This window comes from Cryptomeria japonica, chromosome 3 (assembly GCF_030272615.1).
Source record: "Cryptomeria japonica chromosome 3, Sugi_1.0, whole genome shotgun sequence".
In the NCBI taxonomy this organism is placed as follows: Eukaryota; Viridiplantae; Streptophyta; class Pinopsida; order Cupressales; family Cupressaceae; genus Cryptomeria; species Cryptomeria japonica.
In genome coordinates this window covers 1,002,253,857-1,002,325,945 of record NC_081407.1, presented here as the reverse complement: position 1 = coordinate 1,002,325,945, position 72,089 = coordinate 1,002,253,857, and the positions used below count along the sequence as shown (strand labels likewise).

The 72,089-nt window shown below is 37.4% G+C and overlaps 1 protein-coding gene across 1 annotated transcript; it reads right to left on the bottom strand.

Annotated features, from left to right (window-relative positions):
- Positions 1–26,423: 26,423 nt before the first annotated feature.
- On the bottom strand, positions 26,424–67,045 carry LOC131029053 (uncharacterized). The gene is made up of 3 exons (XM_057959448.2): positions 65,567–67,045; positions 64,336–65,434; positions 26,424–27,025 (listed from the first exon to the last, which is right to left on the bottom strand). Exons 1-3 carry the CDS (start codon positions 67,043–67,045, stop codon positions 26,424–26,426), a joined length of 3,180 nt encoding a protein of 1,059 aa, XP_057815431.2.
- Between the last annotated feature and the right edge of the window lie 5,044 nt (positions 67,046–72,089).

The following is a 72,089-nucleotide window of genomic DNA, read 5'->3' as shown; positions in this document are numbered from 1 at the left end:
GGCTAGAAGGGGCAAAGGAGTGGCTTGAACTTCTGAATGCGGTTCTGTGGGACTATGACTCACTTTTCACTACAATCAATGGGTGTATTGGAGTTTTGTTTTTGCTTTTTATGCAACATGCCCGGTTCCTTCATATAGAATGTCAAACCCAGAGTGATGATTAGTCCTGCTGTGAAGGGAGTTTTGAATATATTGAAGGCATGTTCAGTGGCCAAAGTGAGGCATGTAATTAGAGCATCATCTATAGTTGATGCTATTTAGTACCCAAAACCTTTCTTATGAAACTCATGCTCCAGCAGGGTAATATTTATGTTTAACTAATGCAATTACAACTAACATTTGCAAAGCAAGTAAATCACGGTGCATATTCTTTCCTCACGTGATAGCTCGAGAAGGCGATGCCAAAGACCTCCCTCCAGTGGTGGCCCCTCATTCTCACTCCTCCCTCACACTCCTCCCTCGCACTTCATAGCTCTCCCCTTGCGTGCAACGTGGTGTGGTGAGCTGCGTGGCTTTTGGGAGCTATGTTAAAACAAAACAGATTCATGTAAATACAAAACCTCCCCCTCACATGGTCTCAGCAGCAACCAAGAACCTGGCGGTGGATGTGTTTGCTAGGCGCTGAAAGCATGATCCAAAGCAAAGGCTTCCAATGGAAATTGGTATGCAAATTTTGGAGCTCCCTTCCACATCATCCTCCCTGCACGTGCATGGTAGAAGACTGAAGTTTTCAAAACTCAACAAGGTGCTCGATGTTGAATCCCTTGCGTGGAAAATGGTGGGTGGTTTTCAATGAAAAACAACTAAAGGAGAAGCGTAAAGAAAGGCAAAGTTTAGATAGTCAAGATTCGAGGGTGGAATGAATCGTATTGTAGTCCTGGGCCATTATATTTTTTTGAAGCTACCCAACAAAGTATGCCAAGGATTCTGAGAAGCATATTTTGATAGGGAGTATACTCTTGTCAGCATTTAAGGCTTCCGCTACATAGCATCATGGAAGAGGACAAACAAGAAGTTCAAAGTTTAAGAGTTTCAAGGCTAAGGCAATCATATACATTTGCAACACATTCACTCTTGAAAGCCTGTTCCAAGGAGGAATTCTTGAAGATTGTCTCATCATTCAAACAATCTTACCAAGAAATGCTTTACCATCTTTATTTGAAGATAATTGCTTCCATGCATGAGAATATATAGGTAATGGCTGCACTAGGAACTATTGAGCAGCTGATTGAAAACAAAAAGTTTGATGTTCTACATGAAGATAATACTTCGGTTAATGATGTGAAACAAGAGATTGCCAAGAGAAAACTCGGTGAGATACATTACTTGAAAAATATGTTAGAGAAGGTGTAGGAACAAAATGAAAAGGATGAAAAATATTTAGAAGTGTTGCGGAAGTTAGTAGATGATCTACCCAATGCTAATAGTGTTGTTTCCAAGTTGAAAGAATGCAATGGAACTCTTCAACAAGCATCCCAGAGCATGAAATCGCTATAGTGCAGTGCATTCTCATTATGACTTGCATGTTGAGGGTCTTCTTTGCAGTCTGAAACTTAAGTTTTTTTGGCTGACTAATTGGTATTATGGTGGACAGTGTTTTTTTTTTTTTTACACCATGTTTCCTTTTTCGCTACTGGGTCTTTTCGGAGGAACCGGGATCCCTAAAAGAAGCATAGAAGGGGGCTGCAGTTCCAGATCCTTCACATGGATTGGGGAGGAGGTCTTTTGTTAAGGTTTTCAAGCAATCGACATTGCAACGTCCTCTTTCTCCTCATGTGCCCTCCCAAATGAAGCAACCAGGGCAGCGTTGAAGCTTTCTGGTGATGACATGAACATTCAAAGAACAAGTGTCACAAACTCCAGCATCCTCTAAGTGCCTTGTGTTGATAATTTATCCCAGTATGACGTGGTTGAGAGGAAAGATCATTATAAAATTCAAGCAAATGCAAAGTAAAACACCATTAAAACTCAGAAATTGCTTCAAAATCGGAATCCCAGGCATAATGTTTTATCCCACATGCATTGGGAGGTGGTTATTTTTAATGTTTATAAGTAAAAACGCACTATATTGTAATGTCTAAGCCATAAAGGCTTTTGACACAAGGTGCCCATGGGCGCCCAAAGTGGGCCCATGTTCGAGCATGCTTCCCGAGGTGATGGAGGAGTCAACTGGACGAAGACAAAGTGGACCCCACGCAGGCACTCTTCTCGAGGCAAACGGGCGAAATTTTGCAAACGAAGGCCGGGTTAACGAGCGAGCAAGTCCGAGAGAGATCAACAGTGCGCGCTATTTCGGGAAGGGAAGATGCACGTCGTTTAAACCCCATGAAATAGCAAAAGTGAACGAGAGCCGTGCACGTGTCGTGATAGGTGGCAGTCCAGCAGGCGGGTCCCGGTGAGGTGGCACACAATTGGCGCACAGGTGGCAGTCCAGTGGTGATGACGTGGCGGCCAAGTGGCAGTGACGAAGTAGATGATGTGGTGTCATCCCAGGTGGCGTCCGGTCAACCCGATCGACCAATCAGAGGCCGCCACGTGGCAAGGCGTCAAAGCACATTTGGAGATGAAAATTTAAAATTAAAATTGTTTATTATATAGTTTAGACTATATTAATAAATGAAAAATTTAAATGTTTGAGCACATTGAAGAATTAATTCGCCCAGTACTCAATTTTTGGCCAAGGTATAAAGTGTTATATATTTTCGGAAAGCTCTCGGAGCGAGGAATCCAATTATGAAGTTAATTTGGACAAATGTGGGATATTTTAGAAGCAGTTTCCACGGGAACAAAATTCAGTTAGAGAGGAGAGACACTTGGCAATTTTCAGTTGTGGATTTGTTTTTCTTCCCTCCTCTTTTTTATTCCCCATTATTCTCAGTTGTAGGGTTCTAGAACTCTGTGAGGAAGTGCTCCAGTTTTCATGGCTTCCATTTTCTGAAATTCTTGACCCAAACTAGTAAAGTTCTATGGATCTATTCAGGGTATAGAGGCTACATTGCAGGATGAGAGATTGTTTTCTAGTTGCAGGTCTTACTTGTGTCAGGCATGAGTAAATTTCCCATGATATTGTCTCTGTGATATGTTTTTTCATTATTATGAATTCAATCCTCAAGGAGGATGAAATTTGTCATCTCAAGGAGATTGTGTGACTGTTTGTAGGTATCCTTCAAGGAAGGTTTTAAATTCTATAGTCAGTCATAAATGATGAAATGTATTTCCAGATCTGATAAATTTGTGAATGAATCAAATAGTGCATTAATATCAGGTATTGGTGCATGAATATCTTGTTTAAGGAAAACAAATTTGCATCTATGATTCATATTTGTAGTTCTGTCTGTGACTCTATTGCCCAATGAACAAGGCACTGGTCTTGCAAGTTTTGGGGATGGTTTTAGATTAACATTTTAAAAGACAAATCTATTTCCCTTTATGTTTAGAGGTGTGTGTTCCATTCTTTCCAAGCTCTGTTTCATCCTATTGTTTGTACAGATCTAGCCAATCTGTAATGTTTCCTAACCTGTTGAGCTTGTGAAATGATCTATCTGCTTAATGTTGATGCAGCCATGTGTCTGTAATTGTTGTATTTAGTGCATCAAAAGGGTGTCCCCCCTAGGTCTGGCAGAACCTGAAGTGCAGGAGGATCAATTAGGGTCCTATGTTATGTTGTCCAAGCCCTGATGTGTTTTGTAGACTGAAATTGGCCATTTCATAGAAAGATTTGCAGGTGTTCTTGGGTTATCACTTTTGGTGAACAACAGAATCAATGGCACAAAGAGGAACTAAAAATGGTGGAGCAGATTTGAGTGCAGACCTTGTTCTGATGGAGATGTTGCGAGGAATAGCAACTTGTCTAGAGGCGCCCGTGGAGATAGCCCAAAGAAGAGGCTGACATATTGAAGATGTAAGTGAAGATGAAGGAGAAAAAGTCCCGACAGAACAAGTAAACCTACTAGAGGTTGATCCAGATGAAGAAAGGTTTTTAAGGGTTTTGAGTAGGGCGAATACTAAACCTCATTTTACCCCACTAGAATATGATGGGAAGTTAGATTCAAAGAATTGATTGATTGGATCTCAGAGATGAAGAAGTATTTCAATTTTCAAAACACTAAAGAAGAGAGGAAGGTGAAATATACCTGTACTCGGTTGAAAGGTCATGCATCTCTTTGGTGGGAAAATTTGCAAGTTGATAGACAAAGAAGAGGTAAAGAAAAGATTAAGACATGGGATCAAATGATTGTGATGTAAAGGGGATGCTCACTCCTACTGGGTTTGCTTATTCTTGATGTCTCCCTAGGTAGTCTTTTGAACCATCCAATGGTTCCACACTATCCCAACCTTCCAAAGGTTGTAGGGTACACCCTTAATGACCTTCCCAAGGTCCTTATACTATGGTGACCACCTCTTGTCTTGTGAGTGTCCAACACTCCTTAATTGAGACTAAACTACTCAACACCTTCTCACACCTTCACCAAGAGCCAACACCCTCTACCTTAGGATCTTCTCCCACACATTCCCAACCCACATAGGGTTGATTTGATTTTTTTCTCTAATTCTATCCCTTCATCTATGTCTTTGGATATTACCGTTTCCAAGCTTAAGGACCAATTTGCTCTTTAAGGCCTACTAGGAGACCTAGTCCAATTAGCCCTACCAGTGAGGTATTTTGCACTTATCTGCCCGAAGTCCCAAACACCGGTATCAAATATTTATCTTTTCAGATACCCTTTTTTAAGATTCATACAATATCACAAAATTGGATATGGGTTTGGTTTCTAACCCACCTAACCCTTTTTAGGCCCAATTCCCTCCTTTTAAGCCTATAAATACGGTTTTGCTCAAATGCCTTCACCAGTCCAAATGGCCAAGGATTATAATGATTGTCTCAGGTCTGTACACCCATGAGGATGTCCAATCCTACTTGGAATCAAATCCATCCAATAGATTTACCCATCTAGGGCATGCTGTCCATGACCCCCATTGCTTGCCAACTCAATGTGCCAAGCCTAGGGTATGGTGGCAAATCTGAAGTTTATCCTCCCTTATCTTAAAAAAAAATTGAAATCATACTTTACAAGGCCTCCTATCATTCCACAAGGTTTTATTATGGAGTTCCACCATGGAAAGCTAGGTATGAGCCATAGAGTCTTCAAAACCCTTGTTTTAAGGTCTTTAGGACCCGCTTGCAACAAAAATGGCAAAAGTTACAAACTATAACACTTAAAAACCTCAAATCACCATGAAATAAAAGGTATGTCCCTGTTTGAACAATTCATTCCTTGGTCTAGGCTTAGAATTCCATACAGACTGTACAATATCAATGAAATTCAACTCAACTTGCTGAAAACACAACTTTTGAAAGGCTAAACTTTCTTTTCTTCATTCAAATCTTCAACCAACATTGTCATCAGTTGTCCCAAGCCTTATATCGGCCTTGGGTTGGTTACAAATTTCTTTTACTAAAAACGAAAACCAACTAGATGTTGGTGTTTGGAAAATGCAAATGTTGCAAAGTTGCTATGAGCAACTTTTGCAACTTTTTACAACTTTTACATAGTTGAACAAATTTTGCCCAAATCAAACCTAGTTCACTTTCTAAAGGTTCAAATGACCTTAAAACCTCCTAAAATTCATCAAACCAACCTATTCTAACACAATACCAACTTATTCTACCAAGTTCTCTATCTGGCACCCTTAGGAGCCATTAGGCCAACATTGGTCAAACAATAACTCCTAGGGTCCTTACATCATTTGAGCACTTATTCAAAATCCTATTGACCTTATTACAAACCAAAATCACATGATTCCAAACTCCTGGAACCTACACAACAAAATTGCTCAAGTGCTCTTGTACCGGATTGCTAAGTTGAAATCAAAATTTGTGCCGATGAATTATCAAGTGGATTTGTTCCAGAAGTTGCAGAATCTGAGACATAAGGAATCTAGTGTGAAGGAGTACACCGAAGCATTTTACAATTTGAACATCAGATCTGGATATGTTGATGATGAAATTGAACAAATTGTAAGATATTTGAGTGGATTGCAGATGTCTATTCAAGATGAACTCAGTATGATCAAATTGGAGAGTGTTGAAGAGGCTTACCGATATGCACTAAAGGATAAAGAGAAATTGAACAAAAGGCATGAGAAGAGATAGAGAGGTAGAGGTGGAAGGTTTACCGGAGGAAGATTTCAAGGAGGAAGAGGTATACCTGAGGAAGAGGAACCAATATAGATCAGAAAAAGGACAAGGAATTGAGAAAAGAAGATAATTCATACCAAAAGGATGATAAAAATTTCTAGTAGAGGAGAGAACCAGATGGTTACCAGAATTAGAATGTTGGAAGACAAGATAAGAGGACATTTCGAGGAACTTTCTTTAAGTGTGGTGGAGAAGGACACTGTGCATTCAAATGTAAGAAGACAAAGGCTACCAGAAGAGCAGTAGTGGTGGAAGAAAACCCCACTAGATCAGACAATAAATCGGAAGATGGAGAACTGTTAATGATGAGGAGAGCTTTGTGTCATACTGGAGGAGATGAAGAACCCTTGCAGAGGAAGAATATATTCAAAACCAGATGTAAGGTATCCGGTAAGTGTTGTGAAGTTGTTATTGATAGTGGTAGTTCAGATTATCTTGTTTCAGAAGAGATGGTGAATAAGTTGAATTGGAGAGGTTGAAACACCCCAAGTCTTATCAGATAGCATGGATTCAGGATGAACATAAGTTGTTAGTAAGTGAACAGTGTTTGGTAAAATTGAAAATTGGGAATTATCATGATGAAGTTTTGTGTGATATTATGCCTATGGATATTTGTCATCTTTTGTTGGGAAGACCTTGGTAGTTTGATAGACAGGCAATACGTGATGGGAGGAAGAATACATACACTATTGTGGCCAATGAGATGAAGAAAACCTTGTTACCTTTGGAGGAACCTTTGAAGAATGAAGTCTATACAAATGCCAAAATCTGTTTAGTAGATGAAAATAAATTCACGGATGGACTGAGACATGAGAATGCATGTTTTGCCTTAATTCCTAAGAAGACTAAGAGACCAGAACCAGAAGAAGAGCACTCGGAAGAGATAAGAGATTTGCTGACAGAATATGGGGACATCATTTCATATAATGTACCTAATGGATTACCACCTGTTATAAGTATTAGTCATTGCATGGACTTGGTTCTCGGAGCAATTTTTCCTAACAAAGCTACACACCGGTTGACATCGATAGAGAATGAAGAACTGGATAGACAAGTGCAACAGTTGTTGAAGAAAAGTTTTATCAGGGAGAGTCTGAGCCCTTGTGCAGTACCAATAGTATTAACACCTAAGAAAAATGGAGACTGGAGGATGTGTATTGATTCAAGAGAAATAAACAAGATCACAGTGAAATATTGATTTCCTTTGTCTAGGATGGATGACATAATGGACTATTTGAGTGGAGAAAAATACTTTACAAAGATAGATTTGAAGAGTGGATATCATCAAATCAGGATCAGAGAAGGTGATGAGTGTAAGACAACATTAAGACAAATGAAGGACTATATGAATGGTTGGTGATGCTTTTTGGGTTGACTAATGCACCAAGTACTTTCATGAGGCCAATGAATGAGGTATTAAAGAAATTCTTGGGTAAGTTTTCTATTGTGTATTTGGATGACATTCTGATTTTTAGTAAAACAAAAGAGGAGCATTTGTTGTAGTTAAGACAAGTTTTGCAGAGGTTGAGAGAGGAAAAGTTGTTGATCAATATCAAGAAGTGTACTTTCATGAAGAATGAGTTAGTCTATTTAGGATTTGTGATATCTGAGGATGGTTTGAAGATGGACCCTGAGAAAGTGAAAGCCAATGTTGAGTGGCCTACACCAGAAAGCATTGGAGAGGTAAGATCATTTCATGGATTTACTAGTTTTTACCAGAAGTTTATCAGAAATTTCAATTCAATTTGTAACCCTATGACTGAGACCATCAAAAAGAATTCAAGTGGACCACTAGAGAAAACAAAAGTTTTGAATTGATGAAGCACAAAAAGTGACTAAGCAACCTGTGTTAGCTTTACCAAATTTGAATAAAGTATTGTAAGTGGATTGTGATTCAAGTGGAACAACAATAGGAGAAATTTTGAGTCAAGAAGGGAGAGTAGTAGCCTATTTCAGTGAGAAATTGAGTGATACTTGGAAGAGATATTCAATGTATGGTTAGGAATGTTATGCCATAGTTCAAGCCTTGAAGAAGTGGAGACATTACTTGTTGCCTAAGGAGTTTGTGTTGTATACGAATCATCAAGCTTTGCAGTATTTGAACAGTTAGAGTAAGTTGAATCAGAGACATGAGATGGGTAGAATTATTGCAGAGTTACACCTTTGTGTTGAAGTATAGAAGTGGGAAATACAATAAAGTTGTTGATGCATTGAATAGGAGAAGGAATTTACTAACAGAGATGAGAGTGACAGTATTAGGTTTTGAAGATTTGAAGACCTTGTATAATGAAGACCCCAATTTTGCAGAACCTTGGAAAGCACGTAGAGAACTGGTTATGGTTGATAAGAGAAAATGGTTGGATTATTTCATTCAGAATGGGATGTTATTCAGGGGAGTTCAGTTGTGCATACCTAAGAGTTCCATGAGAGAGAGCCTAATAAAATGGAAACATAGTGGAGGTTTAGATGGACATTTTGGAATTGACAAAACAGTTGCATTAATGAGTGAGTAGTACTTTTGGCCCCAGATTCATAAGGATGTTAAGAGATATGTGCAGAGTTGTAGAGTTTGTCAAGTTGCAAAAGGTAGTAGTCAGAATGTGGGATTGTATAAACCTTTGACGGTACCGATAAGAACTTGGGATGATATAAGCATGGATTTTGTACTTGGATTGCCTAAGACACCGAGAGTGAATGACTCTTTATTTGTGGTAGTGGATATATTTTTGAAGATGACTCATTTCATACCTTGTAAGAAGACATCGGATGCATTACATGTAGCAGACCTATTTTTCAAGGAAGTGGTGAGATTGCATGGATTACCTAAAAGTATAGTTTCACACAGAGACACTAAATTTGTTGGCTATTTTTGGAGAACACTTTGGAAGAAGATGAAGATAGATTTGAAGTTTAGTTCTAATTTTCATCGACAGACTGATGGAAAGACAAAATTTGTTAACCGGAGTTTGGGAAACTTGTTGAGATGTTTATTGGGGGATAAAACCAGAAGTTGGGATTTGATCCTTGTACAAGCAGAGCTTGCCTACAACAATTCAGTGAATAGAAGTACCAGAAAAAAACCTTTTGAGATTGTTACCAGAGTGCATCCTAGAGGAATATTAGAATTGAGAGACATTAGTAGCGAAGAACATAAGAGTTCAGAAGTAGAAGATTTGTAGACCACATGGCAGCATTGCATATTCAGGTTAAACAACATTTGGAAGACATGAACAACAAATATAAGGAGAAGGCAGATGAGAAGAGGAGACATAAGGAATTTAAAGTTGGCGATGAAGTGATTGTATATCTGAGAAAAGAGGGATTCCTAGTTGGAACTTATAATAAGTTGCAAATGAAGAAGTTTGGACCCTGTAAGATTTTGAGGAAGTTCAGTTCTGGAAATGCATATGAAGCAGAGCTATCATATAGTCTAAGTATTTCACCTATATTTAACATTGCAGATCTTCATGAGTACCATGAACTAGAATTCAGTGAGGACAATGTTGCAGACCTTGAGAGACAATTGCCCTAAAAGGAACCAGATCAGATTGAACAGATTTTGGATAGTAGGTCTGGGCATAGTACCCAGAACAGTCAGTACAAATAATATCTTGTGAAGTGGAAGAGAAGATGAGCTAAAGATTCATCTTGGATTTCTTAGGAAGAGGTAGACTGCCTTGGTTTCCCTCTGACCCCAGTAAAGTGAGAGGCTCACTTTTCATTAACCCTAGATGTCTGATGCAAGAGCAACCCTGGTTCACAACAATCTTGCATCAACCAAAACATTTTTTTTTCCTTTCTGTTTTCTCTCCTGTTTGCAGTTTCAGTTTTCCTTTCTGTGTGTCCCAATTTTGGCTCACTGAATCCTATGGAGTTGGATTCTACTTGAAGACTTGATCATATTTCTTTCTTTTAGACCACATCTCATTTGGATCACTTACCAGCAAGATATCGCTACCAGTTTCTATGTCAGTTTCTTGTTACTAGTTGTTACTTTGTTACCGGTTGCTTGAGACCTATTCCAGTGATCTACCGGAACCCATTCCAAAGCTTGTGGAGCCTTGAACATTGATTTCAATGTTCCTTGGCATGTGGACAACCTTTTCCCGCAATCAATGTTTCATCCTTTGGATTTTCTGAAGGAATCGTTTGGCCGAGTCTGACCTTGTTCATTTTGCACGTTAGGTCTTGTTCTTCGGGTTTTGATCCCTTTTGGGCCGATTGGATCCTTTGAATCGATATATATTTATAATCATTCTTTAGAATGTAATCAATGAGAATCAATCAGAGTATCAGATAGATAGTGTGTGGGGGAAAAAGCGAGACTAGGTCAACATACCCTAATCCTACTCTTTGACACACATTACGGAATACGAAAGAGCCTAGAGATATCACATGATTGGCTACTTCTTTTGGTGAAAGAGAGAGCCACGGGATATCTATTAGGATTCCTATTCCCTTGTTGAAATTGTAAGATCAAGTAATGCAAGTTCAAACCCTAATCCCAAAATGCAAGTATGAACCAATAACAAGATTGCAGAATTGAGATTAAACAATGAACAACTGTAAATGTAAGGATAAAATAACAATGCAGATATGTACCCGGAGTCAAAATTAGACTGAAAATATTCAGGACAGGGGCGCGGGCACCACTATCCTGAAAACTGCACCGGAAGCCACTGTTCTGCACTCTGAAACACTGTCTGCAAACTGTCTGTCCGGAGGACCAGGGCACCCAGCGCCTCTGTCCCAGGGACCAGGGCACCCAGCGCCCCTGTCCTGACAGGACCAGGGTGCCCAGCGCCCCTATCCCGATCTCCTGCTCTGCAATTTCACATAGAGTGTTGTCCCAACTTTCTCTCTCCGGATCTGTATCCTGCGGCGTCGTCCGAATCCCGAGACCTGCAATAATATCTGAAAAGGGGGAGGGGTGGCTATATAGGGTTTTGCCTTAGTCAAACCCCCGCTTCGGTGATTGCCACCTCCACGAATAGCCAAGTTGTTTTGTAAAATATATTGTGTGTGCAGACCTAGTGTGTGTGCAAGGTCCAAAAATGCAAGAAAGCAAACTAGAGCAACCTAGAAAGTAAACCCTAATTGCTTGTAAATGATAATGCAAATGCTCTAAATCAAGATGCAATGTGATCTAAAGCATGAATAAATGATGTATTGAAGCTTATGCAAAGACATGAAAACAATATGAAATCATACCCAACCCTCAAGGGAGGAGTACAAGCCAATCTTCAGTCGGTAATCTCCTATTGTTCTTCAATGTCTTCCAAGCCCTAAGTGGATGAATGAATTTGATAGATGCTTGATAGAAAGATGTTATAAGATGTTGAAATCCTCAAAGATCTGCTCTTTCGCTGCATATGAAGTTCCTGGAAACAAAAATCCGATCCTTTCAAATGAGGAAAGAGAGCTTTTATGTATGAAACCCTAGGTCGTAAATTCGTATTTTGGCCGACCTAGAGATTGAATATCTCGCCAATTTCTTGGGGTTAAGCTTTATTTTATGATTGGATCGCGCTCCTAAAATTTTGGGAAAAATGTCCGGGACCATGTGCACCAGGCGCCACGGTCCCGACAACTTTTCACCAAATTTTCAGGGCCGTCGGATATGATGATTTTAGAGAGAATCCCGAAGTTACAGGTGATTTCGAGATGTTTTGACCCCGAAACCAAGCCCCCAAGTTCGGAATAGGACTTAATTAGGGTTTTTGATTAAGTGATGTATTGAAGGAATAAAATGCGAAGGGCGCGCTTTAGTGAAAGGGCCCAACTTTGTGATGTAGAGAAATGGAACCTTAGACCTAATTAATTTGATTAATTAAGTGCTTAAGGAGAAATGCAATGCAGAATGCCAAATGCACTAAGGCGGGTGCTAAACTAGGTGTGAAATTGTACCACCCTAGCGAGTGCGTACAATTTACGATGCTACATTTAGCCCCCACTTTAGCGGTCATATGAGTACTACGTGCATATGCAAGCTAAAGTACAGAAAAGTAAACATCATTTGAAAAAATGATATATCCATAAGTTGTCGGACGAAGCCCCCAGCGGTATCTGTAGTACACAGTTAGGAACCGCACCCTACAAAACAAATGTTAGATCACAAAATCACCTAATGCTTACTAGGGAAAGTGATGAAATTTGTGAGTAGCTATATGCCCCCCCTGTTTCGACTTGCTTATTAGGGAGGTGAAACAGGGTAGCATGTTTACTTGCGACAAATTGTGTAAGAGAGTGTTGATGAGGGGTGTTCGCGAAATAGGCTTCATCAGAGCACTTATTTGGAACATCCTGAGAGTAGGAGAAGGAAAATACGATTCCAACGCAACGAACGGCTCGAAAATCACATCTCCCAAACTCAAGTTATGATAAAATGAATGACAGAGGCAAAATTAGGGTTTCAAAAAGTAAGAATAAACACACAAGAGTATATACTTCGAAAGTGACACTTGTATTCGTCACTTTGTCGATTTCAGGATACTATTCAGTGTAGCGGAGCCCACCTAGCCATCATCATGCCTTCACGACGACCGGAGCGTCCTACGAGGATTGAGAGCCTGCGCCGGGCCGTGATCGACAACGAGCCACTGGACGAGGTGAGTTGACTGAACATTTGACTTTTGATTTTTTCGCATGTTTGACTTTTTCGTGATCGTATGCGGGCCTCGAAGGCTGACCGGGGCCCACCTAGGGCGCCATGGTCCCTGAGGGGTGCCCTGGTCCCCCCAGGGCGCCATGGTCCCTGACAGGGGCGCCATGGTCCCTGCAGGGCGCCATGGTCCCTGACAGGGCGCCATGGTCCCCATCAGGGCGCCATGGTCCCCAATCAGGGCGTGGCGAGAGGTTACAGGGCTAGCATACGATGTACAGCAGTTTGCAATTGCGATTTTGATGATCGAGTACTGATTACAGTCATGTTTTCGTGTTGCAGGGTCTCCTGTACATGAGAGAGCACACAGCGGGACATATTCTTCGCACTTTGCGAGATCAGATTCCACGGCTGACTCAGTCAGAGAGAGACACACTATTGATTGTAGGATTGTGGTACATGATTCTGATGCCGGCCATTCGATTTCATCCTGCGATGCTGATGGCCTTGATGGAGCGATGGGATCCTGACACATGCACCTTTCACCTTCCAGTAGGAGAGCTGACGGTCACACTCGAGGATGTGTACCGTATACTTCATCTTCCTATCAGAGGAGCGACAGTTACATACGCGACCGATCGGTCAGCGGAGGATCATTAGAGAGAGCAGGTGTATTGCATAGGGAGAGTCATGCCGAGCAAGATGAGAGGTCGCATCATGGTCAGCTGGCTCTTACATCCTATAGGGGAGGTACCACTTCTGAGATGCCTTATGATAGCCATCATAGCACTAGCCGTCTGCCCTAATGGGTGAGGGACACACATGCATGGCGGCCTCACTTGGTGTATCAGAGCGATGGAGAGACATAGGAGAGTGTATGCTTGGGGTCGGAGTATGCTTGCGCATCTCTATCACGACCTTGAGGAGTATGTATTCGGACAGGGTTGTAGTTTGATGACATGCACACTTCTACAGGTGTGGATTTTAGAGCACTTCACATGCACCAGGCCCGTCGGCTTTCCACTGAGTACAGTGAGCGAGCGACCTAGGGTGTTCGCTTATCCACTTACCAGAGAGTGGAGATTTGGCGATTTGTTGTATTGGAGAGTGATTGTTGACAGACTGACATCCGAGGTGATAGTGTGGAGACCTTACCTACTGATGCACAGATGGGATGGTATGGAGAGACAGTTAGCATGTCTACAGAGGAACCGCCTACTGTGAGGACGATATGCACACATCATAGTCCCTTTCTACTTTGACCGAGTACGGAGGTAGTTCGGACTAGAGCAGTGTGTTCCAGCCGATGTACCCATCTATACTCGACACTCACGGGTCCTTCCCAGACCTGGAGCAGTAGCGAGACCAATGGTAGATGATATTGAGATGACAGACTTAGAGGGATCTGATCAGGATGTAGTCACCAACTATTCTGCAGAGCCTGGAGCACAGCGTAGATATGTTTCATGGTTCATGAGATCATATCCAAGTCCTATCTTTCCACCAGATCATCCGACAGGCTATCCAGGCCCATGGAGACATGGAGACCGAGATGAGGACGAGGGATCCAGGTCAGAGGAGCCAGAGGAGGGAGAGGGTCATGAGGAGGCGGGAGATCCTGATCCACCTACAGGCGATCAGCCCAGTGACGAGGAGGAGGAGGATGAGGATGCAGATAGAGAGGAGGATGAGGAGGATGCAGGTGATGATGCAGATGAGGACGAGGATGAGGAGGATAGAGATGATCAGGAGGAGTCAGATGCAGCTCCCCACCATTCAGGAGACGATACCATAGCTCTGGATCCACCTCTTATTCCCCAACAGGGGGAACAGGAGGCGATACGGAGACCTGTCACTAGTACCGTCCAGCCTACACCCATCGTGGATAGAGTATGCGAGCAAGGGGAGCCTAGCAGTGCCCAGGCACAGATACTACCATATCATGATCCCTACTGGCACGAGGGAGATCCAGGTATAGTAGGTTTATATTGATTGATTAATGTTTTGATGATAAAGAATGGTACTAACAAAAATCTGTTCTACTGCCACAGCTAATGTGCAGGAATGGCGTTCCTTGATTCAGCAGGCAATGACAGACATTTCCATGATAGCACAGATCCCCAGTTCCTCACAGATTGCCTATAGGCCTCAGGGGAACGCGGGTCGGCATGAGGATTTGTTTTTCCCATTCCGAGTACAGGTAGATATATGGAGGGAGAGAGAGAGAGTCCTATCAGAGGACCTTCAGCAGGCGCGGCAGAGAGAGAGTCCTATCAGAGGACCTCCAGCAGGCGCGGCGAGATCTAGCAGCGGCTCAGACCGAGGCTACCACCTATCGCGCGATCCTTATGGATAGGGATCGTAGGAGTTCCTCTCGGAGTCACTCACAATCTGTATCGCGCTACACACCCATGGGTCCACCTTCACGGCCAGATCAGGAGGGAGCATCCAGTCGACACTCTATAGCCACTAGCCCTAGGGATAGGAGATGATTTTATGATGTAAAAGAGAGGTCACATTTTGGATGTACAGTGACCTAGATTTGTATACGATCCACACATATATATGTATATATACATGCTTCTCTTTTGTCTCAAATGTGTTATCTTTATATTTTGTTTTGATTAAATCTAATACATTTGGTAAATGTATATGTATGTTCAGAATTTAATTTCCATGTGATTGACTTCTCAATGCTCCATGATTAAATTGATACATGTGTGACTTAATTAAAATGTTTAATCAAGTACTACATTGATGATAAGGAAGAAATATGCATTAAGCCTAAGAATCATATAAATAATGTGATTTAATTCTGAATTTAAACACAACATGATACTATTCTACTTAATACATAAAGACATTGTATAATATGCTAGCATAATGAGAAATGTAAACCTTTTACAATTTACATTAATGAATTCAAGACAAACTATAAAGTAAGGAGACACGATTGTCAGGAATGAAGCAATATAGATTAAACAACATAACATTTAATTCTATTTTGCTTTAATTAAGAGATACTACCATATTATCCAATGTTGAAGAAAAAAGAAGATAGATGAAGAATGAAGAATTAAGCATAATATCTACGCAAGTGCATAGCATTTATAGGTTCTTTAAGAGGCGTACCGTCTACATCCGCTATTTTGTAAGCACCTGATCCATAATCCTCAATAACGATGTATGGTCCAAGCCAATTAGGACTGAATTTTCCCTTTTCTGTAGGCAAGGCATTCACATTGCGCTCATTCTCATAAAGGACTAAGTCACCTACTGAGAAGGAACGTTGAATAACCTTGTCATTATAGCTTCGTTGTAGAGTTTTGTGATATGCTTGAATATGCTCAAGAGCGTTTATGCACTGTTCATCAAGCATCTCAAGCTATTGAAGTCGTTGTTCCCTATAAGAGTCATCATCTACTATACCTTTGAGAGAAACCCTAAGTGATGGAATCTCTAATTCTAAGGGCATAATAGCATCAGCACCATAAACAAGATTATAAGGAGTAGTTCCCGTAGCAATTCGTACACTCGTTCGGTAGGCCCAAAGAGCATAGATCAGCTGGTTACTCCAATCTTTACCATGCTTATTCACGGTTTTACGAAGGATTTGTTCAATTATCTTATTGGATGATTCGGCTTGGCCATTTGATTGAGGATAATATGGTGTAGAAAATCGATGTTTGATATGATACTTCTCAAGGAATTTCTTCACATCTTTGTTTTTAAACGATGTTCCATTATCTGAGATAATAGTGGAAGGTATCCCAAATCGAGAAATGATGTTTTCTAGAAGAAATTGACAAATCACTTCAACAGTAGTAGAGCGAAGAGGAATAGCTTCTACCCACTTCATAAAGTAATCTGTTGCAGTTATAATGAAGGTGTGTCGTTGAGATGAAGGAGAAGAAATTTTTCCAATAAGATCCAAACCCCATGCGGAGAAAGGCCAAGAAGCTACTTGAGAACGAAGTTCTTGGGCAGGAGCATGAATCAGATTATTGTGTTGTTGACATTGATGACATTTTTTAACAAATGAAAAGGAATCCTTCTGCATAGTTTGCCAATAGTATCCCATATGAAGCAACCTATGAACCAGGGATTTGCCCCCAAAATGCCCCCCACAGGCACCTGAATGTGCCTCTTCAAGAGCAACGGGGATTTCCGACTTGTTAAGACAACGAAGGAGAAGACCATCATAACCCCTTCGATAAAGGACATTAGAAAGGATGATATATCTAGCAGACAGCTTGCGGATTCTAGCCCTAGTGTTCCTATTAGCGGAATCAGGAAAGGTACCATCGGTCAAATATCTTACGATATGCGAGAACCATTCATCTGAGTCTACAAAGTCACAACATGTTATCAAGCTAGAATCATCTTCAATAGCCGGAGAAATAAGATTGTGAATAACAAAATTAAGATCGACCATAGGGTCCTCTAAAGATACTAGAGAAGCCACACATGCCATTGCATCCACATGTCGATTATCTTTTTGAGGAATGGGTTCCATGGTATAAGAATCGAAATTTTGTAATAAAGAGATAGCAAGATCTTTATATTGTGATAATTTGTCTTGTTTTGCTTGATATATTCCTGTTACTTGTCTTATAATTAATTGTGAATCTCCATAGATATGTATGTGTTTTATATTCAGAGCTAAGGCTGCTTTTATTCCCACTATAAGAGCCTCATACTCAGCAATGTTATTGGTACACAGGAAATTTAGACGATATGATAAAGGAATGGACTTCTTTGTAGGAGAAATCAGAACAACACCTGCCCCCGATCCCGTACGACACTTAGAGCCATCAAAGTATAACTCCCAAGTTTCATCTTTCTCTATAGAAAGAATGAAGTCATTAGGAAAGGACTCAGGGTTAGGGAAGGAGAAAGGCGAAGGGGCCTCAACTAAGTGATTGGTCAACGCTTGTCCTTTAATTGCTCTTTGGGAAACAAACTTAAGGTCAAATTCAGTTAACATCATAACCCACTTAGCTAGACGTCCTGATAAATCAGTTTTAGAGAAAAGATGCTTCAAAGGATCAAACTTAACCATGACATGGACTTCTGAATTTAAAAGATAATGTCTCAATTTCTGAGTCGCAAACACCACGACCAAGCATAGTCTTTCTATCGCAGAATATCGGGTCTCATAATCAAGTAAGGTACGACTTATGTAATAAACCGGACATTCCTTACCATCTTTATCATGTTGTGCCAACAATGCTGCGAGAGCATGAGAGGAAGCAGTTGTATACAGAAGGAAGAGTTTAGAAGGTTCGGTAGGTTGAAGAATAGGAGGACTAGCCAAATACACTTTTAAATCTTCAAATGCTTGCTGACAATCCTCATTCCATTGAAAAGTGATATCCTTTTTAAGAAGTTGAGTAAAAGGAAAGATACGATCCGCAAGTTGAGACACAAACCTATGAATAGCTTGAATCTTTCCTTGTAAGCTTTTAAGTTGAGACACATTTCGATGAGGTGGCATGTTAACAATAGCATCTATTTTCTTAGTATCCACCTCAATCCCACGATGCGAAACTATGAACCCTAATAGTTTTCCACTATCCACACCAAAAACACATTTTCGGGGATTCAAGCGCATGTGATATTTACGAATTCTTTCAAAGATTTGACGAAGGACTTTAACATGATCCATGCGAAGAAAGGATTTGGCCAAAATATCATCAACATAATCCTCTAAAATCTTATGCATATAATCATGAAAGATAAGGGTCATCGCTCGTTGATAAGTTGCACCGGCGTTTTTAAGTCCAAAAGGCATCATTATCCAACAAAATGTACCCCAAGGAGTGGTGAAAGCAGTTTTGAATTGATCTTGAGGGTTTATGAAAATTTGATTGTAGCCTAAAAAACCATCCATGAAGGATAGCAAGGCATGTCCTGCCGTAGAGTCAACTATCATGTCAATGTTTGGAAGAGGGAAATCATCTTTTAAAGAAGCCTTATTTAGATCCCGAAAGTTGGCACACATCCTTATTTTGTTATTTGGTTTAGCCACAGCGACAATATTTGAAATCCATGGGGAATAGTCAATAGGGCGGATAAATCCAGCCTCCAATAGTTTTTCAATCTCAGCTTTAACAAGCAGAGCCACCTTAGGATTCATTTTTCGAATCTTTTGTTTCACGGGCTTAGCGTCAGGAACTAAGACAATATTATGAGTAATGATCTTAGGATCTATACCAGGCATGTCAGAATATTCCCAAGCAAAGATCTCAGGGAATTCATGCAATAGTTCTTCATATTGTTTATGTTCCTCTTCATCCAAACATTTCCCAATTTTAATAACTTTCTCTTTGTTGCAAGGATCCATCTTAACATCAGTGGTGTCACTTATGAGAAGATTACTTTGTTGAAGAGTATCCTTTAACTGAGGGAATTCTTTCACAATCTCATCATTATCAATCTCTTTTCCAAAATAAGCTTCGGTGTTCAAACAATAAGGGAGTCCCCTATTGTGATGATAATGAGGAAGAGTGTCATAAGCTCCCAAGAACTCAGCTAAAGCATCGTCGGTAGGGAAGATATCCAAAGCACAGGCACATGAAGGATCCCCATCAATATACTCAGGATGTTGTATTGATAAAGATGTAGAGATAGCATTAACACTAATGCATGGTCTTTTACAAGCTTTAGTACGTCTGCAGGGATTAAAGCCAAGTCCAAAGGCATAATTGTGAAAATTAGTCTCTAGAGGAACTCTTATCCCTTGTTCATGAGCACCACAACCTTTTCCATGATACCCATGCTTAGCAAAAATGCGAAAACCATGACCATAACGATCAGCCATTTCAGGAAGGGAAGGTGGTTTTTCATAAGACAAAGAATCAAACTCTTCATAATTATAGATGTGAGGAGAAGAAGTTTGAGAAGCAGCGACAAAATTATTACTCATAGATTCAGGTAAGGTTGATTGATTTTTAGTTTCTTCTTTCTTTTCAACTTTATGATTTTCAGCTTCTTCCTTCTTTTCAATTTTAATTTCTCTAGAAGGAACCTTATATTCACCCACAAAGGTAGGGTTAAAATCAAGAGATCCCCAATCATCTTCTGCGAGGACCTTCTCAGGATCAAAATCCTTTTTATGTGTATTTTCAAGTCGAGAAGGATCTTCTTCAGGAGTTCCAGACTCATCCAAAGGATTTTGATCATCAGAGAGGGAAGACTCAGCGATAGGTTTCTTGTTTAAAGAGTCATTACTAGACGAGGATGGCTTAGAAGACTCTCCTTTGGAATTAGATGTTTGTAGACAAGCTTGAAAATTAGTATCACCCATCAAAGTGTATGTCTTGTTGTTATAAACGAATTTAACTTGTCTATGCAACGTAGAGGGGACAGCTTGCATGCTGTGAATCCAAGGCCTCCCTAATAACAAGTTATATGTTAAATTTCCCGGCATAACATGGATAGGAGTAGGAAAAGTAACAGGTCCCACTGTGAGAGGTAAGGTGATGATACCTAATGAAGTCTTAGCCACATTGTCAAAGCCACGAATGGGACGAGAGTCAGGCTCCATAAGAGACGTATCCACATTCATCTTATGCAATAGATTAATGCTACACACATTAAGGCCAGAGCCATTATCTACTAGTGTTCGTCTTATAGCAGTGTCTTTCATGACAACCACAATCATCAAGGGATCATATTGTTGTTGAATTTCACTAGTAGGCAACTCATCTTGAGAAAACACAATTTGAGCTTTAGGATTCATCACAGAGTTAACAAAAGATGCTATATTACTAGACATATTTGGTGGAGGAACATTCAAATCTTTCAAGGCATCTTGTAACATTCCATGATGGGCGGAAGAAGTTTGAATCAAATCCCAAAGGGATATCTTAGCAGGGGTAGCTTTAAGTTGTTCTATGAGATCATATTCCTTACCCATAACTTGCAAAATACGGGGAGCTTGAGGAAGAATTGGTTGAGGATTAGGATGGGAAACTGGAATAACAGGAGGAGGATTAGGTTGCCTATTATTTCTAGTATGATAAGTATGGGCAACCGCATGATAACTCTCTCTAGTTATTTGTTTAGCATAATTGTAAGGACTTATAGGTTTTCTTCCTTGTACAGTGATGATTGGTTTATTCGGGGTACGAAAGGAATCATGATCATACCTCCCTTGGATAGTAAGGAGGGGTGATTTAGGAATTTGAAAGGTAGGAGAAGGATAAGCACCTTGGACTTCAAAGAGAGGCTTATTATGTTCATTCAGGTTTATCATATTAACCAATTTAGAGGTCTTGTTTTTGTTTATAGGTTTCGACAAAGCCACAAAGTCATCAAGAGCATCATCCAACAAAGCATGATCATATCGGTTAAAAGGTTTGTCTTTTGATTCAAAAGGAGACATCTCCTCATAGAGGGGATTATTGAAAACAACCATGTTACTAGATTCAGGGGAAGAGTTGATAGGAATGTATCCTTGAGAGGAATCATTCGACTTATCTTTCTCATCACACCTAAATGGCACAATAACAAGGTTTATGAGTTTTTGGTAAAATGAAGGTTTAGCATCCTTAGGGTTTAAAAACTCATCTAAAGCTTCATCTAATTCATCATGGCTATACTCATAATAATCATCAAAAGCATGAACATTTTGTAAATAAAAATCTGACATTTTGAAAAGATTGCATAAAATTTAAACACACAATGCAAAGAAACACACTCTTTTTTTTTTTTTTTTTTCTCTTTTAATGAAAATGAAATGAAAACACACTAAATCTAGATCTAGATCTAACAAATGTAATGCAAGAGGAAGCAATGATAGATTCACGTCGGGTTCACCAGAATGTGTGGGGGAAAAAGCGAGACTAGGTCAACATACCCTAATCCTACTCTTTGACACACACTACGGAATACAAAAGAGCCTAGAGATATCGCACGATTGGCTACTTCTTTTGGTGAAAGAGAGAGCCACGTGATATCTATTAGGATTCCTATTCCCTTGTTGAAATTGTAAGATCAAGTAATGCAAGTTCAAACCCTAATCCCAAAATGCAAGTATGAACCAATAACAAGATTGCAGAATTGAGATTAAACAATGAACAGCTGTAAATGTAAGGATAAAATAAGAATACAGATATGTACCCGGAGTCAAAATCGGACTGAAAATATTCGGGACGGGGGCGCGGGCGCCACTGTCCTGAAAACTGCACCGGAAACCACTGTTCTGCACTCTGAAACACTGTCTGGAAACTGTCTGCAAACTGTCTGTCCGGAGGACCAGGGCGCCCAGCACCTCTGTCCCAGGGACCAGGGCGCCCAGCGCCCCTGTCCTGGCAGGACCAGGGTGCCCAGCGCCCCTGTCCCGATCTCCAGCTCTGCAATTTCACACAGAGTGTTGTCCCAACTTTCTCTCTCCGGATCTGTATCCTGCGGCGTCGTCCGAATCCCGAGACCTGCAATAATATCTGAAAAGGGGGAGGGGCGGCTATATAGGGTTTTGCCTTAGTCAAACCCCCGCTTCGGTGATTTCCACCTCCACGAATAGCCAAGTTGTTTTGTAAAATATATTGTGTGTGCAGACCTAGTGTGTGTGCAAGGTCCAAAAATGCAAGAAAGCAAACTAGAGCAACCTAGAAAGTAAACCCTAATTGCTTGTAAATGATAATGCAAATGCTCTAAATCAAGATGCAATGTGATCTAAAGCATGAATAAATGATGTATTGAAGCTTATGCAAAGACATGAAAACAATACGAAATCATACCCAACCCTCAAGGGAGGAGTACAAGCCAATCTTCAGTCGGTAATCTCCTATTGTTCTTCAATGTCTTCCAAGCCCTAAGTGGATGAATGAATTTGATAGATGCTTGATAGAAAGATGTTATAAGATGTTGAAATCCTCAAAGATCTGCTCTTTCGCTGCATATGAAGTTCCTGGAAACAAAAATCCGATCCTTTCAAATGAGGAAAGAGAGCTTTTATGTATGAAACCCTAGGTCGTAAATTCGTATTTTGGCTGACCTAGAGATTGAATATCCCACCAATTTCTTGGGGTTAAGCTTTATTTTATGATTGGATCGCGCTCCTAAAATTTCGGGAAAAATGTCCGAGACCATGTGCACCGAGCGCCACGGTCCCGACAACTTTTCACCAAATTTTCAGGGCCATTGGATATGATGATTTTAGAGAGAATCCCGAAGTTACAGGTGATTTCAAGATGTTTTGACCCCGAAACCAAGCCCCCAAGTTCGGAATAGGACTTAATTAGGGTTTTTGATTAAGTGATGTATTGAAGGAATAAAATGTGAAGGCCGCGCTTTAGTGAAAGGGCCCAACTTTGTGATGTAGAGAAATGGAACCTTAGACCTAATTAATTTGATTAATTAAGTGCTTAAGGAGAAATGCAATGCAGAATGCCAAATGCACTAAGGCGGGTGCTAAACTAGGTGTGAAATTGTACCACCCTAGCGAGTGCGTACAATTTACGACGCTACAGATAGATTGTGCCTAGAAGATAGATCTTTCGATTCAAGGTCCCGGTTGTGACCTATTCTACCAGTATGTTGTAATCCGGTTGTTACTAGTTGGATGTAATCAAATTTCATGCAATAAAACTATCTGTTCTGCATTTCCTCCATCATATATGTATTTTTCCATTGTGTTTACTCTTGCTAACCGATCCAGATTGATCTCTTTGAGGTCCCTCCTCACCCATGACTGCTTCAAATTCTCTCTTTATGTGTGACAAGTATTCTTGCAGAAGATAATTTGGCTTGTGGGATTTACATTTCACAAATTCTAACAGTTTTCATCCCTATGTCATAGTGTGAAAGATCATGGTAAAAATCCCTCTATCCCGATCATAAATGAGGGTTTGATTTCAATCTTAAAGAACTCTATTCCTAATCCTGAGAATGTATTTGAGCATAATGTCTATCTTGGGGGTTTTTAAGTGACTCAGAGGATACCCCCTCTAATGAGGATGCATGTACCCATTTAGGAAAATATAAATGCCCAAAAGGGGTGCCTCGACCCACCATAAAACTGTGTTTTTGGATGATGAAGACTCTGAGTATATCACTTCTAATGGATATGAGCCTGATTCTTTGGCCCCTTGTAATGATGTCAAGGGAAAAGGGAATTTATGGCTTTCCTCTTTTTTGTTGAAAAAAGGGAAGGGGAAAGATTTATCCCATTCGATGGGTGGTTCTTCCCATAAAAAGATGTCAAAGCAACAAAAAGATATGAAGATTAACACTAGTTTGCAGTCCCTTGATGTCCAACCTCTACCTACTGATGGTATTGAAGTGACTTTTCATGTCTAAATCCCTATGGATATAGGAATTGATACCCCTTTGGAGAAAGCTTCTTTTGTTAATGATTTTGGGAACATGATTAAGAATGTTAAGGATGTTATGGATAGCTAGAGTGCCCTATTTATGTGGATAGTGTTTGAGATTAGTGTTATGAAGGAAAAGGTTATTCAAAATCTTAATGTGTAGAGCATGGATAAAACTTTTTCTACTATTCATGAGATGGCTAAGGGAATTAAGAATATGAAGGGTGGGCTTGACCAATGTATTAAAGCTGTGAAGGAGTTATTTTTGAAAGTACAAAAAAATGTGAGGGTTGTTGTGGCAGAGAGACAGACGACCATGATGAATAGCTCTGAAGGACATAAGCAACCAAATTCCCAAGCCCAGGCTATTCAAGGCCTTTATAAAGGGGGCTTTGAATCTCCAACTACAAGTGTTATGTCTATGAAGAAGGCTGCCGCTCATGAGTTAGATTCTGGTTCTTCTCCTGGTCCTTATACCAGGCTCTATAGCAAGGACAAGGGCATAACTCCCATTGATAGCATTGTCCATAAGGTGCACAATGTAAATAAAGATTTAATTCAAAAAAATGATAGTTTAATGAAAACTTTGTAAGGTCTTTTGGGTTTCAATCATTTGTTTCCGTTTCTTTTATTTTTCTTATGTCCAACAATTGGTTAGTGGTTCATTTCTTTTGACTGGATGGTTTTGTTGTAAAGGGTTTTAGGTCCCTTCGAAACTTGTTTTCCTCTAACCAAAAACACCTCTCTTCTAGTTCAACATCAATATTTCTATGGGATCAAAGATTGAAAATGAGATAAAACAAATAGTTATTAAAATTCTAATTTTTAGCGAGAAGTCCTTCCATGAATATCATGGAAGTTTCATAATTACCCCAATTATTGTGTAAGTACCATGTAATAGCTTCATATCTACCATGATTTTTTTTTACCAAAAGCAATTAGTATATGATAACTTGCTAAATACATTGAATAAAATATAAAATTTAATGGGTTTGAATTAGTTTTTATTTTTATGCTTGGTGCTAAGTAAACTGGATAAAATGCAAAATTTAATGGGTTTGAATTAGTTTATTATTTTATGCTTGAACTTCACTTTGGTACTAGTTATAGACATGTGAAGCTATAAGAATGAAGGACACATTTTGTAAGAGTTGGTTATAAGCTACACCCTCATTATGTTCAAGTTGTGTTTAATGGAAGTACGAAAAATTAGATTTCGTGGTGTAGTTACCTTTTGTAAATGTTTAGAGATTGTTAAACTTGTGAGAGTATCAATTCAACCTTGTAACATTGTAATAAATTGGCTATTAATAGATTTAGAAGAATGAGCCAAATCTTCTATATTTTTCTTCCCAATTTAAGATTTGTCCAAATCTATTTGCATGTTATATTCATTTTATCATTTATTTTGCACTTGTGTAAATGTGCTATCTTATTTTTATATGTTATTTCAAAGCTTATCATGCTAAAAAATATAAAAATTATAACTGATATTTTTCTATTTTATGAAGGTTTTGTGTAGATTTGACAAGCTTGAGTATGAAAATGACAATTATTTAGATAGTACATATATACACACCCACACACGCACACACACATACACACACTTGGTAATGATTTTTTTTTTTTTGGAACTATCCACTCTCTAAATGTATGCATACTCTTCCATTATAACCATTTTGATATCAAATTTCAATCATTGATATGTGATTGATTTTAAATGAAGTGAGTTGTGAGAACTAATGATTAAAAATATTTTTCTTTCTTTCATTTTCATAGATAGACACTACAAGAATTCTTAGTAGCTACTTTTTCATAAAAAAGGTAATATGTTGACATATTGAAACTTGAGTTAAATATGGCAAGATAGGCCGAAGTAAACAAATTGATCTTCACTATATTTATATTTGTATTAATTGAATTTTATTTTATGCATTTTATATGTAATCATTGTAAATAGATGTAAAATTGACTCAAAATAAGTATCATCACATATTCTTTTATAAAAGAAACAAGATTGAAATTGCAAGAAAAGTGAAAAATTAAAAGTTTTATCTGGATGAAAAAAATTAATCTTTAAGAAAAAAAAATTATAACGTAATCACTCAATCATCATTCTTGTAAACCTCAATGAAAAAAATGTGAAATCAAAATACATGTGAGATCAGAATCTAAAATTTTAGAAATTATGATGACCTATGATCCATATCAATGCCAAAAGATATCACACCAACATGCAACATTTCCTTGTCAATATTTACATGAAATTTTTAAGATGGTCTTGAAGAACCACCTACAAGGTTCACTTCATATTTTTCAAATATGAACGATAAAGGTTGTCACTCAAAAAAGATATCGTTTCATCACTTGCAAGCATTTGTAATACTTTCTCCATAGTTGGGCGTTGTGGCAGACATTGTGAAACACAATGGTCAGCAATTGCAAACATATTATGAATCTTCACATAGTGATTCCATGACATCATAGGCATACTATACATAAACTGATATATCTCTGATATGCTTAAAATGTCTTGTGTCCACTGGCTAAGAGAAGAAAAATTTTCTTGGCATTGTAATTGCCAAGGGTCTTTTCTAGTGAGAATCTCAAGAAGAAGCACACCATATGCAAACACATCTGATTCTTTTGTCATTTTTATACCTTTTATATGCTCATGATGGTTGTATCCTTTAGTCTTCCATGAAGTAGTGTTTTGAGTTGAGAGCATATAAGGTATGAAGTCTGAGACAAAGGCTTCATTATTTTCATCCAACAAAATATTAGAAGACTTGACATTTCCATGAGCATGATTGGCATGACTATGAATGAAACACAAACCTTTTGCTATGCCCAATGCAATTCTTCTACAAGTTTTCCAGCTTGGACACGGTTTCTCATTACTACCTACAAAGATAATAAACAACCAATCTCAAGTTACAAAAAAATATAACCTTTTTAAAAACTTCAATTTTAGAAAAGATATTTTTAAAAGGCTATTTTTTTTAATCATAGCTCTTGTCAATATTTTGTGTAAAGAATTTTAATATATAATAAATCTTCAACATCTAAAAATAAAAAAAATGTAACAAATTTATTTTATTCATATGTATTTATAAACACAAAATTTATATTCAATGTGGGGTAAAAGCACAAAATTGTATCACATTTCAGGCTAACTTATCAGCACAAGTGAATTTAAGTAATTCTAACTAAAAGTTAATTTTAGTAAAACATATGGTCTATATAGATTCATTATAGCTAAGTTATATATGAACCACAACTTTTCCAGTTGGAAGTGTCTACTAAATGTATATTTTTTACCACTTTGGGTCTAATTGCCCAAAAAAAATATAAAATAAAAAACTCAATGTTTCAACAACTCCTACTCTTATATATAATATTTCTTTGAAATGTAAAAATACCCTTTTATAGATCTATATGTAAATTTTCCAAAATATATATCTTTTAATATTTTAATTAGTTTTTATATTTTATGTTTTATATTTATTGAAAGTAGGTCATCAACACTAAAATATAAGGTTGATTATCTTGTCAAGGAAAAATACTAAAATTTATTTAAAAAATTTGAAAAAATATGATGCAATAGAGAAAGGAATCTATGTCAAGGTGATATAATTCTTTTCTAATTTGGATAAATAATTAAGAAAAAAGTTGGTAGGAATTGGAAAGAGTTATATTTCAGCACACACAACTTTTCAAATTTATTAAAATATATATATTTATAAGAAATAGTAAAAAATATATCCATGCACTAAAGTTTCAAGTTATTAATATACACAAAAAAATTGATAAAAAAGAAATAAAATTTACTAAATAAAGTGTGGTGGTTTGTGTAACTTTAATTTCAGCATTTTATCAGCAACTAAATTATAGTGTTTACTTTATAAAAAACTACATTTGAATAATTTTTTAAAATTTTGTTAAATTTACAAATCTAAAAGAGACAAAATAATATAAATTTTATTAGTTTACATAATTTCAAAATTCAAAACATATATTTCAATTTCTATTGATTTATTTTAAAAATTTGAATCAGCATTGACCATTTCCTTTATGAATTTTTTTTAAAAATTTTAAACACGGTTATATTTATAGTATACAATTTTTATTAGAATTTTCTAATTTGCGTATGTTAAAATTTATTTAAATTTTGTATAATTCATTTATCGAATATATAAAATAGACATGTTTTCTTTTATTTTTAGTTAGTAGAGGTCACTTCTATTATAATCTTAAAATTTTCATTAACAAAATGAATATTCTCTCAAGAAATATTTTAACTTAGTTAATAGCCCTAAATAACTATTATGCGGAGATGCATCTACAACCACACAATGGATGTTAAATACGGATGTCAATAACTATGTCAAATAAATCATAGCAAGGAAGTAGCAGGTGATAGAAATGATTACCACCACTACCACCACTCCAAGTGTAAAACAATTGCCAATTTGTAGAAGGTAAGCCGCTCAGAGTAGGGTGAGGAGTTACTCCCACCGAAATTGTGGATGCCAAGTAGGGAGGATCTTCCACCTCTGAAATGACAGATGACTTAAACTCCAACTAGAATTCACACACAAAGAAAATACCAAATTTACATACCTATGACAATGACTAACTCAGCCATTTATATGGCTTCGAGGAAACCTCCCGAAGGATTACAAAAAGAGCTGACATGACCAAAATGTTACCGCTAAAAGTAAAAAGGGCCTGAGATATAATAAATTTAACTTTCAGGGCCATACACACACAATTATTAAATTATTTAATAATGTCAGGAACATTACAGTCCTCCCTATCGGAGAATTGCTTGCCCTCAAACAATTGCAGACTTGGATGCTCCAGAATCTACTCGCCTTCCCAGTTGGCGTCCTTGATTGACAGATCCTTTCATTGCACGAGGAATTCCTTAACCATGGACAACCTCAACTTCTTCTCTCTGACATCGATGATCTCAACTAGTTCCAAAATTTGTTTCCCTTCTTTGTCAATGGGTGGTAGATCCTTTGACACTGTGACATGTTGTTCGATGACCTTTTTGAGGCATGATACATGAAAAACATTGTGAATCCCATCCCCCTCAGGAAGTTCCAACTTGTAGGCAACTTTGCCCACCCTACGAACCACTTTGTAGGGTCCATAGAAACACAGATTCAACTTCTCCTTACCACATATCCTCAAGGAGAATTTTCTATACGGTTGAAGCCAGAGGTATACTAGATTGCCAACCTCAAAAATTTGCTCAATCCGATGTCAGTCTGCATACATCTTCTGTTGGTTTTGAGCCCTTTGCAGGTTATCCTTGAGAGATCTCATGATGTCCAAACTCTCCTCTAATGAGTCCTTGGCCCTTAGTGTGCGACTATCACCCAATGCTAGATCCACGAAAGACGAAGGTTCATAACCATATAGTGCTTTGAAAGGCACCATACCTATCGATATGTGGTAGGTGGTGTTGTAGCAGTGTTCACCCAAATGTAACCAATAGATCCATGCCTTATGTTGTGCTAAGACATAGTTCTTGAGATAACCCTAAAACCATTTGTTCACAATCTCCATCTGTCCATCCATCTACGGATGGTAGGTCATACTTGGCGACAACTCAGTTCTTGCCAACTAAAATAACTCTATCCAAAAGGTGCTTGGGAAGTGGCTATCCCTATCACTCACTATGCTCCACAGAAGACCATGCAAGAAGAATACCTCCTAGAAGAACAACTCGACCACTTGAGATGCTTGGTATCCAGTGGAGATGGAAAATAAATGGGCATACTTGGTCAAATGATCTACCATGACAAAGTTGCGATCCTTTCCTTGCACCTTGGGAATCCTAGTAATGAAATCCATTGAGATGTTATCCCACTTCTGGTCGGGGATTAACAATGGCTGAAGCATTCCAGCAGGTAAGGTGTGCTCAGATTTGTTCTACTAGTAGGTGGACAATTCTCACATGTACTATAGGATCTCATTCTTAAGGCCCTTCCAATATAACCTTTCCCAGATTTGTTTGTAGGTTTTTATGTATCTTGGGTTTCTGGCCAAGGGTGAGTCGTGCATTTGTTTTAGATTTTTTTCCTTCATCTTGGACTTGGGCACCAAATAAATTCTATCCTTGTAGTAAATGATATCGCCAAACAGTTTGTATCTGTCATTCTGCACTTGACCATCCATCAGCTCGCACATGAATGTACTCTTGGAATATTCAACTAACAGATGTTCCTTCCAATCCATCAAAATCTGGGATAGAGAACATATGGAAGGCCTTCTTGACAGAGCATCAGCCACCACATTATTCTGTCCCTTCACATACTAAATATCAAAATCAAATGCCTAGATTTTTCTCACCCACTTCTGTTTCCGTTCGTTTAGATCCCTCTGCTCCAAGAAATATCGCACATTGTTGTGGTCTATCTGTACGACAAACTTTTCCTCAATGAGGTACTATCAAATCTTTGTCTTGCTTGCATGATGGCAAGCATCTCCTTGTCGTAGATGGAGTATAGTTTATCTTCTCCTAAGAGCTTCAAGCTCTCAAACATGATGGGGTGATGATCTTGCATCAACACCTCGATAATGCCTTCACCCAAGGCATTGCACTCCAAGATGATAGGGTGAGTGAAGTCTGGTAGTGCCAGAACCGAACACGTACTCATAACTTCTTTTAACTTGTTGAAAGTATCTTGGGCCTGCGCATCCCAGTGGAAGGATCCTCTCTTTGTTAGATTTGTTAGTGGTGCACCAATCTGTGAAAATCCCTTCACAAACCTTCTATAATAACTACACAATCCAATAAATCCATGTAGCTCTGAGAGAATCTTGGGAGGTGGCCAATCCAGAATGGTTTGAATTTTCCCTTGATGTACTTGAGCCCCATGAACATTGATGATGTGTCCCAAGTATAATATCTCCATCATTCCAAATTTGCATTTGGACCTCTTAGCAAACAATGATTGTGACTCCATGATTCCCAAAAATTCATCCAAATAACTCAGATGTTCCTCCCACATTTTGTTATAAATGAGTATGTCATCAAAGAACACCAGTAGGAACTTGCACAACTGCTTGTTGAAGATGTGATTTATGCATGATTGGAAAGTGGTCGGAGCATTGGTTAATCCAAATGGAATGACCAAGAACTCATAGTGTCTATAATGGAAACAAAAGGTTGTCTTCTCCACATCTTGTTCCCTCATGCAGATTTGGTGGTAGCCGGAGTGGAGATCAATTTTGGAGAAATAGACTGTGCCATGTAGTTCATCTAGTAGCTCATCAATCCTAGGAATGAGGTATCCATTCTTGATAGTCTTTTTATTTAATGCACGGTAATCCATGCATATCTGAAGGGATCCATCCTTCTTCTTTACTAGCACTATTGACAGTGTGAAGGGACTAGAGTTGGGCCTAATCCATCCTTTGTCAATTATTTCCTGGATTGTCTTCTCTATTTCATCCTTAAACTTCTTAGGATGGCAGTAGGGTGTGATGATGACATGTTTGGCTCCTTCCTCTAACTCGATGGTGTGCTCAAAGCCACGGTGTGGTAGTTTGCTAGGTGGAATGTCAAAAAATACCATGCTATGATTATCCAACACCAACTAAAGCTCCTCATCTTGGTAGTGAGATTGTTTCCCTCACAAGTTCTGTCAAGATCAAACAATGTGCTTCCCAAATGAATTCATCATGTCTGAAAAGGGATTCCATTCGTTTGGCCGAAATCTCCCTCGGGCCGTCATTTGACATTCCTTTGAGAACCAATTTCCCGCCATCCACCTCGAGTGAGAACTCCATCTTTTTGAAGCTCTATGTGTACTAGTCGAGGGTCTTCATCCATTGAATGCCCAATATGGCATCTGTGTCATCCACATCTACTACAAAGAAATTGTTTGTCACTATGTAATTTCCCATGGTGATGCTTAGTTGCAGAACTAGGTAAGTGCATGATAGTAGATTCCTCCCACCACCTTAACATTGAACCCTTCATGCTCTTCTATACGCAAACTCGTTCGGGTGACGAGTGATGAGTTTATGAAGTTGAGAAAGGCCCCACTGTCAAGCATAACTAGGACTCATTTCCCTTGAAGCGTACCATGTACCCTAAACACACTGCACCTTGGGGTACCAGCCAGTGTGGTGATGACGCCTCCCCTGTGTACCAATGTGGAAATTCTCTCTGTCCATCTTGTTTCTTCTATAGACTCTTCCTTTGGTGGCTCACTTTCTTTAGGTTCCTCCTTGCCATCGAACATGACCTCAATATAATGAAACTTTCCTTTGCCCAAGCATCGGTGCCCTGGCTCCCATGTCTCCTTACAGGTGAAATAGAGCTACTTCCTTCTGAGCTCCTATTTTGTGGCCTTATGCAATGACAACTTCTCTGGAAAGGTTTTGATATCCTTCTCCTTTGGGGTGAAGGGTGGTTTGGCATGTGGATAGTTTTCAGAGGAAGAAGATGTCGCCATGTCATGCCACATGCCTTCTTAGTTGTTTCCATGAGCATGTTGGGGTTGAACCCTTTCACCCACCCATTTAGTGGATCCATCAACCCGTCCATGAATAAGACCACCAATCTCCTCTCTAAGATATCTAACACCAACATGGATAGTCTCTAGAATTCTATAATTTAATTGTCCACCAGTCTAGATTGCTTCAGTTGAGCCATTGCTTTGAAGTTGAGCTTTAGATCTCTTTTGCCAAAATGGTCTATGAGCCTCTTCGTGAATTAGGTATATGAAGTTATCTGATTGTGGCACTAATACATTTGGACTAGATTTTTTACTGAGGTTTCCGATGGAGAAGGTATATTGTGGCTAAATTTGATTTTTTTTTTGAAAAAATGCCCGCATTCGTCGTAATTCCAACGGAAATTACCCATTTGGTTTCGACGAAGAAGGCATTAGTAATTCTTTTTTTCAAACTATGCTCGAGTTCGTCATAATTCCGACGATAGCGGCCATTACAAAATAAAAAAAGAGGTGGGGAATTCATTTGTGAATTGCAATCCCGCGTAGGCGTCCGTGGCGACTTCAACCCCCAAGAACATCAAACCCACGTCGAAGGCAATCCCATGCAAGAGGTAGATTCAAATTGCCCTAGTTTTTTAATTTCATGTTGCAAAAAATATACATGTGGTGGTTAATTGTCCTAGTTTAATCTCATAAAACCATAGAACTGTAATTGAGGAGTGAGCGTTCAATTTTGTATCAACGATCCCTTCCTCCCATATACGCACGTGTTGATTGTTCACATGAGATCACATCTCTTTGTGGATCGTATCAAACAATTCACGAGCCTTGTCCATGTTTCCATATTTTTTATTCATGTCAAGCAGGGCATTTGCAAGTACAGTACCTAACAAAATTCCTCTACCCGTTATGCTTTGATGGATGTCCATACCCTGTTCCAAAGCTCCCATTTTTGCACAGGCAGGGAGGATGCTGGCAAAGGTTGTGGAATTTGGCTTTATTCCTTCCAATTTCATTTTCTTGAAAGTGCCTAAAGCCTTTTCGACAAATCCATTTTGTGCATATCCAACAATCGTTGCAGTCCACGAGACAACATTTCTTTCAAGTATTCTATCAAATAGTTCACATGCCTTGTCTATGCTTCCACATTTTGCATACATGTCTACCAAGGCAGTTACAACTACAACATCTGACAAAATTTCTCTATCCTTTATGCTTCGATGAATGTCCATACCCTATTCCAAATCTCCCATTTTGGCACAGGCAGGGAGGATAGTAGTAATGGTCATGGAATTTGGCTTTACACCTGCCAATTGCATTTGCTTGAAAGTTTCTAAAGCCTTCTCAACAAATCCATTTTGTGCAGTTGCGACTACATCTGACAAAATTCCTCTATCTTTTATGCTTTGATGGATGTCCATATCCTGTTCCAAAGCTCCCATTTTGGCACAGGCTGAGAGTAGGCTGGCAAACGTAACTAAAGAAATACAATGATCAGCTCCAAAGACATCAAACCACTACTAACAAAACCGAGAGTCTAAAATATGATAGGGAATACTGTGAGTTGTCCTAAAATAAAATATTTTATTTTCATTTTCAACTAAAACATAATTACTCAGCCATTTAATGTTATTAATAAGTGTTTAATTTATGAAAGAGATAAATGGTTGGCCACAAGTACATGAGCTACTAAATGCACATAAATAAGTGAATTTGATATTCAAAACTATCTACAATGGATTCAATTCTTGTCCATTAGTCATTTATGTTTGCAATAAGCATCTTTCTTTGTTTTTCTTAATCTTTATTCATAGTTATATGCATATTTCACATTCTATAATTAGGATATCAATTGCTATGGCTGAACACTAGCATGATGTTTGTGTTGTGGTATAGATGCATGGAAACATAATTATGGGATTGTTATATTATAGAGATCATAAATCTAGATATCACATATTAGTTATAGCTCTTCTTGGATTGAGTATAAAGTTGACATACAATCATAAAGCCATTATTAGCAGATCTATCCATTTCTAGTAAAGACAATTGAGAACGTTATTTTGATATTGAGAGTTTCTTATCTGTTTACCTATTGATCATTATTAAGCCATAATATTTAGGTCTATTTATCTCTCTTACAAAACCTATGTAAGTGTCCTAGATTGTCCCTATTACTCACTCTTCAATTCGAAAAAATGGAGTTCTAACGATTTGTTGCACAAGATGGTGTTGAACGTATCAACAAGGCTAGCATGGAAGGCATGTTCAAGCTTCCACTTGTACAACTTATAACAAATGATTTGTTGATAGAAGAAATTCTTGAAATAGGGATACAATCGAAAGACAAGTAAGTACATACAAACCTCCTCAGTTGAAAGTAAAATCTATGTATAAAAAGAGTACATTGAATCCCAATCCATAAACACAATAGAGATACCAATGGAGACTTAATTGGATGTAGCATGTTGCACCAAAGTTGTTAGAGTATGCTAAGCTAGTACATAATGTTTCATAAAGCCACATTAGTATTTTACCCAGATCATTATATACCAAAACTAACTATAGTAATCCTTTTGAGGATTAATTTCATGGTGCTAGATCTGCATTTAGTTCCACTTCTTGTTGGAGAAAAGAACAATTATTTCTTGAGGTAGATGAATATCCCATCAACAAAGGACAAGACCCTTTCTAGAATATAACAAATTCTACTCCAACAAAAGATCATGGGGGTTTCACTAGAGATATTGAATAAGAGATAGACTTCTACTGCTACATGAAAAGCATTGGCATGTTCTTCATTTATTGATGTAAACTCTTTGTGACGCCACCACAACCAACAAAGGTGTAAAAAGTTGTTTGCAATGCATGGATTTTTTAGGATTGTCCTTTGAGAAAATAGAATTAAAGTATGGAAGCAGGATCTGCCAGCTCCTGAGGGAAAGACAATGTCAGACAATAATTTCTATTTTCTTGCTTGTGAAGAAAGACCAAGTCAGAAAATATCAATGGACAACAAAATAAGGAGACAATTGCTAGATTGTGGTCTAACTTGAAAAGAAAAGGTGATGGAAAATGTTATTGTCCATGCAAAATTTGTAAGGGGCTAAAGACTAGAAGACTTGTAATCAAAAAAATGAAGAAACATTGTAGGCTACATGGTCACATTGAAGGTGGACATGATTATCATCCATTGGTAAGTTTTTCATTATATCATTTTGATAATTTATATACATAATAAATCACGTGATGATGAGATCATGATCATGGTATATTTATGTATATCAATTTTATATAGGTCGAGCACCCCGGAGCACATGGTATGGATCAACACAACCCTGAGAATATGGTTTTCAAAGTGGACAAACATGGAGGTGTGAATATCGAAGCTGAAGATAATGATCCCATGGAAGATGATGATCATGAGCCAGAAAACACAATTGAAGATGATGGTACAAATACATTGATCCATGACTCATTTAGTACTCGCGCAGCTAATCATGATGATGAAGATGACCTTGATGTTGTTCATGATGTCCCTCTACTTGAGAAGGCATCTAAGGCCCTTTGTGAAGGCTCGCATGCAACTCTTCTCTTCGCTGTATTGTTGTTGGTGAAATTGAAGGTTATGAATGGTTTATCCAACATAACAATGTCACGTATGTTAAGGCATGTCATATATGTCATAATAAACTGTGAATCATGTTGTACCATTAATATTCTTTATTATAACAAATTATATTTTGTTGTTGTAGATTGATAGGTGAGTTTTTATTACCACCATCAAATATTATACCTCGCTCATACCGAGAATTATTTGCCGTTATGAAAGATATTGGAATGGAGTATCAAGCAATAGATGCTTGTCCCAATGATCATATTATATATCAAAAACAACATGAATTTCGAACTGAATGCCTTGAATGTCATATCAGTAGATATCGAAAAGATCAAATAACAAAAAGGGTTCCTCGCAAGGTTCTTCACTATATTCCCATTATTCCACGTATGCAATGATTATTCAAGTGCACTAGCTTGGCACAATTTATGGATTACCATGCACGCAATAGAAGTTGAGATGATATTATTCAAATGCCTGTGGATGGTTCAACATTTATGGACATAGAGGAAAAGTGGCCACACTTTAAAGAAGATCCTCGTAATCTCAGGCTTTCATTGGCAGCAGATGGTGTCAATCCATTTGGAGAGATGAGATCTGTTTACTCAGTGTGGCCTGCTTTTGTTATCAACAATAACATTCCTCCATGGATCTCAATAAAGAGGGAGCACATAATGTTGGCAATGATTGTTCCAGGTATTTTATCATTTAAATAGAGTCGTCTAAATTTAATTATAAATATTGCAGTAAAATGGTCATAATAATTATGTAATGTTTTTGTTCATTCGATTAGGTAAGTACCAAGTTAAAGATATGAATGTATATATCGAGCCTCTTATCGATGAGTTGCTGGAGTTATGGAATGGTGTCACTATGTATGACATCTCTAGACCAATAGGACAAAGACAATTTCAATTCCATGCGATGCTTCTATGGATAATACATGATGCCCCGGGGCTAACACATTTTTGTGGTATGTTATAGTGTTTAAGTTGTGCATGAACATTATAATTCAAAAAATTATCATATTTAATCCAATTATACATTATCTTGTAGGTCTTCAAACAAAGGGAAAATTTGCATGTACTGTTTGTGGTCTAAAGATGAAATCTCATCATTCAAAAAGTTTAGGAAAGCAGGTGTTTGATGAGTATAGGCACTTTCTCCACAAAAATCATAAGTATCGAAATACTAAAAAACATCTTTTCAATGGGAAAGAAGAGAATACATCAAAGCCATGAAGAATGGCACCTCACCTATGGAAGTTGGAATATAATAGAATTAATCGTCAAGGTAATGCCATTCCATCTATTGGTTTGTCATAAAACATCTTTTCTATTTTGTTTTGTTTACTGATGATGTGATTGATGATCATGAAGGTCGTGAAGGCATAAATGACCACCTTCCTAAGGGAATAAAAAGTTATCCCTGACAATTTAGTAGGTTGCCCTACTACGAGCAGTTACAAATTGGATGATGATAACAATGATGATGACGACGACGACGACGACGACGATGATAATGATGATGATGATGATGATGATGATGATGATGATGATGATGATGATGATGATGATGATGATGATGATGATGATGACCTTGATGTGCATGATGATGAGGAATGAAATGTATGAGGAATGCGATTAGTATATTATCTATTGAATATTGACAACCTCTTATCGACGAGTTGCTGGAGTTATGGAATGGTGTCACTATGTATGACATCTCTAGACCAATAGGACAAAGACAATTTCAATTCCATGCGATGCTTCTATGGACAATACACGATGCCCCGGGGCTAACACATTTTTGTGGTATGTTATAGTGTTTAAGTTGTGCATGAACATTATAATTCAAAAAATTATCATATTTAATCCAATTATACATTATCTTGTAGGTCTTCAAACAAAGGGAAAATTTGCATGTCCTGTTTGTGGTCTAAAGATGAAATCTCATCATTCAAAAAGTTTAGGAAAGCAGGTGTTTGATGAGTATAGGCACTTTCTTCACAAAAATCATAAGTATCGAAATACTAAAAAACATCTTTTCAATGGGAAAGAAGAGAATACATCAAAGCCATGAAGAATGGCACCTCACCTGTGGAAGTTGGAATATAATAGAATTAATCATCAAGGTAATGCCATTCCATCTATTGGTTTGTCATAAAACATCTTTTCTATTTTGTTTTGTTTACTAATGATGTGATTGATGATCATGAAGGTCGTGAAGGCATAAATGACCACCTTCCTAAGGGAATAAAAAGTTATCCCTGACAATTTAGTAGGTTGCCCTACTACGAGCAGTTACAAATTGGATGATGATAACAATGATGATGATGACGACGACGATGATGATGATGATGATGATGATGATGATGATGATGATGATGATGATGATGATGGCGATGATGACCTTGATGTTCATGATGATGAGGAATGAAATGTATGAGGAATGCGATTAGTATATTATCTATTGAATATTGATAGCCTCTTATCGACGAGCTGCTGGAGTTATGGAATGGTGTCACTATGTACGACATCTCTAGACCAATAGGACAAAGACAATTTCAATTCCATGCGATGCTTCTATGGACAATACACGATGCCCCGGGGCTAACACATTTTTGTGGTATGTTATAGTGTTTAAGTTGTGCATGAACATTATAATTCAAAAAATTATCATATTTAATCCAATTATACATTATCTTGTAGGTCTTCAAACAAAGGGAAAATTTGCATGTCCTGTTTGTGGTCTAAAGATGAAATCTCATCATTCAAAAAGTTTAGGAAAGCAGGTGTTTGATGAGTATAGGCACTTTCTCTACAAAAATCATAAGTATCGAAATACTGAAAAACATCTTTTCAATGGGAAAGAAGAGAATACATCAAAGCCATGAAGAATGGCACCTCACCTGTGGAAGTTGGAATATAATAGAATTAATCGTCAAGGTAATGCCATTCCATCTATTGGTTTGTCATAAAACATCTTTTCTATTTTGTTTTGTTTACTAATGATGTGATTGATGATCATGAAGGTCATGAAGGCATAAATGACCACCTTCCTAAGGGAATAAAAAGTTATCCCTGACAATTTAGTAGGTTGCCCTACTACGAGCAGTTACAAATTGGATGATGATAACAATGATGATGACGACGACGACAACGACGACGACGATGATGATGATGATGATGATGATGATGATGATGATGATGATGATGATGATGATGATGATGATGATGGCGATGATGACCTTGATGTTCATGATGATGAGGAATGAAATGTATGAGGAATGCGATTAGTATGTTATCTATTGAATATTGACTTCTTGATAGAATTTTTTTTACATAATTAATTAATTTTGTTTTGAATTCTAATGCCATTACATAATTAATTCATGATACACCTTTTAATATGGAGATGGAGATAGGGGGTGTGACTATTTATGTGACAATTTTTAAACTGTGTTTATTTATGGAAATTGGATTGTTTATTAGCTATGTGACTATTTATGTGACCATTTAGTTGAGGATCCTGCATAGTCTACATAAAGTAAAGGTAAGGAATTACAAAATTTACAATGATTTTGATGACAACATCTTTTTATTATTTAATACTCTTTTTGTCTACAAAGTTCATGTTGTTCATGTTGTGTATGATGTAATTTCACAAATGTTTTTTATATTTTTTCTTTGTCACAAGCCGACCTGGATCCATCACATATCACAGACAGAGATGTACCTTGTGACACTTCTACTGAGCAGGTAAACCTCATTTTAATTGTACAAATTAGGTAGAAGCAAACTGTTACATTATTATGTTCTTTTTTTTAGTGATTTATACTAATTTTGTAATTGTTAATGATATTCTTGACACAGATGGATGTTCAAGGAAAGGGAAAGGGAGTTGCAGTACCTGAGCACCTTTCTATGGATGTGGAATCATTAGGGTTAAGCAATGATGACCCTAAAGATCCCACAGACCTTGTGAAATTTTTTAAAATGCCTCTTATAAAAATTAGAAAAGAGATTGTTGCTTTGGCAGTCGTGCATCCTACCACTGATGAGATACGACAGAGGGTGGAATTATTGTATAAGACAGTAGAAAACTTGCAAGTAAGCAGTAATGAAAGCTTTAATTATAACAAAAGTTCAATAATGGTTTATATTTTATTCTCTTTTTATGTCATTAACTAAAATATGTACGTATTATTTTTACAACAATTTATCCGCCCTGATGAAAGTCGTTCCTACGATCATGGTGTTGCAGGATCAGGTGATGATGATTTTCTTGTATTATCACTTGCTTGACTTATCACTCTAAGTACCCAAAACACATCATACTTGATACTGTCAATTTTCAAAATAAAGGTTCATCCTTGTTTACAATTCTTGCACTTTTCATATATTTAATGTTTGATATATTTAATGTATTATTCTTTAGGTGCTGTCAATGTTACTATGCAAATGCCGACGCCGCCTCATCAGAGGTCATCCTCACCTGTATTACTGACTGCAATGTCAGCAACACATAGCATGCAGACATCCTCTAGTGCATGCCATATTGGCTCGCCCACTATTGGTAGATCCCTCTTTTGCTCTATCTTCTATCATGTGTCTATTTCCCTTCAAGCGTTCTTTCTTGAATTCTAATGCCTTTTCATAGTGGATTCATTTTTTGCAGGAGGAGATGCATGTGAGGATATGCCATAGGCGACTACTGCTAATAACATAGTATCATTTCCTGGATCTTCTCGTATTTCTAGTACGGGAATATTGCAGGTCACATTCGTGATGAGCGATGAAGAAATGCTTCCCTTAAAGATACAAAAGCTTCCAGGTACTTTAAAATTATTATTATATATACTCTAATTGTAATTTACTTTATGATCACTCATTTTGGACTAATATTGATCCCATGAATTTTTTGCAGGCAATGATATTTTCTATAAACATCTTAGTGATATTACATTGCAGATATTTGGGCCCACCATACGTAAAAGGTGGTACATCATATGTGAACTAACCCTTATCCACTTTTGATTTCATATCATTGCTAGAATACTTTTCCTTTGATCCATTTTTTGAAGTGTAATAATTGTAGCTTCAATTCATTTCTGAATCTAACAGGTTTGTTTTTGCTTTAAAAGGTGGAATGACCAAGAAAAAAGGTTAAAAGATGAATTGACAAACCAAATGGTTGAGTGGTTTGGAAATGACACCTTTGACAAAACCAAGCTTCTTGAAAAAGCTGGCACATATCTAAAGTATGTGAGGGACCAATATAGGACCCATTTGGAGAGGAACCTAAAGTACGAACGTCCCCCCATGATTCTAGAGAGGGAGTGGAAGGACCTGATTTTGGTTGCCAAGGAGAGAATTGAAAGGAAAAAAGGAAATACACTAGTAGATGCCAGAAGAAGGTACAAGATACTATTAAGAATGTAATTATGTACTAATTAATTACTCTTTATATTTATATAATCTAACATATTTCAAACTTTTTATAGACTGGGTCACACGTCAAAGGCAACCAACACAAGGCAAGAAAAACATGGGCAACACAAACTTGGCTCTGGTGGTTACATGAAACTTGCTGCACAAATTGTAAGTATCTCATGTAAACTCCCATATTGTCTCAAAATATTAATAAATTGCAAACATTTTTTTTAATCAAACAATGCAAGCAAAATTCACGATACCAAGGAAAAATGTAGGGCTCTGAATTCAATAGAGCGCCCACAGAAGATGACAAGAGAATTGCCTACAAGCAAGGCTATTCAGCCGTGGTTGATCGACTATGAGAATTGAGTGGGCATACACAACATTCGAGTGCATCCGTCACACAGGTAAATATGGTAAATGGAAGTTGTTTCAAATTGAATACTTTACCAATAATCTAATTGATGTTGAGTTCCAACATAAAGTGACTATATTTGTTTTAAATAAGCAAGCAATGATAACAATGTGCATGTCATTGGAATGCAGCCTGCTAATTGTGAAACACCACCTGCACATAAACATCTGGATGTGCATCCTAGTAGTGGAGGTATTCATTTGCTATTCAAATTTATTTATTTAGCTATTAATACAATTAAACATCTTAATTTGTAATTAGAGTAGTAATTAATGTAACCTTTCTTGTTAATATTTTAGAGCATGTAGTTGGTGGTGAGCAAGTGGAGCATGATCTGGGTACACAACCTCAAGAACGTGATGTTCCCCACTCAGGTGAGGAGGACCGTGGTGTTCAGCACATTGAAGTTGAGGCTACACAAAATGATGTGGCCCCATCAGGTAAAGAGCACAACAGTTATGTTCTCTAAATTAATGAAATACTTGTAACAATAATATTTTTTTTTTTTGAATTTAACCCATTTCTTTGTTATTGCAGAGGACCCCCCTTCGCTTCAGTGTCCTCATCCTCAGTATAGGACTAGGCATACATTGAGATCATGAGCAGTTGGCAGAACATCTGTAGAGGGGGGAAATGATGAAGATGTCGATGTTCCACTTAGTCTTTTCATAGCTTCAAAGAAAAAACAAAGAAAGAAATGATTGTAATCTAACTTATTTGATAATGACTAATTTGTATGTGTTAGTGAATGTAATTATGTGCTAATTAATGGTTATGGATGATATGTGTTAATTAATATTGATGAATGTTGCATGTTAATTAATGTTAATCAATGTTATGTGTTAATGAACATTATGTGATATTAATGAATGAATGATATATTTTATTAATGGTAGAAAGAATTAATGAATGAATGTTATAGGATGTTAATGAGGAATTTAGAGTGATGTTAGGGGGGGGGAGGGGCCGAATGAGCTTCCACCTTCACGTGGTTGGCCCTGTTAAGTAGTGAATATTAAACTATTCTCAAAACCAAGTGAAGCTCAACAAGGTAACACACTTTTCAATATTTCATTATGTTGCACAGTTAATCTTATTGAATAATGTATATTGAATCTTAATTGCAGGGTCCAACAGAGCCAACACGAACAACAACACCATGAGTTGTTGGGTATAATGAACTCCCATATTGTCTTGTCTTTACACGAACAATATGAGTTGCTTCTAGTGTTGATATCCAAGGTGGGATTGCAAAAGTTATGAATATGCCTCATCCTTGTAAGTTTTGTTATTACAACTCCTAATTATTGAGACTAAACTTTTTGTTCTTGATGTTTTTCACTGGTTGTCATAACCTTTGACTTTGATGCTTGTGCCCTAATAGAACTAGATGTTTCTTGTATGCATACTTGGTCAAGGACTGCATTATGATACTATAGGGCTACAAACTAAGATTATTTATTGTATTGAGTTGCACATTTGACATGAGCTGCCCTATGACTTCTATGCACATTTATGTATATACACTATTTCTAGTTTGTATATTGATATTAATTTTGAGAAAATATTACAAAACTTAGAGTATTCTCCATAAGACTAGAAAAAAGCTCAGATAAATTTCTACAGCATTTTCTTACAATTACTTGTGATCATTTTTTTAGGATTCCTCGTATCCATTTATAATAGTATGGATGCATACAAGCTTTGGACCCTTCAAAAGAAAGTTTGTTACAAACAACTAGTGATTTTCAAGAAGCGGTTATAAGTCCTTTTCAACATCTGTGGCTTCCTCTGCTTGTTGTTCTGTTGCAACCTCCTGTAACTTCTCTCGAGCATCTTCTTTCTATCCCATATACTTATCTTTCCACTCTTGATACACATCATCACTAGGCCAAGTAAAACTAGCAATCTTCTGTTTCATATCTTCTAGCCACTTCCAAGTGACTCATACATGCCCAATCTCTATTTTTATGAAACCATAATGAGATTTCACTTTTCCAATTTCCTTAATTGTTTGGGCAAATAAGGATGTGTCATCAGTACTAATAATCTGATTGATCCTTAGGGATAAATTGTGGTCCACCTCCTTTAACCAAGTCTTCTCTTCCTTTAGCTGGATAGGACCAATGAAACCTCCTAGAAACATTTCAAATTTATGATTTGAATATTCTTTCCTATAAAGTTGGGCTTTTCTTTTTATACCTGCTCCTTCCACTAAAAGAATATTCATCTCTTTTATAAACTCACATGTGGACCTTAGATTGTCATTCTCTTCTGCATCTGCATGGGAAGAACACATGAGCTCTAACTCTTTACCTCTAGGCACCCACTTATTCAGGATTGGTTCAAAATTGGCTTCTTCTTCTCTCAATTTGATCAAAATCTCAAGAATCCTCTTCACATTTATGTATACATTGGAGGTTTTGACTGAGTCAACAAACTTCAAGATGGTGGATTTCACCTTCTCATATTTGTTTGCATACAATGTCTGAGCTTGTTTCAATTTTTCCAACTCATGTTGGACATTTTCAGGTAATTGGGAACTAGAAGGCATAAGAGAAGGGGGATATTCAATGATGGGACTAGTAGGAGGGGGTCTTGCTAGAGAGGAGGCTATCATGAGTGTAGAAGATTCACCGGGATGATATTGACCTGCCAGTTGACTCTAGAGTCTAGCAATTATGCTATCTCTATTGGCTATTCCTTCTTTAGCATCATTGTAAGCTTTTAAAATAGTCTCCAACTTCAATTGGAGATTAGCCTTTTCGTGTGCCTCTTTCTCTGCCACCGCAACACTGAATTTTGCAGTCTCTAGGATTGTGCTTGTAGCTTCCACTACCCCTGTGTCTTGGACTCTTTTAACTATCATGCCTCTTAAGAGGCTAGAATCTGATGCATCCTTCCTTCTTTTGTTTTCATCCTTCTTTAAAGACCACATGACAAGAGCAACATTATCTTTGCTGAATGTCACTTTTTCCATAGGCTTTGTTTCTTTCCTCACTGCATCAAGCACTAAGGCATCAGCTATATCCCATTCAGGGAGAATCAACACACCAGCCTTTGCTACCATTTCTCTTCCTTTCTCAAGGGTGATTGCTTTGAACTCCTCCATAATTTCTTGCTTAACCTCTTCTTCTACCTGAGTTGTATTTTTAAGAGGCTATTCACTTTTCCTTTGTTCACATCTAGTCTTGAATTGATCAATATTTTGCTTCCATAGAAACTGTATAAAAGATCCTGATGTGACAAAATTACTGTCAGCTAGGAATTCTTCACTAGCTTGCTTAACAGTAAGGTCCATTTCTTGACCCTTTAACTCACCATCAGTCAAAGCCATTTCAGCATTAGGTGGCTCTTCAGGCATCCCCTCTTGGGTCTCCTCATAGGTATAGGCAATCTCACCGAGACTCCCTAATTACAATAATTGTTCAGCCACAACTTGTTCATCTCCAATGTGGATAGGAGACTGAGATGGAGAATATTGAGGCTCATCGGTTTCAATTTCCTTTCCCACTCTCTGCTTCTTAGGGGAATCCTAGATATCAATGACATCTTCAATTTTCCTCTTCCCTTTTGAAGTGGAAGGCTCACCTGTCATTGGCATTATCACAGTGTACTTTGACCTTTTGTGCATTACATAGTCACCACGTGGGATATCTCTAGCAAAGTAAGGCTTAGCCAATACCATCTTAGCCTTATCAGGCTCATTTTGCATTATGGCCTCCCTCTTTTCTTTTAAGGTCTGCATGAGATCTTCAAAATAAAGAATCAGGAATTTTATTTTCTCCTCAAATGGATTATAGCTAGAAAGGGGGTCATAGCCAGTGTCAAATTGATGGATAAAATCAAGGGTTTTCTTATATGCCACCCACTTCTCCTTCCTCAGTTCTTGCTCATCTAAGCTGAATTCATTTCTAATCAGATCTTCTAGGAACTGAAATTGATGTGGCCTACCTCTACACACTGCTCTTTTTCTGAACATGCCATTGAAAAAATCCTTGGGGTCTGCACATCTTGACACTGCAGTAGACAACCTATATGGCTTAAATAATTCTTCAAAAAATCTCTATCCACCCTTAGTGATCACAAAATGGTGAGCCATGGTAATAGTTGGGAAAATAGTCCCTTTACCTCTATTGGTTAGCTCTGCTTCTTGTACTCCCCCAATTTGTCTCAAGACTTCTGCAATCCCTATCTTCAATGGGACCTGATAGGGTAGTAAAAAGGGGGTGCCTCTAAATCCAAACACTCTAAAAATAGTAGACACAAGGTACAAATATATGTCTCCCCAATTGTGAACAATCTTGATATCCTCTGCAAACTCCTTTGGTCTGAGAAACTCCAAAAGAGCCTTAGGAATTCTAGGGTTTTCTCTGCATAGAATAATCCTAATTTTAGATGCAAAGCATCTATCAAACTTTAAATAACTTGCATCTTCTCTATCCCAAGATAGAACAGTACTCCACAATTGCACTGACATCTCCTCTTTATCCTTGACCTAAATCAGGTCCATCTCCTTTCCAAAATAATCAGCCCCTTTGAACAAAAACATATGCATTAACATGGAGTACCATCCAAATGGCCTATCCACCTTACCATTTTTGATTCCTACTAGCCCTTTATGAATTGCATTAGCAAGGTATGAGGCATAATCAAATGTTATTGCTAGGGAGGGGTTTAGAATTTGTGAAATCATTAACATATAATGGGTTGGCATATTCTTTTCAGCATCCTCTCCAAAAATCTGGCATAATGCCCAATACATACCCTTAGCTCTTAGAGTGAATAGGTTGAGAGAGAATGGTTCCATTGTGCTGGGGCCTAGAATTGTTAACCCCCCTATCTTTACAAAGAATTCTTTCAATGGGCCACTTCGAAGATGATCCCTTTATGTGTTGTAAACCTGGGCTAATGACTCAAAGTCAATAGGTTCTAACAAATTGGAGGAATCACTGAGTTCAAACACTTTCCTGAATTCATCTTCATTTATCTCAATCAAGACTGATCCCTTTATGTTCCTGATGCATCTTGCCACAAAGTCATAATTCTATGCAATCAAGGCTAATAGATCTACATCCATAAAAACACCTGGGACCACAAGCTTTCCTACATCCTGCTCCCATATGCCATTCAAAGGAGCTGGGGAATTCCTCTACCCAAAACTGACTTTGAAGAGTCCTAAGCCTAACAATCCTATTTCAAGGTCCCTCAACCAATTACCCTTATCATAAAGGCCATCTCCAATTTTTAGACAAGGGTTCTTATGTACTAGCTCTTTGGCCTTATCCCAACATTGGTGGACATGGTTAATTGCTCTAAAAAATCATCACAGATATTTCAATCCTGGTAATTCACGTTCCCTGTAAATTCTCTTCTAGGTGCCATTCTGGTCAAACAATTATACCACTAGAGGCTAGCACAGACCTCTAATGAAGTAATTCACATAGTAGTATTTAAGAACAAACCAAGAGTTATCAAGAAAAGCACAAGAAACCCGATTATTCGCCTGAAGAAAATCACTCTGCAACAATTAGCTCTGCAACAAACTTCGATGAAACAATACTTAGCAATCAAGTTGATGCAGACTGAAAAGGGAAAGTTGGCATTTAAGTTTTTAGAAATTAACTCCGCATGCTTTGGCTTTCTTTTTAGAATTAAATTCGCCAAATCAAATTCAAAACTGGCTCCAACGGGTCATAATTTCTCTAAGTCTTTCCTCTGTTTTTCTCTTTCCCTACTTCACAGAACATAAAACCCATGCTCTTTTCTTTCATGAAACAACGTCGGTCGTTGGATCTCAAGAACTTAGATTGCCTTTATCTCCATTTAATCTCTTTGCTTTAGTGTCAGGCCCTACCTCCTTTTCGCCACTTTGCGGAGTTTAACAGTCGTGCACTTTTCCTTCGTGAGGCTGCACCAAGCATTAGGTCAAACTCAAATCACCTAGCCTTTAACTCCAACTGGGACCATCAATCCTTTTAACTAACCGCGCCTCATCTTGACGGCTAACGGTTTTTGCCATTTCGCTGAGGTTAAGCTGCAGGCATCTTGGGGTCACGAAACAACGAGAAGCGTTGGATCAATCTTGAGATGAATGTCGTTTAAGTGGGCCCTTTATCCAGGAATTACTTACCCCGCTTGTTATCTGGTTAATAAACGCCACATGGCAATCGGCCATTAGCCCTAGAAACTCCTTTTGGTTCCACCCTTAACCCACCACGTGTTCCCTTTTACTATTCCCACATAACTACCGGTTACACCTAGGTGGGCCCTCAACCACTTTTTTAAACCACGTGTCACGTCACTCCTCCGTGTGATTTCCACCTGTCTTTCATGACTTCGCGAACACTATTCTTCATTTGGCTTGTAGCCACGAAACCACGAGAACCATTAGATCAAAACAGACCTGATCTGCTTTTAACTTCATACCATGCCTGTCCCTTGGGCCCATCAGCCTTTTCGCTACTTCGCAATGACTAACTTGCTAACATCTTATCTTCACGAATTCATGCGAGCCGTTAGATCTCAAGAACTTGCTCGTTGTTTACTCTTTTTATGACAACCTTGCCCAGACCCACTGCATACCGCCAACTGAGTGCCTTGTCACCGCCATGTCATCGCTAACTGGGCTTACCACATTTACTACCACTCTTAGCAGGACCCTCCACCTTTTCACTATTTCATTGAAGGTATAGCTCGTGCATCTCCCGGCCACGAAACAACGAGAAGCCATTGATCTTTTTCCAAGTTCTACAAAAAGTGGCAGCTGTTATGCAACGTCACTCCTTCATGTGATTTCCACTTGTCTTTTGTGACTTCGCGAACATTATTCTTCATTTGGCTTGCAGCCACGAAACCACAAGAACCGTTAGATCAAAATAGACCTGATCTGCTTTTAACTTCATGCCATGCCTATCCCTTGGGCCCATCGACCATTTCGCAATGACTAACTTGCTAGCATCTTATCTTCGCGAATTCACGCAAGCCGTTAGATCTCAAGAACTTGCTCGTTGTTTACTCTTTTTATGACAACCTTGCTCAGACTCACTGCATACCACCAACTGAGTGCCTTGTCACCGCCATGTCATCACCAATTGGGGTTACCACATTTACTACCACTCTTAGCGGGACCCTCCACCTTTTTACTATTTTGCTGAAGGTATATCTCATGCATCTCCCGGCCACGAAACAATGAGAAGCCATTGATCTTTTTCCAACCTGATCATTCTTTAACCAAAGAAGACCGCTTATCTTTGGGACCCACCAAACCCTTTCGCCACTTCGGGAAGATTAAAACACGTTCAGCTTGATCTCATGAAACCACGCTGTCTGTCTGATCAGATGAAACTTGATCGGTGTTTATCTTTGGTCCAAACCTATATGTCGAGTCCACCTTCGCCTTTCGCTACTTCACAGAAACTAAGTTTCAAGCACTTTTTGGTTGTGAATCAATGCGGGCCATTAGATCAACAGAAAATCGCATGATACTTATAAGGCCCGATAGACATTAGAAAAGGCAGATTAAAAGAAAACAAGAATAAAACATTTAAAGGGACCGCCTAGGTAAATGACAAGGGGAGAACACTTTTATGATAAATGGACCCATCGCTTAAGTGAATACAGTAACGCCAAATTAGAAACCAAAAGGGCTTTTCTCAGGTATTGAAGCGACTTAAAACCTAAACCCTGAACCCCTTAGGATTTAAAACAAATTGAAAGAACTTCCTTCCTTCGATGGCTCTTTTATATTTATTTTTTTTATAAAAATGATCATCGTTAGAACTACGATGAATACCAAGCTTTCAACTGACGACTTCTTTGACCGTCGATAGAGTCCATTGGATTGTCGAATTTCTAATGGGCATGGCATCATCGACCAATCCGACGATGAGTTTTCGATAGTGGATTTTGTCGACACTCCGATAAAAATTCATTGAAAATCAGCTCCGAATGTACTAGTGTGGCCGAGGGTGACCATTCCATGATTCCACCATTCGTGAGTGACTCCTTCCAGGTGAAGTGTAGCAAATTTGATAGCTTCATCTTCAGGCGTTGAGTTAAGTTGGAAATAGGTATCTTCTTTTTGTAGCCAAGCTCATTGTGAGGTTTCTCTGGTCCCATCAAAGGGTGACAAATTAATCTTACCAACCTTCCATATGATATCAATGTTATAGTAGCCATAGTAGCCATGACTTCTGCCACCTAAGTATTTCATCTGCAAGGTGACATAATTCTTGAAGGATATGTCTCCCTTGAGGTTTGCATCCCTCCAATCATGATTCAACTGTGCTTACAACTCCTCGAAAGTGGGATCTTTCTCCCCACGCATTGCTTTAGTTCTTTAGGGAAAAGTTTGCATCAATAGTCAGAGATTTGAACTCTGAGGGTTTGACCTTCAAGTGACTAAATTATCGCTTTGTCCATTATGATCTCCATTTGTTTTTTCCAATGTCAATTGATGCAATGTATCTTCCATTAGTTTTTGTCTTTGTTCCCCTCTGATCATGGTATCATTGAGCTGAGATTGGCTTCTAGTCAGCTCCCTTAATAGTGCCACGACTTCTTTGGCAGGATCCCATGGTTCCCCCATTTGGTCGGCAAAGCAACACCTCCTTTTGGTGTACACTCGCATCCACTACTTGACAGAATGGCAAGATCACTAGCTCTAATACCACTGTAATGTACTATATCGTACGACCAACATCCCCTCCATCGTACATCCAACATAGCCTCCCGTATGACACTCCATCTATTGTATGACCAACACAACCTCCCGTACGACCAACATCGTATGACCAACACTCCCTCCCCCATATGACCAACACTCCATATTTTCCTTCCCTTCCATATAGTCAATTAGCTCTCTGACTTTAGAATACAAAATCTGGAATTAGGGCAGAGCAGAGTAGGGTGAGGAGTTACTACCACCAAAATTATGGATGCCAAGTAAGGAGGATCTTCCACCTCTGAAATGGCATACGACTATACTCCAACTGCAATTCACACATAGGATGAAAACACCAAATTCACATACCTATGAAAATGACTAACTCGACCATTTATATGGATTTGAGGAAATTTCCAGAAGGATTAAAAAAAGAGCCGACATGGCCAAAATGCTACCGCCAAAAGTAAAAAGGGCCCGAGATATAATAAATTTAACTTTCAGGGCCATACACACACAATTATTAAATTATTTAATAATGTCGGGTACATTACACCACATTTATCAGTTTGCTCATAGATAATAAACAACATTCATCAATATAAATAACTACTACCTGAAGGAATAAGCATGCATGAAAAGATACTCAGTGACACCAAGATTTATCTCGTGGAAACCCAAATAGGAAAAAACCACGGTGTGAGTAGGAACTCACAAAATTTGTACTCTTCTAGAGTACACTTGGTGAGGAGCCATCCCTATTACGAGATTACAAGGAAACTATTAGGTGCCACTTGGTAAAGGGATTTTGATTCGGGCCTATGAGATCCTTTACCCTGTAAAGGTAGCCTTGTCAAAGGTCTTAAGATTATCAATTAAGATGACACCCGGTTAAGGGATTTTTACAATGGGACTTGTTAAAGTCCACCCTATTAAGGGATTTTAGTTGCAATGGTTAGAAAGAAAAATAAAGATGATCTGTTGAAGTGGCTACTAATAGCTTGATCAGATCACACTAAAAATCATACAATATCTACATCGGTTGTGTCTGCTCTGCACAACACCGGTTTCTTGAATATACCTTCGGCTCTGCACTTTGTCAATTTATTGATCCTCAGCTCTACACTCTGCCGATCCTCTGTCACTCGGCTCTGCACTTTGTTCTACTCCCCCTGTGTTCATTTTCACATGTCACTTTTCACATAAGCAACAACCACATCAAAATCAGTTATGTGAATTTATTGTCCTTTTGATCTGTCACCAACTTTCCCTCCAAAACATCAAATTCAAAATTTTATTACAATGCCATAAATCACTCTGCAAAAATCATTATAGGAAGCTCTGTCAAAATAGTCATTCATGTCAATAAGTCTGCTGATTGACTGGAGAGGACTGTCAGTTTAACTGGATGTTAACTGAATGTTACCAAGTTGTCGGTTACAAACTCTATCGTTGTACTGATCAAAATATACCTAGCTGATTACCTTCTATATACCAATTTGTTCACTGCTTAGGTGGTTGATCTCATCTATGCCAGTCTACTCACTTCTTTCTGGTGGACCTCCTGTATGTTGGTTGTCCTCTTGTGTGTCGGTCTACTCTCTGCTTACCCTGTTTACACATTGCTTAGCCGGTTAACCTCAATATACTGGTCTACTTATTGCCGATACATTATGAAGACTTGGGATATGATGTTTCCAACAATGACAACCATATCATTTACCAGTCATACAAAATGCACCAAAATTCCAACAAACCCCCCCTTTGGAATTTATGGCAAAACTTCAAAATTGTGTCGGTTCTGGCCCTTGTTTCAAACCCATGTAACTCACAATGTACAAGTCTACAAATTAAATTCCCCCTTTTGCCATCAATGGCAAAGACTATACAAAATAATGTGTCAAAGTAAAGCAAAAAGGTCCTTGAAATTTTCTTAACTTACTTTCAATGAGGATTCCCATGAAGATTTTACTTGTTTCATGGTGGTGAAGTGTCCATGCATAACTGCAATAAAAACCTCCATATCATCAACTATTTTGCAGTCAGGTTCACTTATGAGGCGGTCTACTTCTTTAATGTTCATTTGCATGAAGTCAATAATTGGTTCCAGTTAGCATTGTAACTCTAACAAACTAAGACCTCGTTTGTCCTCTTCTTCCTTCAACCTTTTGATTTCCTGATTGAGTTTTTTGACCTTGCTAGTGAAATTTGATGTTGAACTGGTGAGAGGATCAAAATAACTTATCAGATCTTGAATTTCTTTTTGAGCTTGATTTATTTTGTCTTCTAGATCTCTAATGAAATCGGTAAAACTTGAAGATTTTACCAGTGATCGACCAACTTTTGGAAGTATATTTCTGACTTCTTCTATTAGGGTGGAGAGGGCAACTTTTCCAACTGATATTTGTTCCATTAAATTCTCTCCTCTCTTTGATTCATATTGCCTTATTGCAACCTTCTCTAGATCGATTGCCTATGAACTGATTGTTGTAACAAGAGTACTTAACTGATCAATGATGGGGGCAGTATTATCAACAGCAATGTCAGGAATTAGGTCAGAGAGAATTGTCTTGGCAGAATTGAGAATTCTTGTCCTCTTTTTCTTTGCTCTTAACTTAGCCTTTTCATCTTAAATTTTTAGTTTTTATGAAACCTTCATCAGCTTCTTGGGAGTCATCTTCTTTATATGAATGACCGATTATCCTTCTTCTTCCTCCTCTGTTTCATCTTCCTTTTCTATAGTCTCAACTTCTGAACTAGCTGCTATGATGATTTTTCTTCTTTTTTTCACTTTCATTTTCTAAGTCTAACTTCCTCTTTGTCAGAGGAGTGTCCATCATTTCTTTCTTATCCTCTACTTTATTCTCTTCCTCTTTACCTTCTTCTAATAGAATAGGATTTGGTGTCAATGAGGTTCTATGAAGTGTATCCTCATAAGGAATGTCTTCAACTATCACTTCATCTTGACCGGGAAGCTTAGTTTGATCAACTTCCTTCACTGGTGTAGTGTGAATCAGCTGCTCAACATCCTTTGTCATATTGGGAATGTCTAACACAACATTTCCTATAATCTCATTAACTGAGAAGACATCAAAATATTTAGTAGAGTCTTTTTCCTTACCTTTTTCTTTGTCAAGGATAGCTATATCTTGGTCCTATTTTGTTTCGTTTTATATTTCTTCTTCAACTTCCTTTTGCTCATTCATGATTTTCCTCCACAAGGCAACAACTTATTTGTGCACTGCTTCAACTTCATCTACTACCACGCTCCTTGTTATATTTCTTATCTTGAAATGTTGAATGCATGCTTCAGCCACTAGTGAAGCTTGATCAAGGTCTAAATCATGTTTCACTTCAATGAGTGCTTTTATTATGTGTTCTTTCTGAACAGTCAAAGTTGTTTTCCATCTCCCTTCAATTTGATCTTGTAAATCTAATGGGATTAATCCATATAATTCATTAGGAGTCCTACAAAACTTATGCAAGTTCCAGATCAGGGCTTCTTCAATTTTCCTTTTGTCTTCTTCATTACTGAGGGAATATGTTCTCCCAACACCAAACAAACCTCCAAATTCTTTGATCCTAGGGATGAATTCATCAACTGTTAGAGATTTGTTTCTTCCGCTCCTAACCTCTTTAATTTCAACATCTGATTAGGCGTCAGTGATATCACCCTCTTTCTCATCCTTTTTGAGCTTTGTATCAACTTTTCCTTCACTCTTCTTCTTTCTAGTATAAGTCACTCCCACCGGCCTATCTTTACTTGGGGATGATACAAGAGTACTTGAATCCTTTTCTTTTGCATATGTTGCAAGCTTGGTTGTTGCAGTCCCCTTTGGTTTTGTCTTTGACACTTTCTTCTTTTCTCCTATTAATTATTCATCTTTATTAGTTTGACCCCTATTTTCTCACTAGCACCAGTGGAGGTAGTGGCATCAGATGCTTCACCTCCATATTTCTTGTCAATAGTATCAATCATTCTTGTTACTTTTCTTTTCATGATTAGCACTTGAAGTTCTTGTTTTATTTTGGAACTTGCCTCCTCACAGGTTCCAAATCTCTTTGCCTTTGAATCTACTAGTTTGGACAGTAGCATATTGACATTAATTTTTACAATATCTGATGCAACCTCATAGCCCATAGATGGAACCCAAAAGGTTCTGGGTTGAACTGCTTGAATGATACAACAATCTGTGTCTACAAGAAAACAAATATTGTCTTTGTATTTATGTACTATACTGGTTGGAATTCTTCCCCTCTTATGCATCCTAATTTGAAATTCCTTAAAGTATCCCCACATTGTTTCACCAAATCTATCTCCTAGATCCCTAATCATTTCACCTATTTGAACCATGATAGGTTTCTCTTCAAACCATACTACTTTACCCTTACCGAGGAAAAATTTTTGCACATAGAAAAACATACATACCAGTAGTGACCCATATTTGAAAGATTGCTTCTTGTCCTTCTTAATTCTTTCCATGTTCACTATAAATTGGCTTTTAATCATCTCACAAATATCATAGGTTTCATCCTCCTTGATAATTCGATAGGCAGCATGTATGACACTGCTCGGCACACTATTCATCCGACTTGATTGATAAACCCTCTAACCCAACACTGCAAAAGCAAATCTTACTTCAGCATCCTCAATATGGGTGATTGTCATTTCTCTACTATCACATCGGGATTTGGTTAACCGGATGACTTTAGATGATGAAACCGTTATTAGGATTGATGCTTCACCAGTTGCATTTAAAAACCTTGTAACTCTTTGAATCACCTCCTTTGTGATCTTGATCAGTGCTTGAGTTTCCAACCACAAAAATTGATCATGAACTCTACTCAGTACATACCTAACCCAATCGTTATGAAGCTGATTAGGAAAATTGACAACATTAGACAAACCCTTGGTCTTTAGAGGTAGATATTCTACCTTCAATTGATCATTAACATAGAACCCTTTAAACTCATTCCAAATGAATTTGTCTCTAAGTTCTTCGAGCTTGCAGTGAATGTAGGAATGAATGTCTTCAACCAATAATGCACCGGAGGGCACAAATGATAAGGCATCAGTCTTGTCGATCTCATCGAATTTTATCAGATGCAGCTTGAACTTGGGTTGGGGTTCTTTGATAGCTTCAACCAACATAGGAGTCGATATCAGCGCTACCATGATGACCTTCAAACAAACTTTTCTCAAACAGTGTTTGAATACCTTTTTCTTAGAAATACCAACGACCACTATCACTCTGCTTGAACTTTCCACAAAACAATTTACTAACAAGAATTCAATTGCCTTTGATCACACAAGAGCTCAAGAAAGTTCACAAGAATTTAGTGTAAATAAAAATGTATTGACATTTCCTTATTTATACGTTGAGATTTATCGACGTAATGATATAATGGTTAGTTTTGAAACTTACAACTTAAAGTACATTGATTTGCCTTATACCGGTTATTTGTTACCGATACCGATACACAAACAATTAACTCACAAGGCATTTCTCAAAAAAGAACTTTAATCTAACTTTAATGCATCTCAACTATGAAGATAGACATAACTTTATATTGGTAAAGGGGATACAAAAATAATCTTACCATATGTGCTCTCCCTCGGCATCAGTATGCCTAGTTAGAAGAGAAACTATCATCACCGATGGATGATGACTTGGTTTCAGAATGACCTTCTCCTTCTTTTATTTCTTCCTTCTTGATCCATGTTTTTTTCATTTCATTTCTCACTTCTTCAATAGTCTTCTTTCCTTTCAAGTCATTTTGCTCTTTCTTCTTGCTAAACCGGTTCTTGTCTTCAGACTGGTTATAGGACCCGTTCCTGCATTCTCTAGCTTAGTGATAGATCTTATGGCAATTGAAACATGCCATACTAGTTGTCCTCCATAGTCCTAAATTTTTTCTCTGGCTCATTCTCATTCTGCAATTTTCTGCAACATGACCAAAATTACGACACATGGAATAGGTGGCATTAAACCGATTACTCCTTTTATTAGGGCTGACTGGTTTGAATGGTGATCTTGATACATTTGACTTGAACCTACATTATTCAGATTTGTGTCTAAACTTATTGCATGTGAAGCAATACCCATTAAATCTTTTTCTATTTGACATACTGCTAGATTGAGATCTACACTCATAAGTAGTGTGGCCATACTTATGACAATTATGGCAGTAACCATCAAAGGTGAAAATATTCTTTTAACTAACCTATTTATTTCTATAGTCATTAGTCTTATGACTTGATCTACCACAATGATTACAAGAGGATTTAGAAAACTTCATACCTTTCACTTCTGAATGGTTCCTTTTATCAACCTTCATCTTTTTGGATTTAGATGATTCTCCAGTTTCCATAGGACCTATAACGGGATAACCAAGACCAGTTGTTTCCTTTGTTCTTCTCTGAGCCTTCAACTATTTATCTACCTTCTCAGAGCTTTCATTGAATTTCCTCAGCTTCTCATTTCTCTCAGTTTTTAGTTTTCAACTCACTCTTGAGTTGTTCAATCTCTTTCATCATCTTCTCCTTTTCTTGTGTGTTGTCATGCAGATGCTTATGTATATATTCATTCTCCTAGGTGAGAATTCAGAATTCTTCATCTTTATCAATCATGATTGCATCATTTTCTCTCAGGGCATCTTCAGCAAGCCTCCTGGCTCTTTCAAATTTTGACAGATCTTCTTCTGCCTCCCTTTTTCTTTCATCAACACTTTTGCTGGCTTCTAGTATCTCAGTCATTCTCAGGGCCCGACCTTCATGTTCTCTTTGAGATGTGTGACTTCTTCGGTCAACTTCTTGTTCTTTTCCATGAGTTCTGAGACTGCTTCTTCAGATCCACTCTGTTTAGAGAGTTGATCTATGATGTCCCGACTCTCATTTAGCTGTTGAGCTAATTCTTTTCTTTTTGCAAGAGATTTTCTTAGTCTCTCTATCAACTGAGCAATAATTTCATTTGCTTCATCAATCTGCTTATGATACCAGTATTCTTCCATGATCTTTATCCTCAAGCTATCAAGATTCACTTCAGAGGAATATGGCTATGATACCAATTGTTGGTCCCAATTGGTGCTGAGAGGAGAGGGGTGAATCAACACTTTACCGATTTTACCCAATTAAAACTTTTAACTTAAGTTTTCACTAACTTAACATTCATCAATATAAATAACTACTACCGAAAAGAATAAGCATGCATGAAAAGATACTCAGTGACACCAAGATTTATCTCGTGGAAACCCAACTGGGAGAAAACCACGGTTTGAGTAGGAACTCACAAAATTTGTACTCTTTTGGAGTGCGCCTGGTGAGGAGCCATCCCTATTAGGAGATTACAAGGGTACTATTAGGTTCCACCTGGTTAAGGGATTTTGATTTAGGCTCATGAGAGTCTTTACCCTGTTAAAGGTAGCCTTGTCAAAGGTCTTAAGATCATCAATTAAAATGACACCTGGTTAAAGGAATTTAATAATGGGACCTATTAAATTCCATCCTATTAAGGGATTTTAGTTGCAATGGTTAGAAAGCAACATAAAGATAATCTACTGAAGTGGCTACTGATAGCTTGATCAGATCACACTGAAAATCATATTATATCTACATCGGTTGTGTCTTCTCTGCACAACACTGGTTTCCTAAATATACCTTCGGCACTACACTTTGCCGATTTACTGATCCTCAACTCTTCACTTTGTTGGTCCTTTGTCACTCGGCTCTGCACTTTGTTCTACTCCCCCTGTGTTCACTTTCACATGAGAAACAACCACATCAAAATGAGTTATGTGAATTTATTGCCCTTGCGATCTGTCATCAACTTTCCCTCCAAAATATCAGATTCAAAATGATGATACTACACCATAAATCACTTTGCACAAATCATTGCAAGAAACTCTATCAAAATAGTCGTTCATGCCGATAAGTCCACCTGTTGAATGGAGAGGACTGCCAGTTTAAATGGATGTTAACTTAATGCTACCAAGTTGTCAGTTACAAACTCTTCCAGTGTACTGATCAAAATCTACCTAGTCGATTACCTTCTATATACCGATCTGTTCACTGCTTAGCTGGTTGACCTCATTTGTGCCGGTCTACTCACTGCTTGTCAGTGGACCTCTTGTGTGCTGGTTGTCCTCCCGTGTGCTAGTCTACTCCCTTCTTACCCCATTTACACATTGCTTAGCCGGTTAACCTCAGTATACCGATGTACTTACTGCCGATAGATTGTGAAGACTTGGGAGATGATGTTGCCAACAATGACAACCATATCATTTACCGATCATACAAAATGCACCAGAATGCCAACACATCTTCCATCTCAGACTTAGAATTAGAATCAATCTTCTTCTTTTTCTTCTTTTCTTCTTTGTAGTCCTTACAGATGTGACCTGGTTTACGACAATTCTAGCAAATGACTTTGGAATTTCTAGGAGATTTTGATCTCCATCTCGATTTGGACTTATTGTGCTTCTCATTCTTCTATTCTTTCTCCTTAGGTATTCCACAGACAGTTAGGGTTCCTTCAGAATGTGGGATATCTTCCTTCGCATCTCTTCACCAAGTAGGGAACCCACCGCATCTTCAGACTTCAAAACAATAGAAGTACTACCGATAGCCATAACAAGAGAATCCCACGAATCGAGAAAAGAACAAAGCAAGATATGCCTCTTCGTTCATCTTAACACCAAAAAATACTAATTGAGCCACCAACATATTGAATGTTTCCAGGTGGTTTGCAACTCGTCCACCCTCTTCCATCTTCAAGGAATATAATTTCTTCCTCAAGAAAATCTGATTTAATAAAGATTTCGCTTGATACATTTCACCAAGCTTAGTCCATAGCTTCTTTGTAGTGTTTTCTTCATGGAAATTGATCAGAATAGAGTTTTCCAGGCATAGTCTAACTAGACCCTTGGCTTTTTGGTCCATAACATCATATTGAGCTACCGCAGTAGGATCTGAGGGTCTTTGGACATTTGCATCTATAGCATCCCATAGATCTCAATCTATTAGAAAATCTTCCATCTTCAGCTTCCACATCTCAAAATGTGTTCCATTAAATTTTTCCACCTCTATTTTCCCTGATGAACTTGCCATCTGAAAATTCTTGGAACAAGATCAAAAAGTGTCTTCTACAAAAGCTCCCACTCAAATCTGGATTAGTTCAAAAAACCCAACAACCCATAACTAAAACCAAAAGTGATCAACCTCCAATACCACTTGTAAGGAAGTTAAGTAGCAGAACTTCCTACACTAAATTAGAGAGGAGGGCAATGCAAATTTTTTTACAGATCGTCACAATAGTTACAGAAAATAGAAATAGATATAATAACATTCAAACCATAACACAGTGATTTACATGGGGAAAACCCTTTCGAGAGAAAAGCCCCACACTTCAAAAGCTGCCCAATATATTATTTAATAACCAAAACATATTACAATATGCATGCAAAGTAATCTCTTCACAAGAGTACCACTAATATGAGATTTAGAGGTAACTCAATAGCCATAAGACTCTTACACACAACCTCTATCTCACGCACATCATATATAGGAGATACAATACAAGAAAACGTTAAACGGTATTACAAAACCATGGGCCAAAACCACCCAATAAGGTGTAGCCAACCTTATCTCCCTTATAGATTCCCTACGATGTTTCCCTCCCTTTTTATAGCTCATTTATGTGTCCGATGTATTTTATATTTCCTATTTCAAGACTACAAACTTCTAGAGGCCATAAGTTGAGAACCATGTGTTCGATTGACGAACTGTTTGAAGAGTCGAAAAGATCACAAGTGCTCTATTGACATGTAAACCACTACGATGTTTATGCCCACTTGTCAGGGTGTTTCGGGGCCTCTAAAGTTCTCAAAATCAAATTTAAACCTTTCATTGGACCCCTCTGAAACGAAAAATTTAATATCTTTAAAACTAATTGTGATCTTGTGACATAACTTTCCTGTAATGCTTATCTACCCAACCAGAAGCTTTGGGGAGAATTTGGCACCATTTCATGCTCAAATGAAAACTTACTATAAATAGTAACCTCGTGTAAATGCAAGGTTGAGACATCATTTTCCCAACAAGAGGAACCTTAATAAGATCTATTTAGACAGTGCAACAAGAGTAATACACAACGAAAGAAAGACAAGATGATGGAGGCAATGCAGAACTAATAATTATATCATGAAAAATGATTATAATCTACCGACAACAAGAAGCTACAAGATTTGGTCCATTGGCCTGATACATATGTGCTCAATTGCAGTATCAGTCAACTCCAGACCTCTAGATTACTAGATATATCTTCGATGTTTTCCCTCCTACCTATTACATGCTAGATTACATTGATTTATATGATCAAGAGGGATCCATGTCGGCCCAAGAAGAATCAAATGTTGATGAACAAGATGAAACGTGTAAAACCACTAGGTTGACCTCCACCAAGAGAATCCTCCAAAAAATCCAAAGGATCAAGTGTGGACCAGAGGGAATGTCGATTGCACACCAAGGAACATTGGAAACAAGTAATTGAAGCTCCGCAAGCTATGAAAATGATCCACAAGATTCGCCAAAGCTAAAATAGGTCCAAGCAGTTTTGTTGCTCTAAGCCAGAAAACTGTCTTAGATATCAGAATCGATAACTTGCTAGAAAAATATCCAAATGTCTCATGGACTTAGGGTAAGGAAGATAGATATATCCACAAGCAAAATCCAGCTCTGCAAGATACAGTGAGAAAATGCAAGAAAATGCAAAAAGAAATGTTAAACTGAAAAAGAAATGTTTTTGGTTGATGCAAGATTGCCAAGAACCAGGGATTCTCCTGCATCAGAAAGGATCTAACAAGTACAAAGGTAAGTTACCATTCAGATGTTTTAGTTGTGGTTAAATTCATCACTTTTCTTCTAAATGTATTTTCATAGTAATTGGTGATGAAGAAAAGGAACACAAGTCCTATCAAAAGAGTTGTAATGAGTCAAAGCATAAAGAAAAGGAATTTTCATAAGTATATCTTATACTCAAAGGAAAATAACTATTCACATGATGAGTATGATCATTTCACCTCCAAGAGTGAAAATATAGGTAAAGATTCCCTATTCATGGAAATGAAGATCTTATATGGTGATATAAAAAAGTGGATTGTAGAGATAAAGAAAAAGAAACTAAAGTTGGTTTATAAGGAGAGATCATTTCTATCCTAGATGGTTTGCACATAGAAAAGAAGGAAATTAGAAACAAAAAAAGAATCTCAAAGACTCTGAGAAGATGATCATAGATCTAATAGTTCAAATAGAAGAGAAAAGAGAATATAAGATATCATGATAACAAAATTAAAAATAAAAAGAAAAGGACTATGAAAGACTTGAGGCAAAAATCATATCCTTGAGAAAGGATTTGGAAAAATTTAAAGGTCAATTAGATAAGAATGTGAAGTTTGGAAAGAGATCTTAGATTCTGGAATGAGATCATGTTAACAATCATAGGTCATCCTTCATCAAAATAGGTATTAGATTTGATGAAAATCATAGCATGGAGACTACATAGAATATCCTAAAAAATAGTTGGAAAGGATCTTGATGTGAAGTTCTCTAAAAAATTAAATATTGATGAATCTAAGGAGACTAAAGAACTCAAAAATTCCAAGAAGAAGGTTTCATTCAAGTTAGTAGGTAGAAGAGGATATTCAAAATAAAAATCCAAGTAGACAAGCATATAATACCAAGTTCAATTCCTAGTCTGCACTCTACAACTTTTAGTAGCTGGATCTATATCCTGCACACAAAAAGGGAGGGGAAAATATTGTGTTGTATAGGGTCTTTCCTAAGTCAAACCTTGGATAGGAATTAACCTTCCCTACAACTATGGTATGATGTGAGAGCTTACCCCTGGTAGGGAAAATGTCTGAAACCTTAAGGAAGTGCTTGAATTGACAAATGATACCTCTTTTATGAACTTCTTGCCTTGAAGTCTTGTTGAAAATTTAATGGTGCTTAAAAGGATTTAATATATTCCTTCATTCACAGAGAACAAATAAATTTGATCATGACATCACTAAACTTGAATGTTTGAATGCTCAACTTCATATAACTCCTTTACTAGCTTGAAGATGTGTGATGGAAAGTGTTGAATTGGAGTGTGAATTAAATGATAGATATTCAAACGAGGGGGTGGAAGTTGTACTTAGACAAAAAATTACATATTTCGTGATTAAATTTTGGAAAAGGATGACATCAGGGAGCACTTATATCCCACTCTATAATTTTCCAACCATTAAGGATTTAAAATTGGGTCCATATTGATTGGACCATGGTTCTAGGAACAATAATGTAGGAGAGTCTTGACTTTTTGAGTTAGAGTCATAGTGAGCTCAAGAATGTAGTCGGTATCCAGATTTGGCCATGGGATGAATACAATTAGTCAATAAAATCAAGGGCATAAGGAACAACCACCAAAGTGAGTTCAAAATGAGTGTGAATTGTATAAGGATACAATTTATGACACTACAAATATACATTTAAATCTATCTCTTAAGTTTCAATTCATGATCAAAATATTAGATAAACCAATAATAAATATCCTTTATGAACATATAGCCTATGAAATAATATAATGGTGTTCCCATACAAGGTAAAAAATATAGAACCCATACATTTTGAAGAGAAGATAACATAAAAGAAATATAACACCCTCATAACACCTTAAGTAAGAATGTATGAATAATACCATTGATTGCAAAGTTTTATTACTCAAATTAATAAACATAAAAGAATCAAAAACTAAATTACTCGATATTGAAATATGTGTTGAGGTGATTATCAAGCAAATTAAAAATTAATTCCATGTAAAAAAGGACCACCTATTTGATTAAATAGATTAAGGTTTGTGATTGTATTGAATTAAATATTTTTTTATTGATTGATCTCCACAAGACATGAATGGTAGGGTAGATTCTCTAACTATTGTAGCTTATTCATTCTTTATCTAAAATGTGATGTTTTCATCATTGCAATAGTTTGCCAACAATCGATTCCAAATAACATAGAAAACTGACAAAACTAACAAATCATTGATTTCCTTGAAAAGACAAATAATTTTAGCTATACATATATTTTGAAGGTAGTTTTGTGTCAAGAAAGAAATGTTGAGAAATTAGAAAGAAAATGTTTCAACAAAATAAAGAATAAATTCTCAAAATATATAGTATATAAGAAACTTTCATTCAAATTTTCTATTATAATAATTTGTATAATAAATGTTCAAAATATATATTATATAGAAAACTTTCAGTCAAATTTTCTATTAAAATAATGGTATAGGCTAATCATCACACAAAATGACATTCTAAAAAACCTCCCAATTTGTAAAACACACTATTTTTTTGTCAGATTTTTTATGGTTTAACAGCAATGAAAGTGGAAAACACGAAGATTTAACACTTGAAAATTTTGTAGATATCTATTATGTTTATATGATTTTTGAAAACTATGAAACATACCATTTTGTGTGGAGTTTAGAGGCTTCCTAAAATCATTTCCATATGGATGTGTAATAAGAAAAAGGTTTAAGGAAGGAATACATACCGTGAAGTAAGTGGTGGAGACTTCCATTGTGAAAGTATTTCTGCACCACAAATTTCAGTTCTGGCGAATAATAATAGGCCTCTATGCTGGCCACGTTCCCGTGCTTCAACTTGGCTGAAAGCTCCATTACTTTTTCAAAATCTTCTTTTGATGAGACGTCCACAATTAATTCCTTCACCACTACAACGCGGTTATCACTCAGAGGGACTTTATATGAAGTCCCAAAAACACTGGCACTCAACAATTCAGAAGCACCACGAAAATCTTGCATCTCAAACTTCTCTGCTCCCTCAATAAAAATCACATTTGTAATATCACCTGGAGAGAAACTTTGCCTGTTTTCACTTTGAGTCGTACAGCCTTTTTTCTCTGATCTCTTATATGAAAGGGATTTGATGTGGAAATTGGAGATGGAGGTGAACTTTGAGATGGAAGACAATATTTGGAGATAGCAGCTTCTAGTCTCCTCTGCTTTTGCCATATCTATGAGAAGGCGGTGCATCATGAATTTATCATCATCGCCTATGCTTATGAACGATTTGAGTTCAAGATTTTTGACAGCAGTATGAGGATCCCAGTTCAACATTTTCCAGTATCGGATACCATGCTCTGTCTCTTTTCCTATGTAGAAGCGAGCAATATGCAAGTAAATTTTTCTCTCTTGAAAGGTTAGTTTCTCGTAAGAAGGCCTGAGCACGCTGTAAATTTTTTGATGGCAGATGCTCTGCGGTGTGCTCATGGCTTCATGCCAACATTCAGGTTTATCCGTTTTGTCGCACAATTCATCTCCCGCGACTTGGAGAGCCAGCGGCAATCCAGCACAGGCTTCTACAATCCTTTTACATTGTTGGACAAATTGCATATCCGGTTCAGGACTCACAAATGCATGCCAACAGAACAAACGCAGAGCCTCATCATCCTTTAGTCCCTCCATCTTGTAAATTGTGTCTATCTTTGCCATGTTCAATACATGCTTATCTGGGGTTGTAACAATTATTCTGCTGCCAGAGCCTGCCCATTTTCCCCCAAGTAGAATCTCCAGCGGCTCGAAATCAACAACGTCGTCTAAAACTATGAGGATGCGCTTCAGAGCAGAACCCTATTTTTAATAATCAAAGTAAAAAGAAACCATAAATACAAATCAAGCATTTTATTGAAGAAAGGAACGAAAGCAAATTTCTATTACACGGACAACATGTTTTCTAATTTGAAAAAAGATTATTCTAATAACCTGTGCCGCCACTGAGCTGCTTTCAGGGGCACTAAACCTGCAGTCCTTCCTCGAGAGTAAGTCTCTCATTTGTTGTTCTTGTAATACTTTTATTCCCTCCTTCTGCCACTTGGTACTAACATCGGATAGAAAACAACAGGCTTCAAAATCTTGTAGGATACGGTTGAAAACTGCCTTGGCAATTGCGGTTTTGCCAATTCCATCAAGGCCCCATATGCCTATCTTAAGCACATCTTCCTTGTTGTCAATTTCGAGCAGACGGATCACATCTGCTATCCTCTCGTCGAGTTGCACAGTATGCTTTGGTAGGTTTTGATACGGGAATTTATCCAATTCCTTGATAACGTCAGAGACGACCAGTTTTACAAACTTGCCTTCATATCCATATTTGCTCTCAAGAGTCCACCCGTTGAGATCAGAAACATTGTTCAACGACTCCCTCCACTCGTCGATTTCCGAACGTTTATATCGGCCTTTACGGCAGTGCTCTTTCAATGCCTCACTATATGGGTTTGTCTCACTTTCCTCTGCTGTTGCCACACCTTTGCCCTTTGCTATTGCCACACCTTTGCCCCTTGCTCTTGCATCTCTTTGGTCCTCTACTATTGCCACACCTTTGCCCTTTGCCCTTGCATCCCTCTGAGTCTGGTCCTTTGCCACACCTTTGTCCTCTGCTATTGCCACACCTTTGCCCTTTGCTCTTGCATCTCTTTGGTCCTCTGCTGTTGCCACACCATTGCTCTCTGCACTTGCCTCATTCTTACCCTTTGTTCTTATCTCACTTCCACCTTCTGCTCTTGCCTCTGTTCTGCCTTCTATTTTTCCCTCACTTTCCCCCTTTGCTCTTGCCTCACATTTACCCTCTACCCTTTCCTCACTCGCCCCCTCTGTTCTTACATCACTTCCACTCTCTGTTATTGCCTCACATTCACCCTCTGTCCTTGCCTCACTCTCCCCCTCTGTTCTTATCTCACTACCACGATCTCCTCTTGCATCCTTTTGGTCCTCTGTTCTTGCCTCCTTCATACATATGTTTTCCTTACTGTCACCCTCTGCTTTTGCTTGTCTCTCGACTACTGCTCTAGCTTCACCGTTTGCAGTCGACTCGCCGGCTGGGCTTGGTTGGCTCTCTGCGTATCGAACATGGTGTGGCTTGACGTCGTAAAAGAGGGGTTTGATGACCGCTCCGGATTTGCACATATGGGTCAGCTCCTGCAGGCAATGCGGTGACGAAGCATAATTTCGGCTAAAGATGGGGATGCTGATAGTACTATCCTCAATTGCCCTCTTCAAGGCATTGTCGATAAACTCCCCCTTTTCCATGCTTAGCTCGTCCAGATAAACATTTATCCCTTTATCAGTTAAGAATTCATATAAGTGATCCACAAAAGTTGTCCGAACGTCAGGTCCCCTGAAGCTAAGGAAAACACCGTACTTCTTCTGGGAGGGGATTTCATAGCCTCTATCAGAGGAATCCATGGTGAAGTTTTTCTGGCGAATGTCATAAGAAATGATCTACCATTAAGTATATCTATATTTTTAAAAATTTAAGCAAAATATATTAAAAGATATTATTTGAAAACAAAATTATCTTATCAATAAATCTATTTGCCTTTAACAAAGTTCTTTATATTTTAAATTGGTAAAAATATCTATATAATGATAATATTATTATATTATTGATTTAAAAAACACCTACAGTAACTATTATCCAGAAATTGTAGAAAAGATATCAACATAGACATGCTTTTATTTGAATAATATCAATTCTTCCATCAAATTCTTTGATTCTCTTTCAATAGTATGTTTCCTTCAGTATAATTTGTATAAATCTATAAGAATACATTTATATATATAATTTTAAAAATTTAGAAATAAAATTATGCTATTTTTTTTTCAATTTTATTTTAATGGAACTTTGAAAGACATTTATGCATTTGAACTGTTTTTTGAACTGAATCGGCAGTATTTGTTCTACAATATCAATTGAATAGCCAATTTGCCAATCGCTGAAGTAATTTGAAATGAGTACATCGTTATTGAAGTAATTTTAGTAATTAGCCAATACACGAATACTTCCATTTTCAGATTGTGCCTAAAAATCTGACCAATCACAACAAAACTTAACCGCTGACCATAATCATAATGAGCAGATGTCTGCAACTTTTCCCTGATATTTTGTAAATTTATCAAAGTTTTTCCACTTTATCTAAGATTTTTGCTACTCAAAAATTCATTGCCTTGTGCTACGTTCGCAATTTCAATATCACAGATCCATTGTCCATGGTGGAGGCGGCTATAGTCGATGAAAGTGTGGTGTGGCAATGCTGGTGTAGATGCTTTGAAATTGAGGCTAACTCGCTTGTTGGCGGGAGCAGGCATTGCACTGTATGCAAAGTTAATTTGACGTGTATTTGAATTTTTTCCCTATCATGCAAGCTGAAAAATGCAGGCGAAGAGCCACAATTTTGTCACCTTTCAAAATTTATTCGATATATATATTTTTCTTTTTTTGATAAAAGTGGATAGAACCACTGAATTATATTAAATTTTAAAACTTTTTTACAGTGTCTGGTTCAAAAAGCAGTTCAAAAAGCACTGAAGGGAAAGAACCAGTAAGAAAACCCTTCAGTATTGCTTAACACAAGCCTATTCTACCCATACCAAATGCCCATTGATAAAGTACATCAAAAAAACCCATCCCAATTACATAAGCCGCATTAGAAAATCTACTCGATATTGAATGCAACTAACAAATCCTATTGATAAAGACATTTTTAAATGTGCTCGTTTCATTTAGAGGAAAAAGAAAAAATCTCTTTCATAGAATACTCAAAGAAAAAATAGAAATTATTCATTCATAGAAGTTTTCCAGCAGTATTCAAACAAAATACAGACATAGAGAGTTGTGAATGTGTGCCTTTAAATTTGGTAAAAGATCAGTCTTTACAAGTTAACATTCTAATATTAATAATTTTAAGGCAAAAGCTTATCTGACAAACTTCTAAAGGAGATCTGTCTATTGTCTACAACTATAAAAGTACATTCTCATTCTCACGTTGGCAGAGGACAAATTTCATTCAACTTAAACAGTTAAAGCAGTAAAACAGTGCGTATGAACGAAAGAAGCAGAGAAAGACTTTGTATTTTTTGCTGGAAAGAGAGGCAGAGGACAAAAGCAAACAAATAATAACAGAGATTAACCCAAACAAGAGCAGAAACTAATCTTTGTATTCATATATGTATATATATTTCAGAATCATTCAAAAACTCATATAGTCTGATTTTTATAACAAGGCTGCAACATTTGAATTCAAAAAGAGACAATAAGCTTCCCCTGTTTCTTGCTTAGTTTTCTGGGTGCTGCTACAGCTCCATATATTTTTCCCTGTTTTTCATACATCTTCCAATAACTGCCATACTCAGTCTATTAAGAGTTACAAAAAGACTTCTAGACTCTTCCATACATAAGCATCAGAGAAACAAGAAATAAAACTCCTAAATTATTCAATGCATTTACTTCTATGTGGTACATCTAGTGTAGAGATATCATAGATAGATTACAATCACATTTTTTTTAATTCAAAATCTGTCCTGTTTTGAGTAAGGAAGAAGGCACAGGCACAGTAAGATTGAGTAGATGGGATGGACAGCAGTCTACGGAGGAGTAGGTGGGCAGTTGGAGATTAATTTCAACATTTTTCAACAGAATGTCACAAAGGTAAGTGCCTGCGGTTTTGCGTGCAAATAGTGAGGTTATGTAATGTAATGAAGATGATGCAAAATTCTACAGGAATCTGTGATCTCATAGATTCCTATGTTAGCTCAAGGTACAAATAATGTGAAAAACTGGCGGAAAGTTAGATTTATGCTACTATCGACTTAAATGAGCAAAATAGAATCCCAAACGTTACGATGATGGAATGCGTCATAGATATAATGTCTCATGAATTCAGTAATGTTTACTGATCAAGATTGAACCCAAGCAGATTTTATTGCTAAACATAAGCCCTACAACGTCCTTGACAGTGATGGGCATTCTATCATTAGCAGAGGTTCTTTAAGACAATGCAATCTTAGAGATCGTTAGAACGACTATAATGCTACATGAGACCGCGACGAATTTAATACATATTTAACAAAATTTAGAAGCATTAAGTATAATCTAAAGGAAGCTTTCCAGTTGACTGATATGATTAGGCAAAAGTGTGAAATGGAGGATCGCAGAGTGTACAAGATACGCAGTAGATAGACTAACTTTTATAGCAATCTAAAAAGGAAACTTGTCTGATTTTACTCCTAAAGCCAAGTAAGCTGACAGAATCAACTAATATTGTATTCATTTTCTAGCCTGTGCAACGAAGGGAGTTTGCGGGGGTGAGTGTCTTGGAAACTGATGCTTCCATGAGTTTGAGGGAACAGGCAGTTCCACCGTTTCTAGTTTTCTTTTTTACTAATTCACCGCCACATTTTATGGTTCATCGCAGTTCTATTTTTAAGAAAAATTTGAAGAAGAGAACATTTTAAAATGAAACCTCTTACTGAATGCAAGACAAACAAATATACATGGAGCTCGTAGGGCCGGAGACACAGTAGCTAAATCGTTCATAGAACCAGAGGCTAAAGTCCAAAATTTATCTAAACTCAATTATGCAAATTCTATGGTATAAGATCGGACTTTGAAATAAATTATCTACCTCTGTATAGATGCCCTTCCGTGCAGCTACTTGCCACCACTTTCCCTCCTTTTCCCTTCTCACTTGATTTCCTGCAATCAGCGCAATGTCCCCCTGCTACAAAACTTCTATCCTCCTTGAATTCTCCTCCGGTTCTCGTCCTCCTCTTCTCCCGAGTATCTGCACCACTTCCCATTAAAATCTGCACCAAGTTAATTCTTCTTTAAATAACCACGCCGGTTTTGCTCTGCATGGCTAAACTGTGCACAGAAGAGAAACACAGAAAAACCAAATTTAACCGCTGCACGTAAGGGTTCTGACACAGCAAAACCAAATTTGAATAATAGGAAGTTCAAGAAAAAATTGATAAAATTTAAATAATAAGAAAATTAGACGAATAATGATGGTGATATTAGTAATCAAACAAATAAAAACTCGTTCACAGAGGATCATGTGTTTGCAGCATCTTTCTCGCTTTTGCTAGGAAATTCATCAACTGACAAGAGGATATAAATTATGGCGAAAGATCCTCTGGACACAGGAAATTTGGACGGAAACTTGGTAAAGATACCAATAAATTGAAAAAAGGGCGATAAAACCTAGGGAAGTCTATTTCGCTGAAACTTACCTAATTAATTTGAATTGTCATAACAATGACAGGTTGTATTTTCTTACTTGGATTATAATATGTTTACATTATTTGTAGTTATCCTTTTCATATTTATATAGGGCATCTAATTTAATGTCACTCAAAATTGGCATATTCCATCTTTCCTTTCTCATTCATAATATCTTAAGAAATATATGGGGCCAGGGGTCGCTCCATCAACGGAGCTAGTGCTTCTAGAATCTATTTAATAATAAAAGAAAATAGAAGTAATCAAAATAATTTTAAAATATAGAAGATATTTTAAATATATTAATTAAATTATGAAAATCTATCTCATTTATATTAATATCATTATTGTCTTTAGACATGTAGTGTCGCGGTTAAAACACTTTGTTGGTGAAGCGGCCACCAAGGTTTTGCTTGGTCGTTGTGTTTGCAGATTTGAACAAGTGAAGTGTGGGGATGAGGTCCCCCGTTTGTGGCCTTACAAGTTTATAGCTCCAGGTCATATATATATATATATATATATATATATATATATATATATATATATATATATATATATATATATATATATATATATATATATATATATATATAGATATATATATATATTATTATTCACATTATATATAAAATTTCTTTATATTATATTCTTATTATTTAATGTTATATTTATCTTTATATTCTTATTATAAAAAGATCTTATAATATACTGATTAAATTATATAAAACATAGGCATTAAAAAAAATGATTTGATTGAAATTATGGAAAGAAATAGGGCTGAAATTGAAAAAGGAAATCCAAAGGTTCTTGAAATGCCTATTGCTTGTGTGGTGCAACCAAGGGTGGGCCCTTTCATTGAGCTGGGTTTTTTTATTCCATTACAAACCATTAATGGTTCCATGTTTCTCATGATCCATTGTACAAACTCTTCGGTACAAATAGATTTTCACAGTAGGGATTAACATATATTGACAACAGAAAAACACTTTTCTTATTTAACATTTTAGTATTTACTGACTACAATTTACAATTTTTTATGTGATTTACTGTCATGATTTTATGTAAACGGACTGCTTGCCCCCCTTTATGCGATTGTAGAATTTCTATTGACATTAATTAATTTGAATGGTCATAACAATGATATTTTATTTTTTCTTGCTTGGATTATAATTTGTTTACATTATTTATAGTGATCCTTTTCATATTTATATAGGGAATCTAATTTAATGT

What these genes read in the sequence shown, in the direction of transcription:
- LOC131029053 (XM_057959448.2), bottom strand. Translation starts at nt 67,045, where the DNA reads ATGGATTCCTCTGATAGAGGCTATGAAATCCCCTCCCAGAAGAAGTAC. An exon ending in GCAGCTCAGTGGCGGCACAG is followed by an intron (nt 65,435 to 65,566) that starts GTTATTAGAATA and finishes TATTAAAAATAG; the next exon opens with GGTTCTGCTCTGAAGCGCAT. An exon ending in TCTCCACCACTTACTTCACG is followed by an intron (nt 27,026 to 64,335) that starts GTATGTATTCCT and finishes TTATCTTTGTAG; the next exon opens with GTAGTAATGAGAAACCGTGT.